At 44.3% G+C, this 72089-nt stretch overlaps 1 protein-coding gene across 5 annotated transcripts; it reads left to right on the top strand.

Moving 5' to 3' along the window:
* Positions 1-41145: 41145 nt before the first annotated feature.
* CITED1 (Cbp/p300 interacting transactivator with Glu/Asp rich carboxy-terminal domain 1) lies at positions 41146-46433 on the top strand. 5 transcript variants are annotated; one of them, XM_028134069.2, is made up of 3 exons: positions 41146-41300; positions 45202-45318; positions 45839-46433. In XM_028134069.2, exons 2-3 carry the CDS (start codon positions 45259-45261, stop codon positions 46364-46366), a joined length of 588 nt encoding a protein of 195 aa, XP_027989870.1. In that variant the 5' UTR covers positions 41146-41300; positions 45202-45258; the 3' UTR covers positions 46367-46433. The 5 variants fall into 5 exon arrangements, with proteins under 5 accessions (XP_027989870.1, XP_054572608.1, XP_054572628.1 ...); XM_054716633.1 differs by lacking the exon at positions 41146-41300 and adding an exon at positions 41738-41788; XM_054716653.1 differs by lacking the exon at positions 41146-41300 and adding an exon at positions 42113-42168.
* The last annotated feature ends 25656 nt before the right edge of the window (positions 46434-72089 follow it).

The following is a 72089-nucleotide window of genomic DNA, read 5'->3' as shown; positions in this document are numbered from 1 at the left end:
TATTCTCTGGCTTTGGGGTGAAATGTTCTGAAAATGTCAATTAATTCCATCTGATCTAGTGTGTCATTTAGTATTGATATTTCTTTGCTGATTTTTTGTTTAGAGGATTTGTCCAGTGGTGTTAGTAGGGTATTAATTTCCCCTACTATGACTGTATTGCTGTCAATCTCTACCTTGATATTCTCCGGAAGTTTTTTTATTTATTTGGCAGCTCCTATATTGGGTGTGTTTATGTTTTTTGTTTTTTGTTTTTTTTGCAGACATATGTGAATTTTTGTTTAATACATTAACAAAGGTACCAGCAGCATGATAGAATGGCTTCTAAAGAGAATAGGAGGCACAGTTTCTTTGGTTTTAGTCAATATAAATAAAAAAGAATGCTGAATAAGATTGCCAAATTAGAAACATAACTGGCTCATGATGTACAGGGCAATATAACCAAATTGTTAGGATTTTCTTCTCTACTAAAAAGAAAATTATATAATCATGTTAGTTTCCTAGGGCTGCTGTAACAAACTACCATAAACATGATGGCCTAAAACAATGCAATTTGTTCTGTCACCTTTGTTCTGTCACATTTCTTGAAGTTAGAAGTCTTATATCAAGGTGTTGACAGAGCCACGCTCAATCCAAAGGGTCTAGAGAAGAATCCTTCCTTGTCTCTTCCTGGGCAACACATGTCAGTGTTTGCTTCTGCCAGAGACCTTTGCCTTTGGCCACACAACTCCAATTCCAGCCTCCATTTTCACAGGGCCTCCATTTTCTTTATCTCCGTGTCCTCTCTTCTTAGAAGGAAAGCAGTCACTAGATTCAGGGCCTACTGGATTTAGGACTTAATCTTGAAATACTTAGCTAATTACATCTGCAAAGACCCTAATTTCAGATAAGGTCACATTCTATTTACTGCCTTTTGGCTTCTTGTGATCTCCTGGCCCTCCTGGGTGGCAAGCAAGAATTCTGCCAAAACCGGTTTGGCTCAGTGGATAGAGCGTCGGCCTGCGGACTCAAGGGTCCCGGGTTCGATTCCGGTGAGGGGCATGTACCTTGGTTGCGGGCACATCCCCAGTGGGGGGTGTGCAGGAGGCAGCTGATCGATGTTTCTCTCTCATCGATGTTTCTAACTCTCTATCCCTCTCTCTTCCTCTCTGTAAAAAATCAATAAAATATATTTAAAAAAAAAAAAGAATTCTATCACTGAGCCATCCTGGGTTCTTGAGAACTTCTGAGATCGAAACCAAGGGAGTTCATTATAAAGTAGTACTCAGGTAAGAGGTTTATTATATATAGCTTGTGAGCAGAGGGGGACAAATAAAAAAAATGCTGAATAAAATTGAAAGGGAGAAAAAGAAATGTTGCTCCCGAACATAAGCTGGGGAACAGTTTTAAAGAAGTTGAGGTGGGAAAGATGACATCTAAGTGTGACGTCTAAATACATAGAGGTGCAGTACTCTGTCGCTTGCACAGTATGACTGCATGCTTCTTCATGTGTTGCATGTCTCATTAGCATGTCAAGTCTCTACCCACGGGTGTGCTTTTTGCCATTGAAATGAGGGAAGGTCACTGAAATAGCAGTCTTTCTTGCTAAAGTGTATGCATGAGTGAAAGGAACAACATTAAGGCCACCAAGTGAATCTTGCAGACAGCAGTGTACTTTAGCCTAGCTGCTAATTGGTTACGAAGAGAAGGGAAAGCACTAGGGCAATTAATGTGTTCCTGCCCACTGGGCCCAGGGGGTAGCTTGCTTATCGCATTCTGACATTCCAAGAGGACAAGATTTTTGGGGGACACTATTCAATCCACTATATAAAGTTTTGAGTTGTAAACTGCTGGCATGCTAATTTATTATGCCTATACACTTACATTCTTTTTTATTACATTTAATAAATTGTTATTGTTGAGATTATTACAATTGTTCCTCTTTTTTCCCCCTACAGCTCACGTCCACCCGGTTCCCACCCAACCCCATTCCATGCCCGTACCCCCCCCCCCCGTCCTCATCCATAGGTATACGATTTTTGTCCAGTCTCTGCCCGCACCCCGCACACCCCTTTCCCCCTGAGAATTGTCAGTCCACGCCCGTTCTATGCCCCTGACTCTATTATATTCACCAGTTTATTCTGTTCATCAGATTTTTTATTCACTTGATTTTTAGATTCACTTGTTGATAGATATGTATTTGTTGTTCATAATTTTTATCTTTACCTTTTTCTTCTTCTTCGTCTTCTTAAAGAAAACCTTTCAGCATTTCATATAATACTGGATTGGCGGTAATGAACTCCTTTAGCTTTTTCTTATCTGTGAAGCTCTTTATCTGCGCTTCAATTCTGAATGATAACTTTGCTGGGTAATCTTGATTGTAAGTTCTTGCTATTAATCACTTTGAATATTTCTTGCCACTCCCGTCTGGCCTGCATAGTTTCTGTTGAGAAAATCAGCTGACAGTCGTATGGGTGCTCCCTTGTAGATAACTAACTGTTCTTCTCTTGCTGCTTTTAATATTCTCTCTTTGCCTTTTGCTCTTGGCATTTTAATTATGATGTGTCTTGGTGTGGTCCTCTTTGGATTCCTTTTGTTTGGGGTTCTCTGCACTTCCTGGTCTTATAAGTCTATTTCTTTCACCATGTGGGGGAAGTTTTCTGTCATTATTTCTTCAAATAGGTTTTCAGTATCTTGTTCTCTCTACTCTTCTGGCACCCCCTAGTTCGGATGTTGGTATGCTTGAAGTTGTCCCAGAGGCTCCTTACACTAGCTTCATATTTTTTGGATTCTTTTTTATTTTTGTTTTTCCGGTTGGGTGTTTTTTGCTTCTTTGTATTTCAAATCTTTGACTTGATTCTTGCGATCCTCTAGTCTGCTGTTGGATCTCTGTATATTATTTTTTACTACAGTCAGTGTATGCTTAATTTCTAGTTGGTCCTTTTTCATATCCCTGAGGGTCTCACTAAATATATTGGCCTTTTCTAGAAAATTCTTAAAAAGCCTTATAACCGTGGTTTTGAATTCTATATCCAGTCGTTTGCTTTCCTCCATTTCTTTCATTTGTGACCTGTTTCTTTGTCTCCGCATTTTGGCTACTTCCCTGAGTTGATAGAGTGGCTTTGTGTACTAGGTGTCCTATAGGGCCCAGTGGCTTAGCCTCCCCAGTTACCTGAGGTGGACACTCTTGTTGCACCCCTTTGTGGGCTGTGTGCAGAGTCTTGTTGTAGTTAAGCCTTTTTTTTTCAATTTTTTTTATTAAGGTATTATATGTGTACATATCTTACCATTGCCACCCCCCACTCCACTCCCATATATGCCCTCACACCCCAGAGTTTTGCATCCATTGGTTATACTTATATGCATACATACAAGTCCTTTGATTGATCTCTTATCTCCCCCACATCTCCCTAACTTTCCCCCTGTAATTTGACAGTCTGTTTGATGCTTTACTGTCTCTGTATCTATTGTTTTGTTCAAGTATATAATGTTCTTTATTATCCATAAATGAGTGAGATCATGTGGTATTTTTCTTTCATTGACTGGCTTATTTCACTTAACATAATGTTCTCTAATTCCATCCAGGTTGCTGCAAATGATGAGAATTCCTTCTTTTTTATGGCAGCATAGTATTCCATTGTGTAGATGTACCACAGTTTTCTGATCCAGTCATCTGCTGACAGGCACCTAGGCTGTTTCCAAATCTTAGCTATGGTGAATTGTGCTGCTATGAACATAGGGGTGCATATATCCTTTCTGATTGGTGTTTCTAGTTTCTTCGGATATATTCCCAGGAGTGGGATTACTGGGTCAAATGGGAGTTCCATTTTCAGTTTTTTGAGGAAACTCCATACTGTTCTCCACAGTGGCTGCACCAGTCTGCATTCCCACCAGCAGTGCACGAGGGTTCCTTTTTCTCCGCATCCTCTCCAACACTTGTCGTTTGTTGATTTGTTGATGATAGCCATTCTGACAGGTGTGAGATGGTACCACATTGTTGTTTTGATTTGCATCTCTCGGATAATTAGTGATGTTGAGCATGTTTTCATGTGTCTCTTGACCTTCCTTCTGTCTTCTTTTGAAAAGATTATATTTAGGTCTGTTGCCCATTTTTTTATTGGATCATTTATCTTCCTTTTATTAAGTTGTATAAGCTGCCTGTAGATGTTGGAGATTAAACCTTCATCAGTGATGCCATTTGCAAATATGTTCTCCCATGCAGTAGGCCTTCTTGTTGTTTTGTTGATTGTTTCTTTTGCTGTGAAAAAGCTTTTTATTTTGATGTAGTCCCAGTTGTTAATTTTCTCTTTAGCTTCCATTGCCCTAGGGGCAGTGTCAGTGAAGAATTTCTTTTGGCATATGTCTGAGATTTTGCTGCCTGTGGATTGCTCTAGTATTGTTATGGTTTCCCATCTTATGTTTAAGTCCTGTATCCATTTTGAGTTTATTTTTGTGTATTGCGTAAGTTGGTGATCAAGCTTCATTTTTTTGCATGTATCTGTCCAATTTTCCCAACACCATTTATTGAAGAGACTGTCTTGACTCCATTGTATGTTCATGCCTCCTTTGTCAAATATTAATTGAGCATAGTGGTTTGGGTCAATATCGGGATTCTCTATTCTGTTCCATTGATCTATATGTCTGTTCTGGTGCCAGTACCAGGCTGTTTTGAGAATAGTGGCTTTGTAATACAGCTTGAAATCTGGTATTGAGATCCCTCCTACTTTATTCTTCTTTCTCAGGATTGCTGTGGCTATTCGGGGTCTTTTTTTATTCCAGATGAATTTTTGGAGAGTTCTTTCAAGGTCTGTGAAATATGCCATTGGTATTTTAATGGGGAGTGCATTGAATCTATAGATTGCTTTGGGTAGTATGGACATTTTAATGATGTTGATTCTACCAATCCATGAACATGGTATGTTCTTCCATCTGTTTACGTCTTCCTCTATTTCTTTTTTCAGAGTCCTGTAGTTTTCCACCTTAGTTAAGTTTATTCCTAGGTATCTTAATTTTTTTGGTGCGATGGTAAATGGGATTGCCTTTTTAGTCTCTCTGTCTGTAAGTTCACTATTGGTGTATAGAAAAGCCATAGATTTCTTGGCGTTAATTTTGTATCCTGCTACATTGCCGAATTCATTTATTAAGTCTATTAGTTTTTTTATGGAATCTTTCGGATTTTTTATGTACAATATCATGTCGTCTGCAAATAAAGACAGCTTTACTTGTTCTTTTCCAATTTGGATGCCTTTTATTTCTTCTTCTTGTCTAATTGCAATGGCTAATACTTCCAGTACTATGTCAAACAGGAGTGGTGAGAGTGGGCATCCCTGTCTTGTTCCTGTTCTTAGGGGAAATGTTTTTAGTTTTTGTCCATTGAGTATGATGTTTGCTGTGGGTTTATCATATATAGCTTTTATTATGTTGAGGTATAAGCCTTCTATTCCCACCTTGTTGAGAGTTTTTATCAAGAAAGGGTGTTGGATTTTGTCAAATGCTTTTTCTGCATCAATTGATATGACTATGTGAGTTTTATCTCTCAATTTGTTTATGTGATGTATCACGTTTATTGATTTGCGGATATTGTACCATCCTTGCATTCCTGGGATAAATCCTACTTGGTCATGGTGTATGATCTTTCTGATGTACTGCTGGAGCCGATTTGCTAGAATTTTATTGAGGATTTTGGCATCTATGTTCATGAGGGATATTGGTCTGTAATTCTCTTTCATTGTGTTGTCTTTATCTGGTTTTGGTATTAGGGTGATGCTGGCTTCATAGAAGGAGCTTGGAAGTGTTCCTTCTTCTTGAATTTTTTGGAATATTCCGAGGAGGATAGGTTTTAGTTCTTCCTTGAATGTTTGGTAAAACTCTCCTGTGAAGCCACAGGCCCCGGGCTTTTGTTTGCCGGAAGCTTTTTGATGACTGCTTCAATTTCGTCCATAGTTATTGGCCTATTGAGCTCTTTAGATTCTTCTTGATTGATTTTTGGAAGGTTATATTTTTCTAGGAATATGTCCATTTCCTCCAGGTTGTCCAGTTTGTTGGAATAGAGTTGTTCGTAGTATTTTGTAACAATCCTTTGTATCTCAGCGGGGTCTGTTGTTATTTCACCTCTTTCATTTCTGATTTTGTTTCTTTGGGTCCTCTCTTTTTGCTTCTTGGTGAGCCTGGCTAGAGGTCCATCAATCTTGTTTATCCTTTCAAAGAACCAGCTCTTGGTTTTGTTGATCTTTTGTATTGTTTCTTTGGTCTCTATGTCATTTATCTCCGCTCTGATCTTTGTTATTTCCTTCTTTCTGGTTACACTAGGCTTTTCTTGCTGCTCTTTTTCTAGCTCTTTGAGTTGTAGGGTTAAGTAATTTATTACAATTGTTTCTTGTTTTTTGCAATAGGCTTGTAGAGCTATGAACTTCCCTCTCAAGACTGCTTTCGCTGTGTCCCATAGATTTTGGATTGTTGTGTTTTCATTGTCATTTGTTGCCATGATGTTTTTATTTCTTCCTTGATCTCTCTGGTGACCCAGTCCTTGTTTAATAGCATGCTGTTTAGTCTCCATGTGTTTGATTTCTTTGTATTGTTTTTATTGTAGTTGATTTCCAGTTTTATGCCACTGTGATCTGAGAAGACGCTTGATATGATTTCTATCTTCTTGAATTTGAAGAGACTTTGCCTGTGACCCAGCATATGGTCTATCTTTGAAAATGACCCATGTGCACTTGAGAAGAATGTATATTCTGTGGCTTTGGCGTGAAATGTTCTGAAGATGTCAATTAATTCCATCTGGTCTAGTGATTCATTTAGGATTGCTGTTTCTTTGCTGATTTTTTGTTTAGAGGATTTGTCCAGTGGTGATAGTGGGGTATTAAAGTCTCCTACTATGATTGTATTGCTATTAATCTCTCCCTTGAAATCCTCCAGGAGTTTTTTTATGTATTTGGGTGCTCCTATATTGGGAGCGTATATGTTTACCAGAATTATTTCTTCTTGTTGGATTTCTCCCTTTAGTATTATGAAGTGGCCTTCTTTATCTCTTGTTATGGCATTTACTTTGAGGTCTATTTTGTCAGATATAAGTATTGCTACCCCAGGTTTTTTTTCATTTCCATTTGCCTGAAATTTTTCCATCCCTTCACTTTCAATCTGTGTGAGTCTCTTGTTCTGAGGTGGGTCTCTTGTAGACAGCATATATATGGGTCGTGTTTTTTTATCCATTCAGCTACTCGATATCTTTTGATTGGAGCATTTAGTCCATTTACATTTAAAGTTATTACTGAAAGGTATTTGTTTGTAGTCATATCTATTTTTGTGTCTGTATTCCTTCTTATCTGTTTATTTCTTCTTTTTATAGTATTCCCTTTAGCATTTCTTGCATTGCTGATTTGGTGGTGATAAACTCCCTGAGCCTTTTTTTGTCTGCGAAGCTCCTGATTTCCCCTTCAATTTTGATTGATAGTCTTGCTGGATATAGTATTCTTGGATTCAGTCCTTTGCTTTGCAACACTTTGTATACCTCCTTCCATTCACTTCTAGCTTGTTGTGTTTCTGTTGAGTAATCCTTTGACAATCTGATGGGTGTTCCTTTGTAGGTAACTCTCTGTCTCTCTCTTGCCGCCTTTAAGATTCTCTCCTTATCATTTATATTTGCCATTGAAATTATGACATGTCTCGGTGTGGGTCTTTTGGGGTTGATCCTGCTTGGGACTCTCTGTACTTGCGTAACTTTTATCTTTCCCATATCCGGGAAGTTTTCTGTCATTATTTCTTCAAATAGATTTTCTAATCCCTGCTGCTCTTCTTGTCCTTCTGGCAGCCCTATTATACGCATGTTACTTCGTTTCATGTTGTCCCGAAGCTCCCTTAGGCTTTCCTCCTGCTTTTTAATTTTTTTCTCCAATTGCTGTTCAGATTGAGCTTGTTTCTGTACCTGATCTTCTAACTCACTAATTCGGTCCTCTGCTTCTTGTAGTCTACTCTTGAAACTTTCCATGGTGTTTTTTATTGTAGCTATATCACTTTTCATTTCTTCCTGATTCTTGCATAAGTTGTTTATTTTCTCATCCATCCGATGTATAAATTCCATGACCATTACTCTAAACTCCTTTTCGGTCATGTTGCAAGCTTCAGTTTCACTGATTTCCTTTCTTGGCGACTCCACATTTTCTTTCCTCTGTGAGTTATTTTGTTTCCCCATTCTGGCTATCACCAGAAAGCTCAAGCTTCCGTTTGCGTGGACCTGGTCCGTGTGCTGTGGGGACTTCGCTCCACCCGAGTTTCACTGAAGTGCTCTGACACTAGGACGTGTGGCTGCCTTTGGTTGTTGGGAACCAGACTTGCCCAGGGTCAGTGTCCCCAGTGTTCCGTGTGGTCTCGTGTGCACACTTAGAATCAGGGGCCCTGTCTGCACCACACTGTTGGTATGTGCCGAAAATGAGATCCTTAGCATGTGCCAGGAGTCAGAGTTTCCCTGTGTCTGCACCAAGACTCGAGTGTCAGAGTCTCTGTTGCCTTGTGCGGTTTCTCGTTGAGGATCAGGGTCCCTGTGTGTGCATGCACCAACAATTGGGGTCGCTGGCTCTTAGTGTGAATGCGCTGTGAGTCAGGGATCCCAGGCAGCTGTGTCCGGCGTGCCAAATTCCCTGAAGTGGAGCTGCGTCCTGTGTGTGCTCTCTCTACTGAGCCAAACCGGCTAGGGCGCACACTCTTAATTTCCTGAAGGTAAGCTGGCTCCGTGCACTCTACCGGAGTCCCGGAAGGGGGGGCGGAGTCCGTCCTGCGCGCCAAATTCCCCAAAGGGGAAGCCCCTCTGTGCAAGCACTAAGATTCCCCGAAGGGGGAGCTGTGACCCGCAAGCCAAATTCCCCCAAATTCTCCGAAGGGGAGCCCTCTGTGCGCACTGACAGATTTCCCCAACAGGGAGCTGCTTCTGTCCCTTGCACATGCCAAATTCCCTAAGGGGGAGCGAGTCCCTGCGCAAAGCTCTGCAGCTTGGGCGAGGGGCGGGTCTATCAGTTACTATGGCGCTGTCTGCGCGCCTGCGGGAAGGGGGATAGGCTCTTTGACTCACGGAATTCTGCCGGGAAGTCTGGATTCTTGTTGTTTGTTGGTCTGAAGCTGTGATAGCAGTTCTCTGTCCCCAGTGGCTGCAGGGTCCTGGTTTGTGTCAGAAGCCAGGATCCGAGTCTCAGGCAGCTCTGTTTCTCAAGATGGCGTTGTCTCCGCGTCCGCACCAGCCGCCGAGAAGTGTCCACTTTGTGCGCGGGGCTCCGCCCTCTAGGACTGCCCGGTTAGGCAGCCCCTTGGAAGACGTGCAGTATCTAACTGACCCTAGCTCATACACACACACACCACACATGTCTACACTCTCCTCTATGGGTTCCTCACTCACACTCTCTCTCTCTATACCTTCCTGCCAGTCGCCATCTTTTTCTCCTGTAGTTAAGCCTTGATTGTTGTTGGTATCACTGGGAGGAATTGACTTCCAGGCAAATTGGCTGTGAGGATCAGCTGTGTCTATGAAGGGAGAACTTCTGTACTGGAGACACCTTTATGAGGCAAGACTTGCTTCAGTGGGGCTTTGGTGCTCACTGAGTGTGCGCCTTGATTGTGTCCCTTATGAATCTGAGGAGTTGTAATCTGGATGGTCCTACACTTACCACTGAGTATACTGGCTCTCGGATCTCCAAGGAGATGCTAATTTAGCCTCTGCCTGAGGCCACCCAGCAGGAGATTTTGTTGCCTGTGGATTCCTCTAGTATTTTTATGGTTTCCCGTCTTATGTTTAAGTCCTGTATCCATTTTGAGTTTATTTTTGTGTATGGTGTAAGTTGGTGATCTAGTTTCATTTTTTTGCATGTATCTGTCCAGTTTTCCCAACACCATTTATTGAAGAGACTGTCTTGACTCCATTGTATGTTCTTGCCTCCTTTGTCAAATATTAATTGAGCATAGTGGTTTGGGTTGATATCTGGGTTCTCTATTCTGTTCCATTGATCAATATGTCTGTTCTTGTGCCAGTACCAGGCTGTTTTGAGAACAGTGGCTTTGTAATACAGCTTGAAATCTGGTATTGAGATCCCACCTACTTTATTCTTCTTTCTGAGGATTGCTGAGGCTATTCGGGGTCTTTTTTTATTCCAGATGAATTTTTGGAGAGTTCTTTCTAGGTCTGTGAAATATGCTGTTGGTATTTTGATGGGGAGTGCATTGAATCTGTAGATTGCTTTGGGTAGTATGGACATTTTGATGATGTTGATTCTACCAATCCAGGAACATGGTATGTTCTTCCATCTGTTTACGTCTTCCTCTATCTCTTTTTTCAGTGTCCTGTAGTTTTCTGCGTATAGGTCTTTTACCTCCTTAGTTAAGTTTATTCCTAGGTATCTTAATTTTTTTGGTGCGATGGTAAATGGGATTGCTTTTTTAGTCTCTCTTTCTGTAAGTTAATTATTGGTGTATAGAAAAGCCATAGATTTCTTGGCGTTAATTTTGTATCCCGCTACATTGCCGAATTCATTTATTAAGTCTATTAGTTTTTTGATGGAATCTTTTGGGTTTTTTATGTACAATATCATGTCATCTGCAAATAAGGACAGCTTCACTTCTTCTTTTCCAATTTGGATGCCTCTTATTTCTTCTTCTTGCCTAATTGCGATAGCTAATACTTCCAGTACTATGTCAAACAGGAGTGGTGAGAGTGTGCCCTTGGCATTTTAATTATGATGTGTCTTGGTGTAGTCCTCTTTGGATTCCTTTTGTTTGGGATTCTGTGCACTTCCTGGACTGCTATGTCTATTTCTTTCATCAGGTAGGGAAAGTTTTCTGTCATTATTTCTTCTAATAGTTTTTCAATATTTTGCTCTCTCTCTTCTTCAGGCACCTCAAAAATTTCGATGTTGGTACGCTTAAAGCCGTCCCAGAGGCTCCTTACACTATCTTCATATTTTTGGATTCTTTTTTCTTTTTGTTTTTCTGGTTGGCTGTTTTTGGTTTCCTCATATTTCAGATCTTTGGTTTGATTCTTGGCGTCCTTTGATCTACAGTTGAATTTCTGTATATTCTTTATTTCAGACAGTGTATGCTTAATTTCTGACTGGTCCTTTTCCATTTTTTTGGCATTCTCATTAAGGTCTTTGAAGGTCTCACTAAGCTCCTCAGAGGTCTCATCAAGTTTCTCAGTGGTTTTTAGAAGATTCTTGAGTAACCTTAGAAATGTGGTTTTGAACTCTATGTCCAGTTGTTTGCTTTCCTCCATTTCTTTCATTCGTGACTTGTTTCTTTGTCTCTGCATTTTGGCTGCTTCCCTGTGTTGATGGAGTGGCTTTGTGTGGTAGGTGACCTATAGGGGCCAGTGGCTCAGCCTCCCTAATCACCTGAGGTGGACGTTCTTGGCGCACCCCTTTGTAGGCTGAGTGCAAAGTCTTGGTGTAGTTAATCCTTGATTGTTGTTGCTACACTGGGAGGAATTGACCTCCAGGCCAATTGGCTGTGAGGACCTGCTGTGTCTATAATGGAAGAACTGCTGTGTTGGAGACACGCTTATGGTGCAGGGCTTGTTTTAGTTGGGCTTTGGTGCTCACTGAGTCTGCCTCTTGAATGTGTCACTTATGGATGTGAGGAGTTGAAATCTGGTGTCATCTCACACTGACCACTAGGTACACTGGCTTCTGGTTCTCCAATAGGGTGCAGGTCAGCTACTGTCTGAGGCCACCCAGCAGGAGCTACAGCAAGAACTACAGTTTTCTCTTCTTTGCTTGGGTTTTGAGGTTTTGGAGCTGTCTGACCAGGGCTGCAGTTTGTTAGGTTAAGCTGAGATAAGGCAGGCCATTCATATGCAAAAGCCGCTGCTTGGAGCTTAGGTGGGTTTGTAGATCGTGTGGGGCGGCGTCTCGGGGAGTCACTAGGCTAGGGTGTGGCAAACAGCGATGGCTGCCAGTCAGCCATCTCTGCATCTCCGAGTTTCCGCATCCCTGCGTCCCGCGCCCCAGTGCAGTAAACAATTATTCCTGTGCCCAGCTTTGCAAGCAAGCCACCCTCACTTTCCAACCTGATGGCAGACAGTCCAGCTTCTCCCAATAGGAGTTTGGGTCCCCATCGTCTCCCCAGAAACTGGAGATCAGAGTAATCGGGAGCTTGTCTCCCTTCGGGTTGAAAAAAACAATGCCCGCCGCCAGCCCGGTTCGCACACCTCCGTACCTCAGCTTTTCAGCACTTGTGCATGTCTCAATGTTCTTTTCTCTTTCCTTCTAGTTGTAGAACTTCCACTCAGCCAGCTTTCCCAAGGTTCTGGGTGATAGACGTTTTGTCTTTTAGTTGTAGTTTTGAAATTGTTGTGCAAGGCAGCCGTTTAGGTGTTTACCTATGCCACCATCTTGGTTGCCCTCCCCGCATTGACTTTCTCTGGGTGAAATCTGATCTTTCCATGAGAAGGTTAAGAGCTCATCCAAGTCCAGGCATTTGCACTGTTTGAGTCCCAGTGTTTGTGGGTTCACTCCTGGTCCCTGGGTGTAGTGGTTGTAGGGTCCCCAGAGGTATCCGATTCTTCCTGATTGAAGGTAAGGCTACACTTCCGATCACAGCCACTCTCCCCTTCAAGATGGTGCAGTCTCTGCGGCAGAGCTGGTCTCTTCAGGAGAGATTTAAGCAGCAGTGGAGGCTGTCTGGTAAGGGGAGCCTCAATGCATTCCCAATGATGTTTTTGTGGAAATAAAAATATCCATTCTGAAATTCATATGGAATCTCAAGGGACCTCAATAGCCAAATCTTGAAAAAGAAGAGCAAAGTTGTAGGTTTCACACCTGAGTTCAGAGCTTACTACAAAGCTACAGTAATCAAAATAGCATGTTACTGGCATAAGTATTAGACATATAGATCAATGGAAGAGAACTGAGAGTCCAGAAATAGTCCCATACATATGTTGCCTATTGATTTTGAACAAAGTTGCTAAATCCATTTACTTCAGAAAGAATAGTCTCTTCAACAAAAGGTACTGGAGCAACTGGATTTTCATATGCAAAAGAATGAAGTTGAACCCTTTCTTCACACCATATACAAAAATCAACTCAAACTTGATCATATACCTAATTGTAAGAGCTAACACCATAAAACTCTTGGAAGAAAACAAAGGCAATGGATTCTTAGATATGACACCAAATGCACAAGCAACAAAAGGAAAAATAGATTAATTAGACTTCATCAAAATTAAAAACTTTTGTGCTGCAAAGAACATTATCAAGAAAGTGAGAAGAAAACCCACAGAATGGGTGGAAATATTTGCAATGCATATATCTAAGAAAGATCTAGTAGCCAGAATATATAAAAACTCAACAAGAAACACACAACCCACTTTTTAAATGGACAAAGAAGTTGATTAAACATTTCTCCAAACAAGATATAAAAATGGACAACAAGCATATGAAATGATGGTCAACATCATTAGTCATTAGGGAAATACAAATCGAAAGCTCAATGAGTTATCAGTTTATTCCTATTTGGATGGCTATAATTTTAAAAAAACACAGAAAATAAGAATCTACAAGGATGTGGAGAAATTAGAATCCTCATACATTGCTGGTGGGAATATTAAATGGTGTAGCTGTTGTGGAAACAGTTTAGCAGTTCCTCAAAAATTTCATCATGGAATTATCAAATGAGCCACCAATTTTAATCATAGGTATGCACCCTAAAAGAATTGAAAGCAGATGTTCAAATACATGTACATGAATGTTCATAGCAGCACTATTCACAATGGCCAAAATGTGGAAACAACTCAGATATTCATTAATGGAGAAATGGATAATCAAATTATTGGTATTTGCATAAAATGGAATATTATTCAGCCATAAAAAGTAACAAAGTTCTGATACACATTACAGTTCTCAAAAAAAAAAAAAAAAACACCAATCTCTACCCAGGGTGCCCTCAGATAACACCTGGGACGCTACAGCCACCCCTGCCAGGGACATTCTACCTTGGCTGTGGTCCCATGGTCACCAAGTCTCCAGCCACCCCGGGCGCAGGCTCCTGTGAGTTCTGAAGTGCATTCCCCTCTGATTGGCCCAACGCTTTAGCCCAGGGCACTGGGACCATGTGAGCAGCAGATACCTGAGCTCCTGTCCAAGAAGCAGCAGCCCCACGAGCAGCCCACCCCAGGTTGAAGAGTAGCAGCCTCACGTGGCTTGTCCCTGTCCAAGGAGCAGCAGCTGTGTGAGTGGCCTGCTCCCCAGTCTGAGGAATAGCAACCACACAAGCAGTCTGCCCCTATCTGAGGAGCAGCAGCTGCATGAGCAGCCTGCGCCCATTTGAGGAGCAGCAGCCCTGCGAGCAACTTGCCCATGTCTAAGGAGTAGCAGCCTCACCAGCAGCTTAGCCTGTCCGAGGAGCAGCAGACCTGTGCAGCCAGCCCGCATCCAAGGAGCAGCAGCCATGTGAGCAGTTTCCCCTGTCCGAGGATCAGCAACCATATGAGCAACCCAACCCTATCTGAGGAGCAGCAGCCACACGAGAAGACTGCCCAAGTCCGAGGAGCAGCAGCGACAAGCAGCTCACACCTGTCCTATAAGCAGCAGCCAGGTGAGTGGGCCACCTCTGTCTGAGGAGCAGCAGCCCTGTGATAAACCTGCCCCTGTCCAAGGAGCAGCAGCCTCACAAGCAGTTCACACTGTCAGAGGAAAAGCAGCCACACCCAGCCAGCCCCCATCCAAGGAGCAAATACCACATGAGCAGTCTGCCCCTGTCAAAAGAGCAGTAGCCATACAAGCAGCCTGCCCCCATCCAAGGAGCAGCAGCCTCGTGATCAGCCCACCCCTATCCAAGGAACAGCAGCTGTGCAAGCAGCCTCCTCCACCAGCCAGAGGAGACACCACTTCTGAAAACAGCACCCACCAGAGGAGCCGCTGCAAAATGATGAGCAGCCAGGACCACAACCGCCAGAGGAGCAACTGCAGCCAAAGGAGCCACTGCCACCCAAGGAGAAACTCCTGCATGACTCAACATCTAGATTAGTCAGTGAGACCAAAAAAGGGTAGACAAACAAATCCCCAAAAGAAAGAACAAGAAGAATCGCCAGAAAAGCAGCTAAGTGAAACAGAGGCATGCAATATGTCAGAAAAAGAATTCAGAATCCAAGGGTCATACAGTTCATAAACCAGATGGATGAAAAAATCAATAACTTATGTATGGATCAAGAAGAAACAAAGAGTGATACAGCTGCAAAAAAAAAAAAAAAAACACCATGGAAAGTTTCAACAATAGACTAGGAGAAGCAGAAGACCAAATTAGCAAATTAGAAGACAGGGAAGCAAAACACACCCAAACTGAACTGCAATTGGAGAAAAAAAATTTAAAAACAGGAGGAGAGCCTAAGGGAGCTATGGGACACATGAAACGAAGCAACATAGGAATAATAGGCATGCCAGAACAACAGGAATAGGAACAAAAGTTAGAAAACCTATTTGAAGAAATATTATCAGAAAACTTCCCTGGTGTGGGGAAGAAAAAAGTCACACAAGCATGGAGAGTCCCTAAGAAGTTGAACCCAAAAAGACCCACACCAAGACACATCATAATTTCGATGGCAAATGCTCAGGACAAAGAGAGAATCTTAAAGGCTGCAAGAGAGAGACATAAAGTTACATACAAGGGATCTCCCATTAGATTGTCAAATGATTTCTCAACAGAAACACATCAGGCCACAAAAGAAGGAAGGAAATTTACAAAGTGATGCAAAGCAAGAGAATGAATCCAAGAATACTCTATCCAGTAAGGCTATCATTCAAAATTGAAGAGGAAATAAGGAGCTTCACAGACAAAAAAAAAAAAAAAAAAAAGGCTGAGGAAGGTAATCACTACCAAGCCAGCAATGCAAAAAATGCTAAAAGGACTGGTGTAAAAAGAAGAAATAAAAAGGTAAGAAGGAACATAGGCACAAAAAATAAAAATGGCTACGAATAAGTACCTATCAATAATAACTTTAAATGTAAATGGACTAAATGTGCCAATATAAAGGCATCGAGTGGCTGAATAGATTAAAAAAATGAACCATATATATGCTGTCTACAAGAGACCCACCTCAGAACAAGGGACTCACACAGACTGAAACTGAAGGGATGGAAAAATATCTATCAGGCAAATGGAAATGAAAACCAAGCTGGGGTAGCAATACTTATATTTGACAAAATAGACCTCAAAGTGAAGGCCATAACAAGAGATAAGGAAGGCCACTTCATAATACAATAAATACAACAAGAGGATATAACCCTGATAAACATACATTGAGTGGCCAGATTATTATGATCTCTGAATGCATAATAATCTGGTCACTCAAGGTATATCCTATATAATAAAAGGCTAATATGCAAATTGTCCCCTCAACCAGGAGTTCAACCAGCAGGCAGGCTGGCCAACTGCCCATGTCCACTCCCCCTGGACAGGCTGGCTGGACCCCACCAATGCACGAATACATGCACCGGGCCTCTAATCAATATATATATATATATATATATATATATATATATATATATATACACACATACATACAATGAGTGGCCAGATTATTATGCGTCCAGAGATCATAATAATCTGGCCACTCAGTATATATATATATATATATATATATATATATATATATATGTATGTATATATATATTAGAAGCCCAGTGCATAAATTCGTGCATGAGTGGGGTTTGGCCAGCCTGGCCAGGGAAAGGGGACATGGGTAGTTGCCCTGACAGCCTGCAGGTCAAACTCCTTGTCAAGGGGATAATTTGCATATTAGCCTTTTATTATACAGGATATACACTGAGGGGTCAGATTATTATGCACTCAGTGATCATAATATTTTGGCCACTCAGTGTATATGCACCCAATGCAGGAGCACCCAAATACATAATAAAAAAAACTCCTCGAAGATATCAAGGGAGATATCGACAACAATACAATTATAGTAGGGGACTTTAAAACAGCACTGACATCACTGGATAAATCATCTAGACAAAAAAATCAGCAAAGAAACATGAATCCTAAATGACTCACTAGATCAGATGGACTTAATTGACATTTTCAGAACATTTCACCACAAAGCCACAGAATATATGTTCCACTCAAGTGCACATGGGACATTTTCAAAAATAGACTACATATTGGGTACAGGCAAAATGTCCCCAAATTCAAGAAGATTGAAATGATATCAAGCATTTCTCAGACCACAATGGCATAATATTAGAAATAAACTACAATAAAAACAATCCAAAAAATTCAAACACTTGGAAGCTGAATAGCAAGCTATTCAACAATGATATGATTTCCAAAGAGATCAAAGAAGAAATTAAAAACATCCTGGAAACTAATGACAATAAAAACACAACAATCCAAAATCTAGGGGACACAATGAAAGCAGTCCTGAGAGGGAAGTTTATAGCTCTACAGGGCTACAAAAAAAAAAAAAATACACAAGAAAAAATGGTAGTAAATCATCTAACACTACAACTTAACCCTTTGCACTTGCTTGCTTTTTTCTCGATTCCTTTATTCTACTCGGGATTTAATTTTTTAAATACCCCAGATTTTACAAAGCGCGGCAGTAGAATAAAAAACTGGAGTTTCTTTTCATACAAACTTATTTATTTGTATTTATTTGTATTTTCAAATTATTGATACATTCAATTACCATCACACTCGACATCCGAGTGCAAAAGGTTAAAGAATTAGAAAGAGAATAACAAGAAAAGCCCAGAGAGAGCAGAAGGAAGGAGATAATAAAGATCAGAGCACAAATAAATGACATAGAGACCAAAAACAAACAAACAAAAAAAACCACACAATACAAAAAATCAATGAAACAAACAGCTGGTTCTTTGAAAGGATACACAAGATTGATGAACCTCTAGCCAGGCTCACCAAGAAGCAAAGAGAGAGGACCCAAATAAATAAAATCAGAAATGAAGGAGGAGAAATAACAAGAGACCACACCAAAATACAAAGGATTGTTAAAAAATACTATGAACAACTCTACTCCAAAAAAATGGTCAACCTAGAAGAAATGGACATATTCCCAGAAAAATACAACCTTCCAAAACTCAATCAGGAACAATTAAAAAATCTCAATAGGCCAATAGCTATGTAAGAAATTGAAGCAGTCATCAAAAAGCGTCCAGCAAACAAAAGCCCGGGGCCAGATGGCTTCACGGGGGAGTTTTACCAAACATTCAAAGAAGAACTAAAACCTATCCTCCTCAGACTACTCCAAAAATTTCAAAAGGAAGGAACACTTCCAAGCTCATTCTACGAAGCCACCATCACCCTAATACCAGAACCAGATAAAAACAACACAATAAAAGAGAATTACAGGACAATATCCCTCATGAATATAGATGCCAAAATCCTCAACAAAGTTCTAGCAAATTGGATGCAGCAGTACATCAGAAAGATCATAGACCATGACCAAGTAGGATTTATCCTGGGGATGCAAGGATGGTACAATATCTGCAAATCAATAAACGTGATACATAACATAAACAAATTCAGAAATAAAAATCACATATTCAGATCAATTGATGAAGAAAAAGCATTTGACAAAATCCAACACCTTTCTTGATAAAAACTCTCAGCAAGGTGGAATACAAGGATCATACCTCAACATAATAAAAGCCTTATCTGACAAACCCACAGCCAACATCATATTCAAAGAGCAAAAACTCAACTCATTTCCCCTAAGAACAGGAACAAGACAGGGATGCCCACTCTCACCACTCCTGTTCAACATAGTACTGGAAGTACTAGCCATTGTAATTAGATGACAAGAAGAAATAAAAGGCATCCAAATTAGAAAAAAAGAAGTAAAACTGGCCTTATTCACAAATGACCTAATATTGTACATAAAGTCTCCATCAAAAAATTATTAGACTTAATAGATAAATTTGGCCATGTAGCAGGATACAAAATTAATGCCAAGAAATTTATGGCATTAGATTTATCTAAGTACACCAATAGTGAACTTACAGAAAGAGAGACTAAGAAAAAAATCTCATTTACCATTGCACCAAAAAATAAATTAAGATACCTAGGAATAAATTTAACTAAGGAGGTAAAAGACCTGTATGTGGAAAACTACAGGACACTGAAAAAAGAGATAGAGGAAGACATAAACAGATGGAAGAACATACCATGTTCATGGATTGGTAGAATCAACATCATTAAAATGTCCATACTACCCAAAGCAATCGATAGATTCAATGCACCCCTCTTTAAAATACCAACAGCATATTTTACAGACCTAGAACGAACTCTCCAAAAATTCATCTGGAATAAAAAAAAAAGGCACTGAATAGCCAAAGCAATAGACATATAGACCAATGGAATAGAATAGAGAACCCAGATATCGACCCAAACCACCATGCTCAATTAATATTTGACAAAAAAGGCAAGAACATACAATGGAGTCAAGACAGTCTCTTCAATAAATGGTGTTGGGAAAATTGGACAGATACATGCAAAAAAATGAAACTAGGCCACCAACTTACACCATACACAAAAATAAACTCAAAATGGATAAAGGACTTAAACATAAGACGGGAAACCATAAAAATACTAGAGGAATCCACAGGCACAGAAAGCTCAGATATATGCCCAAGCAATTTCTTCACCAATACCACTTCTAGGGCAATGGAAACTAAAGAGAAAATAAACAAATGGGACTACATCAAAATAAAAAGCTTTTACACAGCAAAAGAAACCATCAACAAAACAACAAGAAAGCCCAGTGTATGGGAGAACATATTTGCAAATGTTATCACTGATGAAGGTTTAATCTCCAACATTTACAAGGAACTTATACAACTTAATAAAAGGAAGATAAATGATCCAATAAAATAATGGGCAACGGACCTAAATAGAATCTTTTTGAAAGAAGGCAGATGGAAGGCCAAGAGACATATGAAAACATGCTCAAACTCACCAATTATCCAAGAGATGCAAATCAAAACGACAATGCGGTACCATCTCACACCTGTCAGAATGGCTATCATCAACAAATCAACAAATGACAAGTGCTGGGGAGGATGCAGAGAAAAAGAAACCCTCTTACACTGCTGGTGGGAATGCAGACTGGTGCAGCCACTGTGGAGAACAGTATGGAGTTTCCTCAAAAAACGAAAAGTGGAACTCCCATTTAACCGTGCAATCCTACTTCTAGGAATATGTCCCAAGAAGCTAGAAACACCAATCAGAAAGGATATATGCACCCCTATGTTCATAGCAGCATAATTCACCATATCTAAGATTTGGAAACAGCCTAAATGCCCATCAGCAGATGAGTGGATTAAAAAACTGTGGTACATCTACACAATGGCATACTACGCTGCGGTAAAAAAGAATGAATTCTTACCATTTGCAACAGCATGGATGGAACCGGAGAGCATTATGCTAAGTGAAATAAGCCAGTCAGAGAAAGATAAATATCACATGATGTCACTCATTTATTGAATATAATGAACAACATAAACTGATGAACTAAAACAGATCCATAGACAGAGAAGCATCGATTAGACTGTCAAACCTCAGAGGGAAGGTAGGAGAGGGTGAGGGTAAGGGGGAGAGATCAACCAAAGGCCTTGTATGCATGCATATAAGCCTAACAAAAGGACACATACAACAGGGGGGAGAGGGATTGTGGGGGGGCAATGAGGGGATAAAAACACATATGTAATACCTTAATCAATAACGAAATTTTTTAAAAATCATGTTAAGTGAAAGAAGCCAGATACCAAAAGTCACCTAGTTTATGATTCATTTATAGGAAACATCCCAAATAAACAAAACCATTAAGACAGAAAGCAAATTAGTGGTTACCCGGGCCTGGACAGAGGGGGAAATGGAGAGAGATTTTATTTTGAAATAATGAAAATATTTTGAAACTAAGTAGATGGAGATGGTGATTGTACAACATTGTGAATGTAGCAAATGCCACTGAGCTATTAGCTTTAAAATGGTTAATTTTATGTTGTGTGAATTTTGCCTCAAAAAAATCATTGCAGTGAAGATTCTCATACTTACCCCCTTACACAACGCATTTGTTGTATCGTTTTCTTATGATAAATTTCTTGAAATGGAATGGCTGGATCAAAAAGCAGATACATTAAAAACAAACAAACAGGTGCGCGGCAGCGGTAGTGGAGGTGGCAGCAGGAGAGGCAGCGGCTGGGGAGGTACACAATGAAAGTGTTAATAAAGAGAATGTAAGACAAGAATATAATTAAATATTTGACTGAGGAGAGAGAGAACTACATAACCGGACACCCATAGAAGAGAGATCATGGGGAGACAAAGAAACAGCCCGCATATGAAAGAAAAGCACGCATCGACAGAAAAGGCAGTAAACAAAATGGAGGCAAGCAACCTGTCAGAGAAAGAACTCAGAGAAATAGCCACAGGGTGGATGAAAAGAATGGAAGAAAATTCAACAAAATGTGTAAGAACCAAGAGGAAATGAAGAAGAACCAAGCAGAAATTAAAAATGACATCACTGCTATAAAGAACTCAATAGAAAGCATCAACAGTAGACTAGAAGAAGCAGAGGACCGCATCAGTGAGTTAGAAGACAAGGTGGGGAAAAATACCCAAGTGGAGCAGCTTCTAGGAAAAAAAATTATAAAGCAGGAGGAGAGCCTAAGGGAACTTTAGGACAACACAAAACAAAACAACATCCACATAATAGGGGAGCCAGAAGGAGAGGAAACTGAGCAAGGAATAGAAAACCTCTTTGAAGAAATAATGACAGAAAACTTCCTGTATATAGGGAAGGAAAAACCCACACAAATCCAAGAAGCTCACAGTGTCCCAAACAAAATGAACCCCGAAAGACCGACGCCAAGGCACATTATAATTAAATTACCAAACACCAACAACAAAGTAAGAATCTTAAAAGCGGCCAGAGAGAGACAGAAAGTTACCCACAAAGGACCCCCCATCAGACTAGCGACTGGTTTCTCAACAGAAACTCAGCAGGCCAGAAGGGAATGGATTGAAATATACAAAGTCATGCAAAGGAAGGGTCTGAATCCGAGAATACTGTACCCAGCAAGGCTATCAATCAAAATTGAGGGTGAAATCAGGAGCTTCACAGACAAAAAAGGACTAGGGGAGTTTATTACCACCAAACCAACAATGCAAGAAATGCTAAAGGGTCTACTGTAAACAAAAGAAATAGGAAGCAAAGAAGGAACACAGGGGTAAAGAATAAAAATGGCGACAAACAAGTATCTATCAATAATAACTTTAAATGTAAATGGATTAAATGCCCCAATCAAAAGACATAGGGTAATGGATTGGATAAGAAAACATGACCCATATATCTGCTGTCTACAGGAAACCCACCTCAGAAAAAAAGACACACACAGACTTAGGGTGAAGGGATGGAAAAAGGTTTTTCAGGCGAATAGAAATGAAAAAAATGCTGGAATAGCAATACTTATATCTGACAAATTTGATCTCAAAGTGAAGGACATAAAAAGAGAGAAGGAAGGCCACTTCATAATACTAAAGGGAGCAATCCAACAAGAAGAAATAACTCTAGTAAACATACACGCACCCAATACAGGAGTACCCAAATACATTAAAAAAAACTCCTGGAGGATATCAAGGGAGAGATTGACAGAAATACGATCATAGTAGGGGACCTTAATACCCCACTATCACCATTGGACAAATCCTATAAACAAAAAATCAGCAAAGAAACATGAATCCTAAATGACTCACTAGACCAGATGGAATTAATTGACATTTTCAGAGCATTTCACACCAAAGCCACAGAATATACATTCTTCTCAAGTGCATGTGGGTCATTTTCAAAGATAGACCATATGTTGGGTCACAGGCAAAGTCTCTTCAAATTCAAGAAGATAGAAATCATATCAAGCATCTTCTCAGATCACAGTAGCATAAAACTGGAAATCAACTACAATAAAAACACATGGAGACTAAATAGCATGCTATTAAACAATGACTGGGTTACCAAAGAGATCAAAGAAGAAATAAAAAACATCATGGCAACAAATGACAATGAAAACACAACAATCCAAAATCTATGGGACACAGTGAAAGCAATCTTGAGACAGAAGTCCATAGCTCTACAAGCCTACTGCAAAAAAAAAAAAGAAAAGAAAAAAAAAGAAAGAAAGAAACAATGGTAATAAATTACCTAACCCTACAACTCAAAGAGTTAGTAAGAGAGCAACAAGAAAAGCCCAGTCTAAGCAGAAGGAAGGAAATAATAAAGATCAGAGCGGAGATAAACAACATAGAGACAAAAAAAATACAAAAGATCAACAAAAACAAGAGCTGGTTCTTTGAAAGGATAAACAAGATTGATGAACCTCTAGCCAGGCTCACCAAAAAGCAAAGAGAGAAGACCCAAGTAAACAAAATCAGAAATTAAAGGGGAGAAATACAAACAGAACCACCGAAATACAAAGGATTGTGTAAAAATACTATGAACAACACTATTCCAACAAACTGGACAACCTGGAGGAAATGAACATATTCCTAGAAAAATAAAACCTTCCAAAACTCAATCAGAACGAATCTAAACTTCTCAATAAGCCAATAACTATGGAAGAAATTGAAGTAGTCATCAAAAAGCTTCCAGCAAACAAAAGCCCAGGGCCAGACGGCTTCACTGGGGAATTTTATCAAATATTCAAGGAAGAACTAAAACCTATCTTCCTCAGATTATTCAAAAAAATTCAAGAGGAAGGAACACTTCCAAGCTCATTCTATGAAGCCAGCATCACCCTAATACCAAAACCAGATAAAGACAACACAATGAAATAGAATTATAGGCCAATATCCCTCATGAACATAGATGCCAAAATCCTCAACAAAATTCTAGCAAATCGGATCCAGCAGTACATCAGAAAGATCATACACCATGACCAAGTAGGATTTATCCTGGGGATGCAAGGATGGTATAATATCTGCAAATCAATTAACGTGATACATCACATAAACAAATTGAGAGATAAAAATCACATATTCATATCAATTGATGCAGAAAAAACATTTGACAAAATCCAACACACTTTCTTGATAAAAACTCTCAGCAAGGTGGGAATACAAGGATCATATCTAAACATAATAAAAGCCATATGTGATAAACCCACAGCCAACATCATACTCAATGGGCAAAAACTAAAACCATTTCCCCTAACAACAGGAACAAGACAGGGATGCCCACTCTCACCACTCCTGTTTGATATAGTACAGGAAGTATTACCCATTGCAATTAGACAAGAAGAAGAAATAAAAGGCATCCAAATTAGAAAAGAAGAAATAAAACTGTCCTTATTTGCAGATGACATGATATTATACATAAAAAAACTCTAAAGACTCCATCAAAAAACTATTAGAATTAATAAATAAATTCAGCAACGTAGCAGGATACAAAGTTAATGCCAAGAAATATATGGCATTTCTATACACCAATAGTGAACTTACAGAAAGAGAGACTAAAAAAGCAATCCCATTTACCATCGCACCAAAAAAAATTAAGATACTTAGGAATAAATTTAACTAAGAAGGTAAAAGACCTATACGCAGAAAACTATAGGACAATGAAAAAAGAGATAGAGGAAGACATAAACAGATGGAAGAACATACCGTGTTCATGGATTCGTTGAATCAACATCATCAAAATGTCCATACTACCCAAAGAAATCTATAGATTCAATGCACTCCCCTTTAAAATACCAACAGCATATTTCACAGACCTAGAAAGAACTCTCTAAAAATTCATCTGGAATAAAAAAAAAGAAAAGACCCTGAATAGCTGCAGCAATTCTGAGAAAGAAGAACAATACCAGATTTCAAGCTGTATTACAAAGCCACTCTTCTCAAAACAGCGTGGTACTGGCACAAGAACAGACATATGGACTAATGGAATAGAATAGAGAACCCAGATATCGACCCAAACCACTATGCTCAATTAATATTTGACAAAGGAGGCAAGAACATACAATGGAGTCAAGACAGTCTCTTCAATAAATGGTGCTGGGAAAATTGGACAGATACATGCAAAAAAATGAAACTAGGCCACCAACTTACACCATACACAAAAATAAACTCAAAATGGATAAAGGACTTAAACGTAAGACAAGAAACCATAAAAATACTAGAGGAATCCACAGGCAGCGAAATCTCAGACATATGCCGAAGCAATTTCTTCACCGATACTGCTCCTAGGGCAATGGAAACTAATGAGAAAATAAACAAATTGGACTACATCAAAATAAAAAGCTTTTGCACAGCAAAAGAAACCATCAACAAAACCAAAAAAAGCCCACTGTATGGGAGAACATATTTGCAAATGTTATCACTGATAAAGGTTTAATCTCCAACATTTACAGGGAACTTATACAACTTAATAAAAGGAAGATAAATGATCCAATAAAATAATGGGCAACGGACCTAAATAGAATCTTTTCGAAATAAGACAGAAGGAAGGCCAAGAGACATATGAAAACATGCTCTAAGTTACTAATTATCCAAAACGACAATGCGGTACCATCTCACACCTGTCAGAATGGCTATCATCAACAAATCAACAAATGACAAGTGCTGGCGAGGATTCGGAGGAAAAGGAACCCTTGTGCACTGCTGGTGGGAATGCAGACTGGTGCAGCCACTGTGGAGAACAGTATGGTGTTTCCTCAAAAAACTAAAAATGGAACTCCCATTTGACCCAGTAATCCCACTTCTAGGAATATATCCCAAGAAACTAGAAACACCAATCAGAAAGGATATATGTACCCCTATGTTCATAGGAGCACAATTCACTATAGCTAAGATTTGGAAACAGTATAAATGCCCATCAGCAGATGAGTGGATTAGAAAACTATGGTAAATCTACACAATGGAATACTAGGCTGCTATAAAAAAGGAATTCTTACCATTTGCAGCAGCATGGCCGGATCTGGAGAGCATTATGTTAAGTGGAATAAGCCAGGCAATGAAAGAAAAATACCACATGATCTCACTCATTTATGGAAAATAAAGAACAATATAACATGATGAACAAAAAGACAGATACAGAGGCAGTAAAGGACCAAACAGACTGCCAAAGTACAGCGGGAAGGTTGTAGAGTGTTGGGGAGGGGAGAAAGAGATGAACTGAAAGCCTTGTATGCATGCATATAAGCACAACCAATGGACACAAGACACTGCGGGGGGGGCGGTTTGAGGGCATGCATGTGATAGTGGGTAGGGGAAGCTGGGGGAAGGTCAATGGGGTAAAAAAGGAGATATATTTAGTAGTATATGTAATACTTTAAACCGGTGGTCGGCAAACTCATTAGTCAACAGAGCCAAATATCAACAGTACAATGATTGAAATTTCTTTTGAGAGCCAAATTTTTTAAACTTAAACTTCTTCTTATGCCACTTCTTCAAAATAGACTCGCCCAGGCTGTGGTATTTTGTGGAAGAGCCACACTCAAGGGGCCAAAGAGCCACATGTGGCTCTCGAGCTGCAGTTTGCCGACCACGGCTTTAAACAATAATAATAAAAAAAAAAAACAGATGATGGATTTTGATCCCCAGAGTGTCAACCCAATCACAGTCCCACCAATACTAGATGACTGTGGCTGCTTCTGCCTCTCCCTGGAAGTTGATCTTTGCCCAACTAAGAGTTAAAAATAGCTCATTGTTTGAATTTTTGTCTGTCTAATTTTATTAGAGGTTGGATATTTTTTCATATGCTTAATAGTATGTTATTATTTAACTATCTAAGATATTTGAGACCTTTGCCAACTCTTCATATCAACACTCCTGACTGGCACAGAATAGGGCCTCAGTCAATGCTTTAAGGAACTAAAGGAAAAACAGCAACTGTAATCTCCTCCTGGTTCTCCCTAGGGCCCAGGCTAGTTGCAGACATCCAGTGCAATTCTAACATATCCTTCCTCCAATGTCACCTAAGTGCCTTTTGAAACATGCTGTTGGGAAGCACACTGAGTTGCATGAAGGGCATGGGTTTGCACTAGTTGTAAATGGAGATCAAGGCAGGATAAAAATGGAAATGAGGGTTGAACTGAGATGTGGGAATAATGCTTATATGTGTATGTGAAAGGAGACAAGCAGAAGATAAACCACTAAAATCACAGCTGTATACTTGAGGAGGGAGCCAGAAGCAACTACCATTTATCAAAGCCTACTCCAGTCTCTCTGGCTTGCTCTTCTGCCAGGATGAGGGCACCACTCACTGCCCTATAGTTTTCCTGCCAGACTGGGCTTCCTCCTTCCTATAAGGAGCCTGTTGGCTCCATGACATGATCCTGAGGTAACCAGCCTAGAAGGCTGGAGGGAAAGAAAACCGCCATCCTTGCAATCCTACTCATTCTGCCCATGAGTTATTGGGCTCTCCTCTACCACCCTCCATCTGGTTTTCACTCATATATTTTTATCCTTTGAGGAATATTCTGCAGAATCTGTTACACATTCCACTCCTAAACCCACTTGTCTAATCTCTTCCCCATTTTTCCTCTGACTCTCCTACAACTTCTCTCTCCCATATCCAGAAGCCAGATTCTTTGGTTCAGCCATTCCTTCATCCAGAAGATATTTAATGAAGGCCTGTTATGTGCCGGCAGTGTGTTCATCATCGGGGATACAGAAGGGAACAAAATTCAAAAATATCTACCCTCGTGGAGTGTGAATTCCAGCTATGGAGACAATAAATATAATATGGCAAGTAGTGAGGACCAAGATGGAGGCATAGGGCGGAAGCCTGATTGTTGCCTACCACAACAATTTTGAGACTATGATGGGAGAGCAGAGCAGACACCATCCAGAACCACCGGAGGGCTGGCTGAGCAGATGCTCTACAACTAGAATAAAAGAGAGGGGTACGCAGGATGATGCTGATGCCAGTGACCCAAAGACCACACTTTAAGAACAACGGCTCAGGCGACACAATGGCGGCCTGGAACGTGCTCGGCGCAGTTCCCCCGGCGGTCTCCGGCTGAGGGGACAGCTCCACTCGCTGCCGAGCACGGACAGACCAGCCCCTGGGAGACATGGGGTGGGAGACTCCGCGCTTGCTGACCTCCGAGTCCTTCAAGAATCTCAACGCCCCGGAAGCGGCCAGGTGCGCACGCTCGGCAACCGGCCACCGCTGCAGACCCAAGGGCTGACGCAGTGACACCGGACCAGCCCGCCGCCATGCACCGGGCACACCAGAGCTTCGCCGAGCCCGCCGCCCAACGAGTTCTGCGGCAGCCGCCCTGGAGCTCTGAGAAAATGGCCGAAGGAATTGCTGAGAGGAAATTGACCAACAGGAATTGGGATCAAGAAGACGAAACCCCGCTGGGACCCGGGTCAGGGTGAGGCCACGCGCCCCTGGGTCCGGGTGAGGCTGGGAACTGGGTCAGGGTGAGGCTGGGTTCCGGATCCGGGCGAGGCCACATGCCCCTGGATCCGGGTAAGGCCTCACGCTCCTGGGTCCGGGTGAGGCTGGGTCCAGGGCCCGGGTGGGGCCGCCCCCCTGGGTCCAGGTGAGGCTATGCGCCCCTAGGTCCGGGTGAGGCTGGATCCTGGGTACGGGTGGGGCCGTGCGCCCCTGGACCCGGGTGAGGCCATGCGACCCTGGGTCTGGGAGAGGCCACGCGCCCCTGGGTCCGGGTGAAGCTAGGTCCCGAGTCCGGGTGAGGCCGTGTGCCCCTGGATCCGGGTGAGGCTGGGTCCTGGGCCTGGGTGAGGCCATGCGCCCCTTAGTCCGGGTGAGGCCATGCACCCCTGGGTCTGGGTGAAGCTGTATCCTGGGTCCAGGTGAGGCCATGTGCCCCTGGATCTGGGGGAGGCTGGGTCCCGGGTCCAGGTGAGGCCGCACGCACCTAGGTCCGGGTGAGGCCACGCGCCTCTGGGTCCGGGTGAAGCTGGATCCCGGGTCCGGGTGAGGCCGTGTGCCCCTGGATCCGGGTGAGGCCACACGCCCCTGGGTCCGGGTGAGGCCACGCGCCTCTGGGTCCGGGTGAAGCCGGATCCCGGGTCTGGGTGAGGCCGTGTGCCCCTAAATCCAGGTGAGGCTGGGTCCTTGGCCAGGGTGAGGCCACGCGCCCCTGGGTCCAGGTGAGGCCATGTGCCCCTGGATCCGGGTGAGGCTGGGTCCCGGGTCCGGGTGAGGACGCGCACACCTAGGTCCGGGTGAGGCCACGCGCCCCTTGGTCTGGGTGAGGCCGTGCACCCCCAGATCTGGGTGAGGCCACACTCCCCTGGGTCCGGGTGAGGCCACGCGCCTCTGGGTCCGGGTGAAGCCAGATCCCGAGTCCGGGTGAGGCCGTGTGCCCCTGGATCCGGGTGAGGCCACACGCCCCTGGGTCCGGGTGAGGCCACGTGCCTCTGGGTCCAGGTGAAGCCAGATCCCAAGTCCGGGTGAGGCCGTGTGCCCCTGGATCCGGGTGAGGCTGGGTCCCGGGCCCGGGTGAGGCCACGCGCCCCTGGGTCCGGGTGAGGCTGGGTCCCGGGCCCGGTGGGTCCGGGTGAGGACACGCGCCCCTGGGTTCGGGTGAAGCTGGATCCCGGGTCCAGGTGAGGCCGTGTGCCCCTGGATCCGGGTGAGGCTGGGTCCCGGGTCCGGGTGAGGCCGCGTGCACCTGGGTCCAGGTGAGGCCATGTGCCCCTGGATCTGGGTGAGGCCACGTGCCCCTGAGTCCGGGTGAAGCCGTGCCCCTGGGTCCGGCCGAGACCAAACCAGAGGGAGTCAGACCTGCGTTACCACCATTTGTCCACCATCCAGAGCTGAGGGGTCAGTGCCGACATGTACACATAAGGAACTGGTGGACATTGAAATTGGGTCTCTAAAGAACTGTTGGTCCAGAAAGAAACTCACTACAGACTGATTCATTTGCCTGTCAGCATAACTATTATTGCTCGTCTCACATTCAGTTCTTATAAGTATATCTCTAGTGACACATGATCTCGCTCATCTAGGGGAAATGATGAACAACATAGACTGATGAACAAGAACAGAACCAGAAACAAGGAGGCATTGATCGGACTATCGGGCCTCAGAGGGAGGACAGGGGAGGGTGGGGGGAGGGGGGAGAGATCAACCAAAGGACTTGTGTGCATGCATATGAGCCTAACCATTGGTTAAGTTCAACAGGGGGTTGGGGCATCCGTGGGGAGGGGTTTGGGATGGGAATGGGGGGATGAGGACAAATATGTGACACCTTAATCAATAAAGAAATTTAAAAAAAATTAAAAATATGACAAGTCGTGATCAGTGCTATGGAGAAAAATCAAGCCAGGTAGATGTTAAGAATGATGGGGTTGTTACTTCAGATAAGGTGCCCAGGGAAGGCCCATTTGAGGAGGTAACATTGAGAAAAGTCTCAAATGCAGTGGGGTTTGTTCAGGAAGGAGTGTTTTAGGCAGAGGAACAGCAAATGCAAAGAGCCACAGATAGTAATCACCTTAATGCATCAGAGAAACAGCAAGGCCCAGGCCCGTATGCTTGAAGCTGAGGAAACGAGGAGGAGAGGGAGAGGGAAACACTGTGGAGAAGTAAGAGGGATCAGGTCATATAGGACTTTGACTCTTGCCTGGGTGGGATGGAGAGCCATTGAGGCTCCTGCCCAGAGGTCAGGATTCCTCTGGCTGCTGTGTGGAGAAGACTGTAGAGGACAAGGCACAGGCGAGAAAAGAGACCCTTCAGAAAGCTGCAACACTGATCTAGGAAGGAGATAACAGTGACTTGGACCAGAGTGGTGGCTGTGGAAGTGGTAAAACATGGTTTGGATCCTGAATGTATTTTAGAGAGCAAGCTGACAGAATTTGCTGATAAGTTGGACATAGGGTAAGAAAGAAAAAGAAAGATAAAGGCAAAGGTTTTAGCCTGAGAAACTGTGTGAGCAGAAGTATCATTTGATGAGCTTTGGAAGCTCAGGGAATAGTGGGGGAAGGGGACAGGTACTTTATTTGTGCTGAGTTGAGGAGAGAGGAAGGGGATCTCTCCTGGAAGCTTAGTGTTCTGCTAGATTGCTTGCTGGTGGGGGTGGAGGGTGGATGAAGAAAGTTGAGGCGATGAACATGTTTTACTGAGTAACAAACTAACAAACTGTATGTACCAGGCTTCATGTATATATGCCCACATAACTTTCAGTGAGTATAATATCAAAGCTGAATTTCATAATGCAGCATCCAAGTCTGGCTTCTATGACCTCAGTAACCCCATCCTGTGCTGTTCTCCTAGTCCCAATCAATGCCTTTATACATACTATTCCCCACACTTGGGGAATGCTGACCCACAACTTAGAAGTCACTTCCTCCGATCTCCCACTGGATTTCATTAATGTCTGTTTTTCTATATCCCCCACTGTATTGGGAATTCGTTGAGGGCCAAATTGGCCTCTTGGTCCCCATCTGAGACCTTGGTGACTAGAGCTGGGTTAAGCAGGGCCTCAGCTCACATTTGTGACATGAAAGAATAATAGCCAACCCTGGTGAGCCCACCCCAGTGGGTCAGGAGGGCCAACTTCCCATACATTCATATATGACAATGAGGAAAATAAGGCCAAGAAGGTGAAGTCAGGCTTGGAACTGGACTCAGATTGGAAGGCTGACTCCATTCCCCAAGCAGCAGTGAACAGGGGTCAGAGAAGAGTAATTACTCACATGTGTCCAGCACTTGAGAGTTTATGGCCCCTGACATTATCTCACTCAACCCTGGCACAACCTCATAAGGTAAGTATTCTCATTTTCCCCACTTTACATCTAAGGAAACTGAGGCCTAATGAGCTAAAGTCATTTGTTCAAGGTCACACAGCTAGGAAGTGGTAGCCTCGGGACTTGAACCAAAGTCAATCTGATGGCAGAGCCTCATGCTCTTGATGTCAGACCAGGCCAATGCCTGCAGCTAGTTGGGCAGCCATTTTTCTCTCCCTACCTATCCCTGCTGTGTTCCAGCTGATGGTGGCAAGAAGCAGCGTTTACTCATCCCCTCAGACCAGGCAAGGCAGGGGCCAGAAAGCCTGGATTCAATAATAGCAACCACCTCCATAAGGGTGGATGGGGTATGAGAATTGATATTGCTCATGAAAGGGGAAGGCATTTATGGAATACTAGAGGCCTGGTGCATGAAATCTGTGTACTGGAGGGGGGGGAGGGTGTCCCTCAGCCCAGCCTGCACCCTCTCCAATCTGGGATCTCACAGGGATCGGGCCTAAACCGGCAGTCAGACATCCCTCTCACAATCCAGGGCTGCTGGCTCCTAACCGCTCACCTGCCTGCCTGATTGCCCCCTAACGGCTCCCCTGCTGGCCTTATTGGTGCCTAACCACTCCCCTGCCAGCATGATTGATACCTAACTGCTCCCCTGCTGGCCCAATCGCCCCCAACTGCCCTTCTCTGCTGGCCATCTTGTGACGACGTGGGGCTGCCATCTTGTGATGATGTGGGGGTGGCCATCCTGTGACAACATGGAGGTGGCCATCTTGTGACGATGTGGGGCGGCCATCTTGTGGCAGCCATCTTGTGACAGCCATCTTGTGATGACATGGGGCGGCCATCTTGTGACAACAAGGGGGCGGCCATCTTATGATGCGAGGGTGTGAGGGTCAATTTGCATATTACCTCTTTATTATATAGGATAAGGTGTAGGTCTCAGCAGTTGTTATTTAGGAGGCAGTGAAGCCCGCTGATCACTAGCAGAGGTTCTGGGGCCAGTATGCCTGGTTTGAATCTTCAGCCAATATACAGGGTGTAGAACATTGGCAAGCTATCTAGCATCTCTATGCCTCCATTTCCTTATTGGCAATAGGGGAATGAGGTAATAACAGTACAACAGGTCCTCAAATAACATAATTTTGCTCAACATCATTTCATTATTATATTGATGAGATGCCATAGGAACTTAACTCTTGCCTATGGGAAAACTGGTTTCCTTATACAACATTTTGCTTACAGTCCAAGAACATATTGATGATGTTAAGTCACTTACTAGACTCGCTAACAGAAGTTTTTGTAGGGATTAGATGAGAAAGTATGGAGTACTGAGAACAGTGAGGGTCTGTCACCTAATAAGTGCTCAGGAAATGTTACCATTGGTGTTTTTAATCAAAGCTGGTAAGAATAAAACTCTTGGGGTGGTTGATTTTCTTAGTGGTGTAGGGCCACTGCAAGAACCTAAGCTGGCTGCTGATCCGGACTCATCTCTTTGCAGGACCTTCAAGTGCGCTTCTGCAAGTTGTGCCCTGCATGGGGACACCTGGAATTTGGTTCTTACAAAGTCATGTTCACTGGGGTGGAGGTTGTGTAAATCTCAGAGCAGCACCTATTTCTAATTGTGCTCCTCCCTCTTGTGATTAGCACAAGGAGACTGTGTGCTAGCTGAGGGGCATTGTCTTTGTGTCAAAGCACGAGTGGGACCTTGGGTAACTGGCCTGTGGTCCTCTCTTCATGGATGGCAGCAGAGTCTGCAACCTGACCCCCCCACCACCACCACTGGAAGGTACTCTATATCCTTGATCCAGCTCTGATCACTGAGGTCCCGAGAGACAAGTCTCTGTGGAAATCTGGAGAAATACTTTCAGCCCACCGGGTGGTACATGCAAAAGGAATCCTAATCATGTTCACACAGCCATGTTTGTCTGAGCTGACCGCAGACCCATAGTTAAGGTTCAAGTGAAGCTATGGGGGCTACTGGTCCAAGTTGGGAGACTTCTCTATGCCAGCAGGGTCTCTGATTAGTGGAATACTGTGATCCATGGTTAGATGATGAATGGAAGTTTAAAGCTTCAGATGAGATGGGACTGGGAAGCTGGGAGGGCAGGACGCCAGAGCCCAAGAGAAGTGAGTGCAGGGAAATGCTCCCAGCATGAGATGAGGTTGGGGCCAAGGGGCTGCCACATCATCTTAGGACTCAGGTAAGGGGAGCAATTTCAGTCTGATGCTGCAGCAGGGCCAGACTAAAATGGTTTCACCTTTTTAAGGATGAAGTAAGTTGAGAGACTCTGCGCTGGCCTAAAATGGAGGGTGGCAGAAAAGAGAGAGCGAATAAGAGCCCACAGCCTTGTGTTCTAGAAGTGAAACTAAGGAAGGCCTGGCATGTTTTAAGGCCTAGCTAAAATTTATTTAGCAAAGTGAGATGAGGCCCTGTCACTCCCTGGCATGGGGAAATGTATGGACTGAGATCCTCCTCACACTGCCCTTTAGGGCCTTGAAGCATGTGTCTATCATTGTGCTGGGCTGGAGGGGCCGGGAGGGGAGAGAAAGAGAGAGCTGTGGTGGAAAAGCAGTGTCTGGTCCTGGGACCCAAGGAGAAAGCCCCTCTCTGTGCTGGTGGAGAGGGGCAGGGGAAAGTTCCCCACACTTTGGCCAAAAGTCATCCTGCCTATTGCTCTTTTTGACACAACCTCACACTTTCTTTCCAGTCCTATATTCCTGGCTGTGTGCAAGCTATTTCCACTTGGATGTTCTGCCAACATCTTAAACTAAACATGCTTGAAGCAGAGTTTCTCTTCCCCTACAAAGCCTCACACCTTCCCAAGGCCTCCAGCTTCACTGCTGACATTCAAACAGCCCCGGGTCTGGCTGCTTCTTTCTCCCCTCCAGCAGTACCTCTCCCCCTCCCTGCCTCTGAACCCTGTGCTCTTCCTTGGGTAATATTTTTCAGAGTCCCTTTGCCATACCCAGGCTGAAGCCCTCTCCCACCCTGTACCTCATCCCTGGAGATTCCTGCCACAGCCCCTAACTGGACCATCCCCTCAGGGTCTCTCCCTCAACCCGGGCCATGCATATATTCTGGCCACATACATTGACCATTTTCTGCAATGGGTATGATGGAGTATCCATTCTAGAAGAACAGAAAGCATTAACACAGATAACAGAGGAGCGAGCAGGTAGCCTACTGGACAGAGTAAGTCAGACCTGGCTGTGAATCCCAGGTCTGCTACTTACTAGCTGTGTGATTTTGGCCTTATTATTTCATGTTTCTGTGCCTCAATGCCCTTGTCTCTAAAATGGGGTTGATAGTATTGACTTCCTGGGGTTCTTGTGAAGTTGAATGCTGGAAGGGCACAAAGAGAAGGGGCAGACACTAGAGTGACATCCCTCAAAAGCTGTAGTGGGCAGAGCCATGGAGACAGTCTCCAAGGATGTGAAAGGCTGGGTGGCTAAAGCTGTTTATACATATTTACCATTATGTATAAAAACAGGAAATAAAGTAGGGAATCAATTCAACTGGACCCAATTCTTGGCCCTTTCCAAACTTTCCCCACCCCCTTGTGTAAACAGGAAACCAAGGTCGAAGCTAACTGGAGTACCCAAGGATGCCCTGTTATCTCTCTGTTCTCTCCTGTTTTCTGTTTCTCAAGGCCCTTTCCCCAGTGCTAATCTTGTTACCTCCCTCCTTCATCTGTTCTTTTCCGTCCTCCTCCCTCCTCCTCCTCCTCCTCCTTCTCCTCCTCCTCCTCCTCCTTTTTCTTCTCCTTCTCCTTCTCCTCCTCCTATTTTTTAACACAGGAGCAGAAGCCAGTGCCTGCCCAAGCCTGCTGGCCTGGGGAAGAGGAATGTGGTGTTCCCTGGGCACAGGATGGCCAGGCCCAGGCGCTCACTCAGGCTGGCAGGCGGTAGGCAGCAGGCCTGAAGCTGGGGAGGCTCCGGCACCTTGCTCGGAGGGACTGGAAAGAACTACAGACATTAGCTCATCACACCCTGGCAGAGGCCCACTGGTTTGCTATTCTCCCTAGCATCTTCCAGATGGGGAAATGGAGGCACAACCACACTCAGTGTGGTTGCAGACTTACAGGATCTCAAGGGGCCCTCTAGGCAGGGTCTCCAGATGAAGTGAGGAGAAAAGGGCCACCTGGACTTCCCCAAATATTCTTTCATTGCTTGAGATTGTACGGGGCAAGAAAGGATACAGAAAAGAACTGTGGTCTAGGTTGCAGTATCTGAAGCAGAGTTTCTCTTCCCCTAAAAAGCCTCACCCCTTCCCAAGGGGGCACCAGGGAAGAATGGGAGGGAAGTAGCAAGGACCCATCATCTCCTTAGCCCCCCACCCCCCTCACAGCTGCAGCTTTGCTCACTAGCCTGTTAGGAATGACTCACCCATTACCTCTAGAGTGAGAGGCAGCCAGACACCAAAGCGTTAACTCTGATTAGGTTAAGTTGATTATTATGTTTTCCTCCCAATGCTCTCCTGTTATTTCCATATTCCGTGCAGGGAACAGTTATGACATTTATAACCAAACAAAATGTTAATAATTTTTAATTATTAAAAAAGAAGAAGCAACTGAGATATGTGATGAGCCCTGGGCTTGGTGTGAGGAGCCCAGGTCAAGCCTACTCACTTGCCATTATGTGACCTAGGGCAAGTGACGTCATCTCTTTGAATCCTAGTTTTCTATAAAACAGTAACATAAGATCGAAAGAGATAATGTATGTGAAAATGCTTTTTAAAAAATATTTATGTCACAGCTGACGTAGGTTAGGCATCAACCTATGAACCAGGATATTGCAGTTCAATTACTGGTTGGGGCACATGCCCAGGTCGCGGGCACAGTGCCCAGTGGGGCATGTGTAGGAGGCAGCTGATCAATGATTCTCTCTCATCATTGATGTTTCTCTCTCTCTCCCTCTCCTTTCTTCTCTTAAATCAATAAAAATATATTTAAAAATATTTATGGAGCCCTAACCGGTTTGGCTCAGTGGATAGAGTGTCGGCCTGCGGATTCAAGGGTCCCAGGTTCGATTCTGGTCAAGGGCATGTACCTTGGTTGTGGGCACATACCTGGTAGGGGGTGTGCAGGAGGCAGCTGATTGATGTTTCTCTCTCATCAATGTTTCTAACTCTCTCTCCCTCTCCCTTCCTCTTTGTAAAAAATCAAGAAAATATAGTTTTTAAAAATATTTATGGAATTTTTCAAAGATATACACAAGTAAATATTATAATGAAGAAGGCCATATATCCATCTTATTTTATATATATCCCCAACCCGCTTAACCCTATCCATCCCCACCAGAATATTTAAAAGCAAGTCCCAGACATGCCCTTTTTCCCAAAAAATATTTCAGTATTGAACTGCTTTTTACATTTTTCATAATTTAAAAATTATGCATATATATATATATACATGTCCATAAAATTGGAATCCTACTGTATATGCCATTTGTGTATCATTTTATTTACATTATAAAAGTAATAAAATCATATTACAGAAAATCAAAAGGGAAAATTACCCATAATCCTTTACCACCTAATATAAAAACATTTTCATATATTTCCTTCTTACTTTTTTTCAGTTTGCATACATACTTTTAACACAAGTGGGACCGTACAGATTATCCACTTTCCAAATTACGAATCTATTTTAATTGTAAGAAAATAATAATCATATTGCAGAAAAAGAAAAGAAAAATAGCACCATAATCACACTATTCAATTATAATCAGTTATCATTTGGTATATTTACTTCCAATATTTCTCCTATGTACATACAATCTTCATGAAAGTGGGAACATACTGTTTATGCAGCTCATTAACTATAAACTTACATTTAATTATAAAAACAATATTGTATGACACAGAGAAAGGAGAGAAAAAAAATCACTCATAGTCCTACCACCCCACTGACACTATTGCTAGTTTGGTGTTTTTCTGACCATCACTTCATTACCCATATTCATAGATGGCTAGAAACATACTATTTAATATTCTACTCTTTGTGCCCTTTGCAGCTTTGCATCATGTTTATGCAACTTTGTACCCAAAGATTATTTTTAATTTTTTAATTTTAATTTTGTACCATTTAATTTTTTATTGATTTTAGAGAGAGGAAGGAGAGAGAGAGAAAGAGAGGTAGATTTTTGTTGTTCCACCTATTTATGCATTCATTGGTTGACTCTTGTTTATCTTGTGTGTGCCCTGACCAGGGTTGAATCCACAACTTGGCACATGGGGACTATGCTCTAACCACTAGAGCCAGAGGTTTTTTTATTTATTTAATATTTTGTAGTGAACATTTTCTCATAAATGAGTTTTGGAAGTCAGTAATTTTTTTGTGTTTTGTTTTGTTTTGTTTTGAAATGTCAAGGTCCCAAGGAACACTTCCTAACCATGGACATTTAGATTGCTTTCTATTTTTCACTATTATAAACAATTCTGCTCCAAATGTTTTTGAATAAAGACTTCTGTTTTTTAACTTTTCTACACACATATTGAATATATGTTTCTGGAGACTATTCTGGCTGTTTCCAGCTTTTGGGGAAAAGGTGATCATCTTGTATTGGTCCCTAACTTTCCCCTCTTGTGTGGCTGTCTGTTTTTAGACTCCTCTCAGTCTGTGTTTTTAATTTATTAGTCAGCAAATATTATTGAACCTGAAGTGTGTGAGCTGAGGCAGGGCTAAGAGGCAAAAGAGAAAGAATCAAAAGGCACAATAACAGCACTTTTTGACCACTTACTACAGTAGGCATCAACCTGGCTAAGCTTTTCCTTCAATCCTTTCAACAACTCCACCATACTATTTACCAGGTGGGAAAACTTAGGCCCTAAGAATGAAGCCACATAGCCTAAGATCATACAGATAGTAAATAGCAAAGTAAAGATTTAAACCCAGGCCGACTGACTACCGAAACTACAGTAGAGATGACAGGAAGTCACCAGTGGAAAGACAGCCTAAATGTTTCCTTACCCTCCCAGGCAGCGAAGTGCAGGGGTAAGAGTAAGGATTTTGCAGTCAAGGATTTTTGGATTCAAATACCCGCCTCCTGGCTGTGTGAACTTGGGCAGATCTCTGGGACTCCGTTTCAAAACCCTGCCTCACAGGTGGGAATTAAATGAGATAATGGATGGGAACATGCCAGGCCCAATGCTGGCATACAGAAAGTTCTTGCCAGGTGACCATCCCGTCCTCTACTTGCTATTCCAGCTGGAAGTCTAGTTGCCAAGTTGGAGAGAAGAGTTCAGCGGAGAGTTCTGAGCTGGGCTGGAGCCCACTGTGAAGTCGGAGATCGGAGATCGGATTTATTTGCAGAGAAATGCAAATGTATCCTTTGCTCTTTCCAGGCCTGGGCAACTAACCTCCTCTCCCATCTGCCCCGCTCCCCTCCCCCCAGAAGGAAGGATTGGCTTTTGCGCTCCAGAGCTGAGCGTTTGAAGCCCCTCTTTCCTTCTCTCTGGGAGGTGGACAGTAGAGATAAAGGAAGTCACCAGTGGGAAGACCCTTTCTGGCATGTGGGCATAGAAATGGGGCAGAGGGCACTCTTTTTTCTGCCCTTCAGTGGTCCAGATGGGGGAGGGGATGGCTGTTGAGCAACTGCTCCGGAGACACTCTAGAAGCAGAGAACATTTGCCTCTTTCTAACAATTGGCCTGGGAGCCATCTAATAGATGGAGGGTGGATTCACCACCTCACGGATCCGGAGCCTGCAACGAAGCCGCTGCTGTGGTTTCTAGATCTGCTCCCCAGCTTGGGCTGAGGGGGAAGATAGGTCGGAAGTCCAAATTAGCAAAGCAGAATTTGAAAACCTAGGGTCTCTCGCCTCAGGCAAACCCAGAGATGGCTTGAGGGTGTATTTTACAGTCAAAACTTTGTAAGGTTTTATGGTTCTGACAGATCCCACCTTTTATCAGAGGGAAACTGGGTATAACTCATGATCTTTGGGTAAAGTGAGAAACTGCAGCAATGACGTGTTTGTTACTGGGATTTGTGTTGGGACTGGGTGAGGCTAAGGAAAGGAGACACACAAAGCAGCTTTGGGGGCTGGGAAATGGATTTACCTGGTGCCCAGAGAATTCGCCCCAACTTCCTCTAGGTATCAAGAAAGGGCCTTGACCTGTCCCTCTGTTTTGCTGCCCATTTTTGTGTCAGTAAGCCAGTCAGTCCATCAGCAAACAGAACTTTGTTCCAAGAGCAAATGCAAGGCACTTGGAGATGAAAGAAGGAAAAGAAAAGGGGGAGGGGGAGAAAAAGACCTTTAGGTCTTCAAATCCAATTAAGAAGATAGAACACACATAGTGAATGTGCCTTGGTGACATTCCCTCCCCCCCATCCCCTGTTTTTGTTAGCATTTGGGACTTTTAAAAAGAGGTTATTTTATAAACAATGTAAACTGAGTAGTTGTTGCTGAAAGAGGTTAAAAACAGGGAGTGTGGTAGAGGGGTAATCCTGGTGGCCTTCCTGTAAGATGTGAGGAACTTCTTAGCTACAAGGAATATGAACTGAGATGAAGGAGAAGGCTGGACCTCTTTCCAATAGATTTTTAACATAACATCCCAACCTGAGAAACATGTGCTCCAAATGCAATGTATTATTCTTGCTAGATGGGAATGATTAAATAATCATAATAAAATAACCTGGCATCGTGGGACGACAGGAGGAATCCCCGGCAGCCCAGGGGCAAGCTCTTCGTTCCCTGCTTCCCGTGTCTGGCCTTTGGCATGCCTCTTGAGCCGCACCTCATCCAGGAAGGCAGTATATTTCTGCATAGCATCCCACCAGCCTCCGTCTCCTCTGGATAACCACAAAAGAGAATACCTGGCTCAGGCCTTCGAGGGAAGCCACTGCTGCCTGCAGATAGGCCCTCAATGAGGCTCTGCCTGGATCTGGCGACTTTAAGAGGAAAAGGGACCCCAGCTTTGTCCCTTCAACAAGGGAAATGGTTCAGCCCAAAGGGACAGACAAGCTCTGAAAAAGCCCTGCAGAGAACCCAAACCTTGCCTCCCGCTCCCCAGGACCGGCCCTTGTGCGCCCCCTGCTCAGGGTCACTGCCTGAGTCCATAGCTCTCCTCCTGAAGCTCTCTCAGGCCACCCGCTAGATTTAGGTCAGAAAACAGACACTAACAGCTCTCCTTCACCTTAGCAAAATTAAGTGTAATTTATTGGGCAAGTCCATGCAGGGCGGTGGGGAGAGACGATGTCCCGGGCCGGGCCCCCGCCAGCTTCAGAAGCACTGGCGTAGACCGAGGACTCCGAGCTCGGGGTGACCGTGGCCTGGGTCCGCCAGCCCCACCCCGGAGCCGTGGCGGGTTCCCAGCGCTGCGCGACCCGCGGGGCCGCTCGGACTCCGTTCCCCAGCCGGTCCTTCGCTTTCACAAGATCCGCGGTGACTGCACCAGCTCGAGCGCCTTTAAAGGGCCACACACGCTAGCCGCCGCTATAAAATGTTACCAGCGGCACGGCTGCAGAAGGGGAACGGCTGAGCTGCCCCAGAGGCTGCTCACTCCACCGGGCAGGCTGCTCGCTGCGCCCGGCAGCCCGCCCGCAGCCCACAGGCTAAGGAGTCGTTCCTGGCGAGGAGGAAGAAGGCTTAAGGAAGGCACAGTACCAGCTCTGGCCCTGAGTGAGTATCCAGTTCAGATTTTGCCACCAACTGGCCCACGAGCCAGTACATGTGCTAATAATGCCCTAAGCCGGTTATAAAGACGTGGAAATTGAGGGGGAGAAAAAAAGGGGGGGAAAGGGTCTGTCTTTCCTGGGATTTCTAGCCGAGGCCAACCTTCTGTCGTGTGCGTGTGCGTGTGCGTCAGGGCTCTCCGGGCGGCAATGGGGGCTTGAGAGCCTGTCCCCGGCGCCAAGAACGGAGCGCGGTGGCCGCCACCGCCACCGCCCCGGAGTCAGGCGCCGCCGAAGCCGCGGGCGGGCGGGCACGGTGCGGCGCAGCGGCTGCGTGGCGGTGCGGGCTTTTCCCAGGCTCCCCGAGGTCGGGTGGCACTGAGCGCGACCGGCTCGCGGTGGCGGCGTGCGTGCCAGGGGCTGGGGGTTCCGCCGCTTCGCACTCGGCTCACCCAGCTCCGCGCTTTCGTCTCCAAGGCAGGCGGATTCGCTGAGGTAAACCTGGCCGCCCGGCAGGACGCTGAGCTGGGCGGTGGAGCCGAGGGACTCCAGCCGAGCGGGCGCGGGGATCTGGGGGAGTTTTTTTGGTTTTGTTTTTTGTTTGTTTGTTTGTTTGTTTGTGTTTGGGGGGGGTGTTTGTTTGTTTGTTTTTTCCTGTTCGGAAACTGCTCCACTGGGGGCGGAGGGGCCGCCGCCCGCCTGCCGGCCAGCCGCGCCAGGCACCCGCTTCTCGAGGGAACACGGCAGCACCTTTTTCCCCTGCTCCCGCGCTTTCTCCAGCTGGGCTTCCACCGACTTTGCTAATCACCCGGACCGCATCTGGACGCTCAGGCTCCGGGACGGCACAAAGCTCAGGTTTCCTTTGGGGGCTGGAGGTGAGAAGGGCTTTTCGGGCCGAGTTCAGGGGAATTGCGGGATGGAAGTTAGCGAATTTGGGCAACTTGCCTCTACTACCCAGTCGACCTCTGCTCTCTCCCACACGCACGCCCACACAGCCACGCACACCCACGCACACACCCCTCTCCTTATAAACGAGCGCCGCGGGGCTGGCCGCACACGGAGTCCCTGCCTAGCCGAGCATCGGACTTGGAGTCAGAGAGACGTGGCTGCGACTCCCGGCTCCGCTACTTTCTAGCGCTGTGACCTTGGGCAAGTTACCGAACCTCTCCTCTCCGAGCCTCTCTTACTCTTCTGGTAGCGGGGTTAGAGCACTGAGCAAAGGTGGCCTGGCTAGGGGGGTAGCTCAGCCTGCGGCCGCGTCGGTCACTCAGCGGGTGCTCAGTAAGTGTTGGTGAGGCGCAGGAGCGGCCGCTGCTGGTGCCAGAATGCGTCCCGGCGCGCGGCCACACCGCGGGGCCGCAAACTCGCTGTGGAGAACCAGAGCCCGCGCCACTGCCCGCCTGTCGGTGCAGTCTCTACACAGCACTTGCGGAGACGGCAGCTCGGGGCCCTGGTGAACTGTGTGCTCGTGCCCACCTTGCAGGGATGTTCCAGGTCTTCCCCAGCTCTGGCGGCTCCACCTGGGATGCCTCGAGGAGGGAACTGTCCGAACTGTCCGAAAACAACGGGCCTTTAGTTTTCAGGTGGCTAAACTGACCGGTCTGGGTTAGACCGTGTCCAAGACGAGCCGCAGTACTGTTTGGATTTTTTAATTTCTCCTGAGAAAATAGCAATGGAGGTGGAGCCATCCGGTTGGTGCTACTTTTTTTAACTTTTGGTCCCCCAACAGGTCAAAGACGAGGGTCCCCTACCTGCCTCGCCTCCCCCTTCTTTCCTCTCCTCTCCCCACCCCCATCTTGGTGGGAGGGGCTGTGGGGCCGAGAGAAGGTCTGAAGAGAAGGACGGGCGGGAACTGGTAGTCAGAGCCTCCAGGCACCAGCGTGTGAGGAGGCACTTGTTGCTCTGGGTTGCCGGGGCCGCCTCTAGCAGCCGTTTCACGGTGGTCAGCTCTCGGCTTGGGGAGCAGACTGGGTCGTTTCCGAGCTGCCAAGTTTTGCCTTCCAGCGGGCTGGGTGGCAGTGTGGAGACAGAAAATCGGGCCAGCAGGGGCAGGAATTCCCATCGAAAAGCGGATTCAACACAGACGGATTCAACACTTACTGAGTGCCTACGGAGCACAGACCCAGGCGAGGGACACGGGGGGGGGGGGGGGGGGAGGTCAGGTAGTTTGGGGGGTGGGGCTGAGAGAGCAGCCACGAGAGACAACAGATCTGAATGGAAACAGGGTCCGGTTTAGGGGAGCTCACAGCCTGAAGAGGGGGATATGGCAAAAGGGTCTTCCTCAAGAACTGATATTAAAACAAACACTTTTTTCTGGCTCTTTCTTTTATTCTATATCTTTTTTCCCCTCCCCCTTTTTTATTGTTGTTGCTACTGTTTCTTCTTTTGTATATTCGGGTACATTTGGGCGGCATAAAGAAGGAAAGCTGGATGGGAACAGAGAAAGATGGGCAGGGCCCCTCAACATTTTTCTTAGGATGTGAAAATTGCTTAATACTGAAGATGCTGGGCTCTGGAAGACGACATGGATTAGTCTCCTTGTCTTGTGATCACTGGCTTGAAACATGACCGGGTAACCTCGGAGAAGAAACAAGCTTCCATTCAAGCAGTGGTAGTGATGACCCAGCAACTGATTTTTTTTTCTCATGTTTTCTCCCCCACTTTTTCCTTTCTATTTTCTTGTCCCCCTACCCTACAAGTAAGTGGTGCAAAGACAATAAAGAGAAGTAGTAAGTGGCCACTTTCTAGAAGTGTCTGAGCAGATTCTTAATGACCACTGGGGGAGGGAAATGTCAAGGAGAATTCTAGGCTTGTTTGAAAGATTAGACATGCTTTTTAAGGTGTAGGAGATTCTTTGGGGCAAAGGGTATTTATAAATACAAAATTCGACATCTCTGATTCATCATGAAGGCTAGAATAGATAAAGCTTAAAAACAAGCTTCTAGGAAAATACTTGAGAGTTTTCAGGTAAGGAAATTTTTTGTTTTCTGATTTGAGGGAATTATTTTTCCCTCATCCCCTTATCCTTCAGCACTTGAGCTAGGGTATTATTTCTTCAGCAATTGTTTGAATTATTCTAGATATGATTCAGTGGCCAGGCGAGGCCTGTGGACATAAGAGTGCTAGCTCCTGCTCTCAGAACCACTTGCCACTTTATAGAAAAAGCCATTGAATCCCTGTTCCTGTTTCCCTCCAGGAAGAAGTATTCCCATCTGTCACTACAGATGGGTGTGGCTGGGCTCAGACCAGGTGTCCTGGGAAAGCCCTATGCTGCCTGGGCTGTCTTGAAGGGGGCTTCAGGCAGAGAGGAAATTGAAACATTCCTTGCTGCTCTCTGGCCACCTCAGAGCCCCTAGCCTACCTTTATCAGCCTGGTTTTTCTCACACCTATATCTGAGTCAGGGCTTTGGAGTTCCATGGCATTTGCGTTGGGGACTGATTCCTTCCCTGGGCTACAGCCTGCAGCTTTCTGGGTCTTCCTTGCCCTGACTCTTTCCCACTTTTTCTCAGTCCCAGTGGAGGCCCCAGCTCAGAAGCCAGTGGCCCATGAAGACAGTGTGCTACTTACTCAGGGATATTTATACCTTCAGAATCAGGAATAGTGCCATGCCACCCCACACACACACTTGGGGCTTTGAAATCACTGGCATGAGGAAGCGGTCATTGTGTACCCTCTTGATGATGTGGATAGCTGGCTACCTGGGCAACACCTGGCTGATCAAGCAAACAAAGTTCCAGCTTGATCTTCTCCCTTGGTCACGTGGTCTCTGGTCTTGGATCTAACCCTGTCACCATCCTTTCCCTATAGCTGTATGTAATTTCCCTGCTTTGGGCTTTGCTAGTGCTTTCTTGGCTAATGAAGCCTTTGCCCTTCTCTTACATTTTCTCCATCACATACAACACAACAGCTCCGGCTGGCAGCATCACCTCCTACCAATTTATCCAACTTCTGCTGAGGCTCTGAAATGCCAACGATGTCGAGACCTGCACTTGATGTCAAGGGTGGCACCTCACCTGTGAAGGAGGTAACTTTTGCCATTTTACAAGTGGAGACATTTAGACATGGAAAGATGAGCTGGTCTGGGGCCATGTCTATAGGCCCTCCTAGGTGTGGTGTCTAGTGTCCTTTAGCAGAGAGGAGACAACAGGGCTTTCTCTGGGGAGAATGAGGATAGCTTCTGCCTAAATGTGGTCAAACCAAACCCACTCAGGTTGTTGAAAGATGGCAGGGTAGGGAGCAGAGAAGTAGAATTGGAATAAGATTAGTAGAATTGAAAAGATTAATGCGAGGCTGAGAAGAGGGACAATGAGATGCCCTTAGAATGATGAGGTGGAGGGAGGGAGACGAAAGCAGCAAACCCACTTAGGAGGGCAGGTTCCCAGCATGAGCATGTGGCTCTGAACACTGAGCTCAAGAGGATCCTCAGGCTAGGAGCTTAACTGTGCAGGAGACCTTCTTGCTACCTCCTCACCACTAGCCCCAAATGAAGTGCATGTAGGAGTTTTCTGGGCCTGGTGTGATGTTGCACCTTTCTTGTCTTCTAGGATTCCAACCAAGAGATGAGCTCTCTAGCCTACTCTAACCTGGGGGTGAAAGATCGCAAAGCAGTAGCCACTCTGCACTACCCCGGGGTAGCCTCGAATGGAACCAAGGCCAGTGGGGTTCCCACTAGTTCCTCTGGATCTCCAACTCCAATAGGGTCTCCTACCACCACCCCTCCCACTAAACCCCCACCCTTCAATCTGCACCCTGCCCCTCACCTGATGGCCAGTATGCAGCTGCAGAAACTTAATAGCCAATATCATGGGATGGCTGCAGCCACTCCGGGCCAACCAGGGGAGGCAGGGCCCCTGCAAAACTGGGGCTTTGGGGCTCAGGCGGGAGGGACGGGGTCACTCTCTCCTCCTGCTGGTGCCCAGAGTCCTGCTATCATCGATTCGGACCCAGTGGATGAGGAGGTGCTGATGTCACTGGTGGTGGAACTGGGACTGGACCGGGCTAATGAGCTTCCAGAGCTGTGGCTGGGGCAGAATGAATTTGACTTCACTGCAGACTTTCCGTCTGGCTGCTGATGCCAACTGTCCCTAAACATGAAGGAATAAAGCCACCAATTCTGTTGTAAATAAAAATAAAAGTTACTTACAGAGAGTTGGACTAATTGGAGGTGTTCTTCATTGAGGTCTCAAAGTGTGTTGCATGGTCTGGTGTCCTTTCAGCAATTCTGAGGCCTGTGGTGGGGTGTGGGTGGATAGCTGGGAGAGAGCTGGGTGGGATGGGAGGAATGAGCGGGAGGGTAGGGGACTACTTACCAAATTTCTGCTGCCTCTGTTACTGCCGTTATCTCTTCAGGAGCCCAAGTACTTAGTCTCATTGCCCTAAATCCCCAGGAACACTGTCCTATTCAAGGTTAAATACAGGGGCTGGTTGGGGGCATTCTCAAAAGAAAGACTGATCCAGGCCCTTCCTCAGCCTCCTCACCACTTGCACATTCAAGTCTATAGGGTTGCCCTGGCCACGTGACACACACTTGACCAACCCTAAAAGCCATCCCCACCTACTCTCTAGCTCCAATCCAATTGACCCATTAAGGCTTTGCCCTTTTGCCTTTGAGCAGTAGATAGGACCTAAATAGGATCCTATGACCTGAGAGCTCAGATTTCTCTGGAAAATTACAAAAGCTACAGACTGAAATTCTGATGCCTTCTTCAAGTCCCTCAGACAATTGCTCAGGGTCTTCCTCCAAGCCTGGTCTGAGTATCTCCTGGATCTGGCCTCCCTGGCCCACCATGTATAGGGACAGCCTATTTATTAGGGCTGTCCTCTCCATCTTAGAGATATAAATCAGGGCTGGACTTGACAAGTTCAACTTTTGGGGATGCCTTTGCCCTTAGATTAACTGCTGAAGAGGCTGGGGCTTCAGAAGCATGCCAAGTGACAAGACAGTGGTACTGAACTGGATCCTGGCCTTGGGGGGCAGGCAGTTCAACCCCATCCTTGTGTTGATACAACCCAAGGGTCTTCTCTACCCACATTTCAGACTCCTGGAGATATCCTTCCTTGGACATTGTGGAACTTATTTGAAACAGCTCATGACTAGCATGAGGCCTGTCCCACAGCAAGCACTTTCAAAGGAGCCAGCTGGCAGAGGCAATGCTCTGGGTTTGGCACTCACTGAGCACCTGCTCTGGACCAGGCACTCTGTTAGGCATGGGAGCATGAATTTTATAAAGTGTGTACCTTTGAGGGGATTCCCCATCTAGAAGGAGAAAGACAAACACAGCATTGCCTATAACACTTGCGGAAGGTGCTGTTCAAGCCCAGAAAAGGAAACAGCTCCCTCTGCCTGGAGAAGGCTTCCTGGTACTAAACTGGTTCATTTGTTTGTTTTTAATTTCTCACAAGTAGTAAGTACATGATACAATCTCTTTGTGAAAAGTAGAAACTTTACAGATAAGGTTAAACCCTTTGACCCAGTCTCTCCCTCAATCTTGATCACCTCTGGCCCTGCACAGAGGTAGCAAATGTTTATCTGTTTGTGGTGTATCCTTGCTGGTCTTGCTCTGTGCCTTTATACAAAGACATATGTACCTACAGAAACAATAGGGTTTAAAAATAAGACTAGAGCCAAGGAAAGAATGAGTAAGGGGAAAAGATGTTGTGCAGGCACAGGTTCATGAAAGGGGCTGCAGTGGCTAAAAACCAGAATTTTTCTGTTCTTCTAGACCAAGTGAGGAGCATGCCTTTATCTTTAGTACCACCAACCCTGTAGCTTGTGGAGAATCTCTGGAAGTTTGTAGGAAACCAAAGAATTAACCAACTTTGATTTTTAGGATTATCCCACTCAAGGTAGATGGTTAGATTTATCTGACCCTGCAAACGGAGACATGGGGTTCTGAGGTGGAGACATAGGGTCCTGAGGGGCTAGTGGGGCAGAGGTAAGAAAACAAAGAGGAAAAAATAGAAGACTGGGAGAAAGTGGGGAGAACCAGGGGCCGGAGGGCCTGGAGGTCTGTATGCAGAGAAGAGGTCAGGATTGGGGGAATCAGGAAATGAAGAGAAAGGAGGGAAACTGTGGTCAGCAAGTGGATTTCAGAATCAGGACAGTCTATTGACAGGGCAGGGGTGGACTCAAGAGTGGGGTCTAAAGCAGAATGGCAGGATGTGGAAGGAGCCTAGACCCTAAAAAGCTGGAGGGTTCCGGGTCCCTCCTCTGCTGGGGCCTTCACAAGAACATGATTCTGGACAAACAAAACAGGTCAGCAGGCTGGGCTGTTTGCCAACCCTGACCTCTGAAGCCCCTAGAGTGTCAGCAGCACTTAGGGTGAGGAGGAAGAAGCCCAATCCAGGGGTCACTGCCTCTGAGGGGGAGGGGCTGCCTTGGAATCATGAGGTGACAGGAGTACAGCTGGGAAGCAGGCGGTGGGGGGGAATGGCCTGGACATCCCCAGAGAAGGTGCTTCTGAAGGAGGGAGAACAAGATCTTGGGCATGGCAATCCTGCCTCCTGGTGCCAGGGCCTGGAAGTGTGGCCAACTGAGCAGCCTCTTCGCCAGAGGGCTTGGAGGGAGAGAGAGGCAGGGAGTAACCTCCAAGCTGAACTCAGGTGAGGAGTGTGAGGCAGTAATTTTTTATTGTTGTAGAAGGAGCCAGAGAGACGGAATGTCACAGGGCACAGTGGGGAAAAGGCAGGGAAGCCTCTGTCCCTGCCACACTATGTCATATTCAGTCCTCTCATAATATAACTAGACAGGTTCAGTAGGTTACCAGAATATTTCTGAAGCCAACTCCAAGTCTCTCCCCGGGGGCTAGGAAACAAGATTCCCAGATGCACACAGGTAAGGAATACTGCCTGCCCTCAAGGAGCCTATACCCTAGGTGCAGATGAAAATGTGTAACCAAGAGCACCTCCTAGAGACCAGGAACTGTGCTGCTCCCTAGGGGCAAATCAGGGGACTCTGTCTCTGATCTCAAGGGACTCACAGTCCAATGGTGGAAACAGAGATATTCTTGAAGGATGAATTGGATTTCCACAAGGCAGCAATGCTAGTGGGGAACTGAGGGGAGGACATGGCACAAATGAAAAGATCAGGGCATGCTGTAAACCAGAGCCAAGCATTAGAAAGCCCATGGCTTTGTCAGGGAAGGGTGGGAAATCCAGTAGCTTAATTTCCTTGAAGGGCAGAGGGCTGAGAGAAGATTAAGTTTGAATCAGATCTTGCATTGTTTCTACTTTATTCCACAGACGAAGGGGAACCTATCATTCCTCAAACATGGACTGAGTACCTACTAAGAAGTACCAGGTGCGCACTAAGCACTGCAAATATGTGGTGAACACATTGCCCTTTCTCTCATGAAATTTGAAGTTTAGCTAGGATATAGACAACAGTCAAATATCATGCAGTTAATTACAATTACAAATTATGAAAAGGAATATGAAGAAAAGGTAAAGGTGCTATGAAAGAGTGTAATGAGGGACTTAATTTCAATTGCAGTATATCACGGAGGGCTTCTGAAGGTTTTGAATAATGGAATGCTGTGGTCAGAGCTTGCATGAGGAAAATGAACCAGGCTATAGTGTGCATGGCAGATTGGAATTATGGTGATGCTAGAAAGCTGTTACAGTGATTTAGGCAAGAAGTAAAAAAGACCAGACACTAGACTATGATGAAAGGGCAGCATTTCAATGGGGAGTTATTATTCACTGAATATAGAGTTTCACCTTTGCAAGATAAATTTTAGAGATCTGTTGCACAACAATGTGAATAACTTAACACTACTGAACTGTACACTTAAAATGGTAAAGATGGTAAATTTTATATTATGTATTTTTTAACCACATTTTTAAAGGTAGCATTTCAAAGTAGAGAGGTAATGATGGACTACTCAATAAATGCTTTGGAACAACTGGATACACTACCTCACACTTTACACAAAAATAAATTCCAGATGGACCAAAAAATTTTAATGAAAAATGAAACCATAAAAGTACTAGAAGAAAATATGGGGAGATTTTTTTTAAATCTTGAAATGAGGAAGCCTTTCCAAGAACGACATAAAACCCAGATGTTATGGAAGAGATTTATATATTCAACTATATTTTTAAAAACCTGCAAGGCAAAAATACCATTAAAAAGGCAAAATCAAAAGAGAAACAATAGCCTGGCTGGTGTGGCTCAGTGATTGAGTTTTGACCTATGAATCAGGAGGTGGAGGTTCGATTCCTGGTCAGGGCACATACCCGGCTTACAGCTCGATCCCCAGTAGGGAAGTGCAGGAGGCAGTCAATCAATGAGTCTCTCTTATCATTGATGTTTCTATCTATCTCTCCCTCTCCTTTCTTCTCTGAAGTCAATAAAAATATTTTTTAAAAAGAAAGAAACAATAATCTGGAATAAATTTCTGCAACTCATAGTGAATATGAAAACAGCTGTTACAAATCAATGTCAAAGACCACCAGCCTAATATAAAAACGAGCAAATAATATCAAAATTAAATACAGAAAAAGAAATTAAAATGGCTTTAAAACTCATCAAAAGCCTTAGCCAGTTTTGCTCAGTGGATAGAGCATCAGCTTGCAGACTGAAGGGTCCAGAGTTTGATTCCAGTCAAGGGCACATGCCTGGGTTGCAGGCTCAATCCCTAGTAGGGGGCGTGCAGGAGGCAGCTGATCAATGATTCTCTCTCATCATTGATGTTTCTATCTCTCTCCCTTCCTCTCTGAAATCAATAAAAATATATTTAAAAGTAAAATAAAATAAAACTCATCAAAATATGCTCAAATATTCACTCATACCAAAATGGTATTTTAAAAACTACACTAGGGGACATATAGTTTCAGAACAAGATTATTTAGACTCATTTTCCCTGCTCCTCTCCTACAAATACAATTCTATTTCCTAGAAATTACTCGACAGATAATGATGAAAGGACTCTGAAAGCAGGAAAGAAGAAGATGGACTGCCTAGGAACTTCAGGATTTGAGAAACGACAACATGGTGAATTCTCTTGGGTTTCTTTTTATCTCCCACATACCCCTACCCTGGGTGCCAAAGAGGCCTGCAACCCAAAACCACCACCACCAATACACACACACACACACTCACACACACACACACACACACACACACACACACACACACACCACTGAGAAGAGAGAAACCCAACAGAGACCTAGTTTGGGGAACTAAGCTTGCTCAACAACCAAAACCCCATAGGGTGATGCCAATTGCCTGCAGTAGCAAAGCCCTAAGCTGTCTCAGTTCCCACTCCAGAATTGAAACACCAGCAGGCAGCCTGATTTGCCTACAGCAGTAGCAGTAGCAAAGCCCCATACCTCCCTACTCTCCACCCAGTGGCATAAGGACAGCCTCCCCATCTCCCAGAAGATCACCCAGTAAAAACAAGCAGCTCAGGGAAGCACCTTCTGCCCCTGCAGACAGCTCCAGCAAGGACTAAGTGGGAGCCCCAGGGACAACAGAAGAATGGAGCATACCAAAATAACATTGCAATGGCTTGGAAAACTGAACTGTCTTTGGATTTACAACCCACAGAAGTATACCTGAATGTACATGATAACCCAAACATGGTGACTGCCTGCTAAAGTAAAAGACTGAAATGGGATCAAGACTCTCCTAACATAACCAAAATGTTGAGGATAGACTAGAAAATCACTCACAATAACAAGAACCAGGAACACCACAATTAGATGAGAAAAGACAATCCATTGACACCAATAGCAAGATGAATCAGATGTTGGAATTACCTGGCAAGGGTTTTAAAGCAACCATCATAAAAATGCTTCAACAAGCAATTACAATTTTACTTGAAATAAATAAATAAAATTTTTAATCGCAACAAAAAAATAGAAGTTATAAAAATAACTAATGGAAATTATGCAATGAAAAAAACAACTGAAGCTAAAAAAAAAAAAAAAAAACAACTCACTGAATAGACTCAGTAACAGAGTGAAGATGACAGGGGATAGAATCAGTGAATTTGAAGACCTATCAATAGAGTTTAGTCAATGGTAACTCACTTGAACACCAGACCAGTAAACTATAAGTTACATATGTATATGATACTACCTAAAGCAAGCTCTAAGAAAACTGTGAAAAGCAATATACTTAGAATCATTATCTATATACATTGAGTGGCCAGATTATTATGATCTCTGAACACATAACAATCTGGCCACTCGGTGTATATCCTATATAATAAAAGGCTAATATGCAAATTATCCCCTCTACCAGGAGTTCGACCAGCAGGCAGGCTGGCCAACCGCCCATGTCTCCTCCCCCTGGCCAGGCTGGCCGGACCCGAGCCATGCATGAATTCATGCACTGGGCCTCCAAGATATATATATATATACACATACACATACACACACACACACACACACACATGTATATATATTGGAGGCCCCCTCCCCCCCCCACACACACACACACTGAATGGCCAGATTATTATGCATTCAGAGATCATAATAATCTGGCCACTCAGTGTATATATAAAAGCCTAAGCGACTGGCCAACCGGCTGACTGGCTGGTAGCTATGACGCTCACTGACCACCAGGGGGCAGACGCTCAACGCACGAGCAGAAACCACAGGTATGGAAACATGGAATAAACTGATGAATCTCAGAGGGAAGAGGGGAAGGGGGAGGGGGGTGGGAAGAGATTAACTAAAGATTTTATATGCATACTAGAGGTCCTGTGCATGGATTCATGCACCAGTGGGATCCTTTGGCCTGGCCTGCGGGGATTGGGCTGAAACCAGCTCTCCAACATCCCCTGAGTGGTCCCGGATTGTGAGAGGGTGCAGGGCCTTTAGTTATAAATCTGTGCACTGGGCATCTAGTTATAAATAAATTTAAATGGAAAATACCATATGATTTCACTTATATGAGGAATCTAAAGAACAAAATAAACAAACAAAATTGAAACAGACTCATAGACACAGAAAGCAAACTGGTGAATTCCAGTGGAGATGGGGGGAGATGGGAGATGGATGAAAGAGGTGAAGGTATTAAGAAGTACAAATTGGTAGTTACAAGATAGCCATGGGGATTGTAAGTAAAGCTTAGAGAATATAGTCAATAATCCTAATATATAAAAATCCTGAGTCATAACATCCGGTAAGGACCAAGGCTCGACCAACCAGAAGTCAGTCCTGCTTCTGCTGCAGGCTGGTGCCCCAAAATTGACTGTTGAGGGGTCTGCGAATCAGGACCAGAGAGAGGCCTGAAGAGAGAAGCAGGGACTGATCCGTTGCCTCTGTGGCAGCTTTTGATCAGGACTTGCCTCTTTCTTTCTCTCCCAGTCTGGCTAGCAGCCGCGCCTCCATTTCTCTCCAGGCCTCAACTAGGGCTGCTAATCACCCCCACCTTTCTGATCAGGCCCTGTTGATAGGCCCAGAGACACTGACTGGCATAGAAACCGACCAATCAGAACCAAATCTGGGTAAAGTGTGAGGAACCAATGGCTGTCTAGGAGGCGAAGCTTTGGATGCTGACTGGCATAGAAACTGACCAATCAGAACCAAATTTTTGTGAGGTGTGAAGAACCAATGGCTGCCTAGGAGGTGGAGCTTTTGATGCTGACTGGCATAGAAACCGACCAATCAGAACCAAATTGGCCGGCAGAAGAGGGCAGTTGGGGGTGAGATCAGGCTGGCAGGGGAGGGCTGTTGGGTTGGGGGTGAGATCAGGCCAGCAGGGGAGGGCAGTTGGGGGCAAGATCAGGCTGGCAGGGGAGGGCAGTTAGGGGCGAGATAAGGGAGGGCAGTTAGGGGCAACCAGGCTGGCAGGGGAGGGCAGTTGGGGGCAATCAGGCAGGCAGGCAGGTGAGTGGTTAGGAGCCAGCGGTCCCAGATTGTGAGAGGGATGTCTGACTGCCGGTTTAGGCCCAATCCCACAGGGGTCCCTGATTGGAGAGGGTGCAGGCTGGGCTGAGGGAACCCCACCCCCTCCATGCACAAATTTCATTCACCAGGCCACTTGTATTGAGATAACTATGTATTGTGCCAGTTGGTATACTGGAAATGTCAAGGGGAACACTATGTAATGTATATGATTGTCTAACTACTAAGCTGTACATCTGAAATCAATACAAAATAAAATTGAAAAAATAAAAGAAAGAGATAAGTAGAGTGGATTAAAAGAAACACCATTCCAACTATATGCTATCTGCAAGAAACTCACTTCACACATAGCAACAAAGGTAGTTTGAAAACAAAAGGATGAAAAGATTTATCATGCAAACATTAATTTGTTAATATCAGGTAAAGTAGACTTCAAAGCAGAAAATTACTAGGGACAAAGAAAGGCATTTACATTATGTTGAAAGGATCAATCCAAGAAGACATAGCAATCTTAAATGTGGATGCACCACAACAAAGTTTCAAAGTACATGAAACAAAAACTGAGAATGCTGCAAGGCAAAAAAGACAGATCTGCAATTAGAGTTTCAGAGTTCAACATTCTCTTAGCAATTGATAGAACAACTAGACAAATTCAGCAAAGATAAAGAACTCAACAGCACCATCAACTAAGAGGATCTAATTGACAATTATAGAACACTTCATCCAACAAAACAAGAACACATATTTCTTTTCAACTATTCATGGAACATTGGTCAAAATAAGCCATATCCTGGGGCCTAACAAACCTTCATAAATTTAAAAGAACTGAAATCATAGTGTTTTCTGGCTATAATGGAATCAAACTAGAAATAAATAGCAAAGATAACAGAAAAATCGCCAAGCACTTGAAAACTAAACAACATAATTCTAAATAATTCATAGGTCAAAAAAGTCTCAAAGGAAATGTTTTTTATTTAATTTTTAAAATATATTTTTACTGATTTCAGAGAGGAAGGAAGAAGAGAGAGAGAGAAACATTAATGATGAGAAACATTGATCAGCTGCCTCCTGCACGCCCCCTGCCCCTGGGGATCGAGCCCACAACCCAGGCATGTGCCCTTACCAGGAATCGAACAGTGAACTCCTGGTTCATAGGTCGATGCTCAACCACTTAGCCACACTGGCCAGGCTTAATTTTATTTTTAATTATAGTTTACACTTAATATTGTTTAATGTTAGTTTTATATTAGTTTCAGGTACACAGCATAGTGGTTAGACAATCATACACTTTCCCCGATATTTCCAGTACCCACTTGGCTCCATACATAGTTATTACAATAAATATTGACTATATTTTCTATGCTGTGGCTATTTATATCCCCGTGACTATTTTGAATCTATAAATTTGTACTTCATAATCCCTTACCTTTTTTCACCCAACCCCCCCCCAACCCCACTCCCCTCTCACAACCATCAGTCTGCTCTCTGTGTCTATGAGTCTGTTTCAATTGTGTTTGTTCATTTGTTTTGTTCTTTAGATTCCACATATAATTGAAATCATATGGTATTTGTCTTTCTCTGTCTGACTTATTTCACTTAACATAATATCCTTTAGAGTAATCCATGCTGTTACAAATGGAAAGATTTCATTCTTTTTATAGCCAAGTAATATTCCATTATATATATGTTCTACCACTGTTTTATTCACTCCTCTATTGATGGGCACTTGGGTTGCTTCCATATCTTGGCTATCCTACCTTATAATAGAGAAACATGCAAATTGACCGCACCTCCACTACGCCCATGATTGGGCTGGCGGGAGGCTGGGGGGCGGGACTCCGGGTGGCCTATCCAGCCGTTGAGAAGATCAAGATGGCGGCGCCCAGTCATCTTAGTTCCGGGGGTCCCTGGGGAGATCGGCACCTGGGGGGGGGGCATGGCCGGGCCCATGCAGCCGCTCCCAGGGGTCCCTGGGGCGATCGGCAACCCAGGGGGCGTGGCCGGGCCCATCCAGCCACTCCCAGGGGTCCCTGGGGCGATCAGCACCCCGGGGGGGGCGTGGCCGGGCCCATCCAGCCAATCCCGGGGGTCCCTGGGGAGATCAGCAACCCAGGGGGGCGTGGCCGGGCCCATCCATCCTCTCTGGGTGGGGGGTCCCTGGGGAGATCAGCAACCTAGGGGGGCGTGGCCGGGAGATCGGCAACTCGGGGGGCCTAGCCGGCCCATCCAGCCGCTCCTGGGTGTCCCTGGGGATATATGCAACCTGCAGGGGCGTGGCCGGGCCCATCCAGCCTCTCCCAGGGGTCCCTGGGGAGATCGGCACCCCGGGGAGGTGAGGCGGGACTCGCCCAGCTGCTCCCAGGGTCCCTGGGAACATTGCAGGCATGTGGTTGCTGAGACCCAGACCAGGCCTCTGGCCACAGATTCATAGCTTTGCGGAGACCTAGGGCAGGGATCTGCCTCATCTGCAGAGAGATAGAGGTTCTGCAGTGCCCCCAAGACGTGGGTGGGCCCAGCCAGGGATCAAGGGGCATGGAAGGACTCCTGGCAGAGGGGCAAGGACCCTCACCCCTGAGGCGGGGGTTGAGGGGTGGTGCCACCTCAGTGGAGGGGTGCTGCACTGCAGGGTACTGGACTGACTGATGTGATTCAGAGAAGCTCCCAGTGCTAACTGGCCTCGCTCAGGCAGCCTTCACACTTCAGAGGCAGTGACTCCTGCTCCTGCCTTGACCCAAAAGCAAGCTCGCTACACCCTGCCCCATAGCAGAGCATGCCTAGGCAGTGAGTGGGAAGCCTTCCACCTGCTTCGGAGAAGCGGGGGCAGTAAAGAATGTGGGGAGAGGAAAGAATGTGGAGCATCCTCAATGAAGAGGTGCTTGAGAAAGAGGCTCAGAAGCCTGACTGGAAGGTTTGTTCTGTTTTCTGGGCCGCTGCCCCTTAGGAAGCGCAAAGAGCATGGCTCTGAGGGCTTCCTGTGAGCTGAGTCAAGTTCCACAGCCAACTGGAATTGGCCTCAGTTTCTTGGTCTGTAAAATGGATTAAGCGTGTCCCAGTGCCTTCACTGAGCTTTGATGGCCAATTGAGATACTATATAAAAAAAATGAGGGAAGAAGTGAGAAAGAAAAGGAAGGACAAGCAACACAAAAGAAAGACTGAAAGGAACCTGTAAACCCATTGTCACTTAAATAGGGAATATAGTCAATAGTGTTGTAATGATGGTATGATGCCAGGTGGGTACTAGAAATATCGGGGAACACTTTGTAAAGTATATGATTGTCTAACCACTATTCTGTAACTAATATAAAATCTGAAACCAATACAAAATAATGTTGAATGTAAAGAAATGAAAATTGGAGTGAAATTTTTATAAATTTCAAAGTTTAAATAAAAGCTGTAAAGGAAGGAAGGGGAGAATAAAAAGTGTTTTTCATTTTGCCACTTCATTAAAAAGACAGTTGTCTTTATATGGTGCTTTTATACTTTTCTAAGTCATTATCTCATTTTAATTTCTGGGCAACTTAAAGACAAGATAAGTATTCCCTCCACTAATCAAAGAAAGGAAATCTTGGTGTCTGGTCCTAATGATTCAATCGTCAAGCCCTTATTGTAAAGCAGGGTTAGTAAAATTTTCTGTGCAGGGTCATATCTATACTAATAAAAGCCTTGGGGGTGATCAGGCCAGCAGGGGAGGGTATTTGGGGGCAATCAGGCCTGCAGAGGAGCAGTTAGGGGGCAATCAGGCCAGCAAGGGAGCAGTTAGGGGCCAATCAGGCAGGTAGGTGAGCGGTTAGGAGCCAGCAGCCCGGATTGTGAGAGGGATGTCCAACTGCAGGTTTTGGGCCTAAACCTGCAGTTGGACATCCCCCGAGGGGTCCCATATTAGAGAGGGTGCAAGCTGGGCTGAGGGACACCCTCCCCAGTGCACGAATTTCATGCACCAGGCCTCTAGTTGTAAATAACACTGCAATGAATATAGGGGTCCATATATTCTTTCAAATTAGTGTTTTGAGTTTCTTTAGATTTATACCCAGAAGTGGAATCGCTGCATCATAAGGCAGTTCCATTTTAAAATATTTTATTTAGGACCCTCCACACAGTTTTCTATAGTGGCTGCACCAATCTGCATTCCCACCAACAGTGCATGAGGGTTCCCTTTTATCTACATCCTCATCAGCACTTGTGGCTTGTTGATTTATTGATATAGCCATTCTGACAGGTGTGAGGTGATATCTCATTGTGGTTTACTTTGCATTTCTCTATGATTAGTGACATTTTATATATCTATTGCCCATCTGTATGTCCTCTTTGGAGAAGTGTCTATTCAGGTTCTATGCCCACTTTTTATTTTTTTTTAATTTTCTTTTTTTTATTTCTTTATTGATTAAGGTGTCACATATTTGTCCTCATTCCCCCATTCCCATCCCAAACCCCTCCCCACGGATGCCCCAACCCCCTGTTGAACTTAACCATTGGATAGGCTCATATGCATGCACACAAGTCCTTTGGTTGATCTCTCCCCCCTCCCCCCAACCTCCCTTATCCTCCCTCTGAGGCCTGATAGTCCGATCGATGCCTCCTTGTTTCTGGTTCTGTTCTTGCTCCTCAGTCTATGTTGTTCATCATTTCCCCTAGATGAGCGAGATCATGTGTCACTAGAGATATACTTATAAGAACTGAATGTGAGACGAGCAATAATAGTTATGCTGACAGGCAAATGAATCAGTCTGTAGTGAGTTTCTTTCTGGACCAACAGTTCTTTAGAGACCCAATTTCAATGTCCACCAGTTCCTTATGTGTACATGTCGGCACTGACCCCTCAGCTCTGGATGGTGGACAAATGGTGGTAACGGAGGTCCGACTCCCTCTGGTTTGGTCTCGGCCGGACCCAGGGGCACGGCTTCACCCGGACTCAGGGGCACGTGGCCTCACCCGGACCTAGGTGCGCGAGACCTCACCCGGATCCAGGGACACATGGCCTCTCCCGGACCTAGGTGCGCGAGACCTCACCCGGATCCAGGGACACATGGCCTCACCCGGACCCGGGGGCGCATGGCCTCTCCCAGACCAAGGGGCGCGTGGCCTCACCCGGAGCTAGGTGGGCGCGTCCTCACCAGGACCCGGGACCCAGCCTCATCCGGATCCAGGGACACATGGCCTCACCTGGACCCGGGGGCGCGTGGCCTCTCCCAGACCCAGGGGCGCGTGGCCTTACCCGGACCTAGGTGCACGAGGTCTCACCCGGATCCAGGGACACATGGCCTCACCTGGACCCAGGGGCGCGTGGCCTCTCCCAGACCCAGGGGCGCGTGGCCTCACCAGGACCCAGGACCCAGCCTCACCCGGATCCAGGGACACATGGCCTCACCTGGACCCGGGGGCGCGTGGCCTCTCCCAGACCCAGGGGCGCGTGGCCTCACCCGGACCTAGGTGCACGAGGTCTCACCCGGATCCAGGGACACATGGCCTCACCTGGACCCAGGGGCGCGTGGCCTCTCCCAGACCCAGGGGCGCGTGGCCTCACCAGGACCCAGGACCCAGCCTCACCCGGATCCAGGGACACATGGCCTCACCTGGACCCGGGGGCGCGTGGCCTCTCCCAGACCCAGGGGCGCGTGGCCTCACCCGGACCTAGGTGCGCGAGGCCTCACCCGGATCCAGGGACACATGGCCTCACCCGGACCCAGGGGCATGTGGCCTCTCCCAGAACCAGGGGCGCGTGGCCTCACCCGGACCCGGGACCCAGCCTCACCCGGATCCAGGGACACATGGCCTCACCTGGACCCAGGGGCACGTGGCCTCTCCCAGACCCAGGGGCGCGTGGCCTCACCCGGACCTAGGTGCGCGAGGCCTCACCCAGATCCAAGGACACATGGCCTCACCCGGACCCGGGGGCGCGTGGACTCTCCCAGCCCCAGGGGCGCGTGGCCTCACCCGGACCGGGGACCCAGCCTCACCCGGATCCAGGGACACATTCTGCCCACTTTTTAATTGAATTCTTTGGGGGTTTGGTGTTGAGTTGCATGAGTTCTTTATAAATTTTGGGTATTAACCCCTTGTCAGAAGTAGCATTGGTGAGTATCTTCTCCCATTCTGTAGGTTGTCTTTGTATTTTGTTGATGGTTTCTTTTGCTGTGCAAAAACTTTTTAGCTTGATGTACTCCCATTTGTTTATTTTTTTCTTTTGTTTTCCTTGCCCAAAGAGATATATCAGAAAAAAATATTGCTATGGGAAATGTCAGAGATTTTACTGCCTATGTTTTCTTCTGGGAGTTTTATGGTTTCAAGTCTTACATGTAAGTCTTTAATCCATTTTGAGGTTATTCTGGTATGTGGCATAAGGCAGTGGTCTAGTTTCATTTTTTTTTTCACGTATCTGATCAATTTACCCAATACCATTTATTGAATGGGGTCGTTTATCCCATTGTATGTTCTTGCCTCCTTTGTCAAATATTAATTGACATATAGGTGTGGATTTATTTCTGTGCTCTCTATTCTGTTCCATTGATCTATATGTCTATTTTTATGACAGTACCATGCTGTTTTGATTACTATAGCTTTGTAGTATGGTTTGATATCAGGTAGTGTGATGCCTCCAACTTTGTTCTTCTTCCTCAAGGTTGCAGAAGCTATTTGGGGTCTTTGGTGGTAACACATAAATTTTAGAATTATTTGTACTATTTCTGTGAAAAATTCCATTGCTATTTTAATAGGAATTTCATTAAATCTATAGATTGCTTTGGTTGATATGGACATTTTAACAATGCTAAATATTCATATCCATGAACAAGGTATATGCTTCTATTATTTGTATTTTCTTCAGTTTCTTTCTTCAGTGTCTTATTATATTCTGAGTACAGGTCTTTTACTTATTTGGTTAAATTTATTCCTAGGTATTATTTTTTGATGCAATCGTAAATGGGATTTTTTCCTATTTCCCTTTCTGAGAATTCATTATTGGTGAATAAAAATGCAACTGATTTTTAATATTAATTTTGTATCCTGCAACTTTACTGAATTAATTTATCATTTTTAGTAGTTTTTGGTAGAATCTTTAGGGGTTTCTATGTACAGTATTATGTCATCAGCAAATAATAATAGTTTTACTTCTTCCTTTTCAGTTTGAATGCTTTTGGTATTTTAATGGGGAGTGCTTTGAATCTATAGATTGCTTTGGGTAGTATGGACATTTTAATGATGTTGATTCTACCAATCCATGAACATGGTATGTTCTTCCTTCTGTTTACGTCTTCCTCTATCTCTTTTTTCAGTGTCCTATAGTTTTCCACGTATAGGTCTTTTACCTCCTTAGTTAAGTTTATTCCTAGGTATCTTAATTTTTTTGGTGCAATGGTAAATGGGATTGTCTTTTTAGTCTCTCTGTCTGTAAGTTCACTATTGGTGTATAGAAAGGCCATAGATTTCTTGGCGTTAATTTTGTATCCTCCTACATTGCCGAATTCATTTATTAAGTCTATTAGTTTTTTGATGGAGTCTTTCAGATTTTTTATGTACAATATCATGTCGTCTGCAAATAAAGACAGCTTTACTTATTCTTTTCCAATTTGGATGCCATTTATTTCTTCTTCTTGTCTGATAGCTGTGGCTATGACTTTCAGTACTATGTTGAATAAGAGTGGTGAAAGTGGACATCCCTGTCTTGATCCTGTTTTAGGGGAAATAGTTTTAGTTTTTGCCCACTGGGTATGATGTTGGCTGTAGGTTTGTCATATATGGCTTTAATTATGTTGAGGTATGTTCTCTCTATTCCAACTTGGCTGAGAGTTTTTATCAAAAATGAGTGTTGTACCAACCTTGCATCTCCAGAATAAATCCCACTTGGTCATGGCATATGATATTTTTAATGCACTGGGGGGGTGTCCCTCAGCCCAGCCTGCACCCTCTCCAATCTGGTACCCCCGGTGGGATTGGGCCTAAACCAGCAGTCAGACATCCCTCTCACAATCTGAGACTGATGACTGATTGTCCCTAACCACTTCTGCCTGCCAGCCTGATCACCCCCTAACCACTCTCCTACCAGCCTGATCAATGCCTAACTGCTCCCCTGCCAGCCTGGTTGCCCCCAACTGCCCTCCCCTGTTGGCCCGGTCGCCCTTGAGTTCTGCCCGCTGCCAGACAGTCCAGTTTCTCCCCGTATGAGTCTGGGTCCCCAGAGTCTCATCCGGAACTGGAGTTCAGAGCAGTTGGGAGCTTGTGTCTCCCTCTGGATTGAAAAAGCCAGCTGCGTACTCAGTTGCCAGCCTTCTCCACGCGTGCCCTCTCCAGCCTTCTCTGCACTTTACTTCCGCAGCTCCTCTGAGTCTCAGTGTGCTTTTCTCTTCCCTTCTAGTTGTAGAATTTCCACTTAGCCAGCCTTCCTGTGGTTCTGGATGATGTCCATTTTGTCTTTTAGTTGTAGTTTTGAAGTTGTTGTGTGAGGCAGCAAGTTCAGGTGTTTACCTATGCCACCATCTTGGTTTCCGGAGTCCTCATTTTTTAAATTTTTTTTCATTTTGCTCCTCTGATTGGGTATTTTCTGCTACCTTGTCTTCCAAATCACTGATTCCATCTTCTGCTTCATCTAGTCTACTGTGGATTCCTTCTAGTGTATTATGCATTTCCTAGATTGTAGTCTTCCTTTCTGACTGGTTCTTTTTATGGTTTCTATGTCCTCTTTTATGCTTACTACCTCTTTGCTTAAGTTCTCACTGAGTTCATCCATTCTTCCCTTAAGTTCCTGGAACATCCTTATAACCATTGTTTTATCTCCATTTCATTTAGTTCTTTTTTCTGGGGATTTTTCTTGTTCTTTCATTTGGGGCACATTTCTTTTTCTCCCAGTTTTGGCTGCCTCACTATATTTGTTTCTGTGTATTAGGTAGAGTCACTGGGTAGGGGTGAGTGCTGTTCACCAGGTTTCTATGCCTTCCAGTCTTGGTATCATGGTCTTATGTAGTAGGTGTCCTGTAGAGCTCAGTAGAACACTCTTCCTGATCACCCAAACAAGGTGCTCCAGGAATGTCCCTTGTGTTGGGTTATGTGAGCCCACCTCTTGTACTTGAGTCTCGATTCACATTGGCTCCTCCAAGCATGGGTTCGACCTTCAGGCTAGCTGACTTTGAGAGTCAGCTCCAAGCACTGTATACAAGTTGCTATGTGGGTGTTGAGCACACAACATGGAATTCAACTCAGCAGTGTCTAGTACCTGCCAAGATTTCCCTTTGGCTGCGCCACTTGTGGAGTGAATTGGGTCCTGCTCTGATGTGGTCTGAAGCTCACCACTGGGTGTGTTGGTTCCAGGGCCTCTTGGGAAGGACTCCGCTGCAGGTCAGTGTCAAATGCTGCCTGTAATCGACCTTGGGCTACTTGTCTGGAGCTACCAAATGATTTGCAATTTATGGCTGCCTCTCCTGGGCCAGGGTGCATGTTAAAGAAGCCAGGCTGCATACTAAGGTGTAGAGAGCACCTGGGAAGGCACATGGGCATTTCTTTAATTATTGTCAGCTGAATGCCCATGTCTTCCACCAGCTCTGAGTCCAGGGTCAGGTTAGCAGGAGGCCCAAGGCACCCCAAGATTCGCCTCCAACTGCTGGCTTTCTGTTAGGCTCAGTCACTGGAAGAGCCTCTGGCAGTGCATAAGTTGCATGAAATAGGTTCTCAGTGAGTCACTGGGTAAGGGTGAGTGCTGTTCACCAGGTTGATGCAGGTTGAAACTCAGTACCAGTGCTGGGTCTGAGGCTACTCAGCAAAATTCTCAGTATACATGAAGGTCATCCATCACCCACCTGGGACCCACAGACCTTTGTGGTGGTGTGGCATCTCAGAGGTTGCGGATCCAGCCCCTTTTGCGTCTCTGCCTTTCCTATCAGTCTCAATGCAGGTTCCTTGCTATATCCTTAGTTATAAGACTTTTCTGTTCATCTAGTCTTCAGATGATTATTAACATTGATTGTTTCATATTTAGTTACAACTGCAATATGGTTCTGGGAAGAGGTGAGTATTACTTCCACCTGCTCCCCTGCCATCTTGCCCCTTCAAAGAAAAAAATTTAAGTATATTGAACTAAATGAAAATAAGTATATGACATATCAAGATTTGTGAGATGCTGTTAAAGTAGAGAGGAAAATTTATAGCACTAAGTGCTTACATTAGAAAAAGAGAAATGTGTATGTGTAGGGCTGAATATAATGTAGTCTTTAGCTTAAGGAAATCTTATAAAAATAGTGGATATAAAATTAGCTCCAGCCCTGGAGGAGAAGATAGAAAATCTTCCATGAATTTCACATGAAGGCAAAACCAGTTTTTTGTGAGAGAATACAGGAAGGTTGTGTGGAAGAGATATCTCAGATTTGAAGCTGAAGAACCAGCAACCTGGAAATATCAAGGGGTGGGGGGCAAAGCCCCCATCAAAACCCTCTCTCTAGTCTTAGACGATAAAGGGGGCAACCTAGCAAAACAGACAATTTTTAGACAATAACTGTTCTACTTTAGCCAGACTCCACAGGAAAAGCTATGGTCCAATGCTCATCTAAGTGTGAAGGGGACTCTATAATTCTACCCTTGCCAGGCTGGCATGAAGTCCCTTCCACTGCTGTGCTGTCAGAGGATACCACATTGATACCCTGGAATTCCACACTCCTCACCCTTCCAATGGGAATGGGGTCAGGACTTTCACCGTTGTCCAGCAGTGAAGCACACCCTGTGGTGTCAGTGGAGGCCACTTGGGAAGCAACAACAAGGCACATATGCCCCTCACAGCCAGGGAGGAAACAACAGAAGTCAAGTCCATCCCCTACTTGGATATCCACAGAGACTCACTGAGGACCCTGGACTTCTGCCCCCACCCAGCAGTGATAAGGTGGTTAGCCCCTCCCCCTGCCAGCCAACCGATGAAGAAAGTCAAAATAAGATTCAGAGTCTGATAACAATACCTGAAACGTCCAGTTTTCAATTAAAATCACTCATGACTCCAAGGACAGAGAAAATTTCAGCTCGAATGAAAACATAGTCAATGCCAGTATGAAAATGACAGAGAGGTTAGAATTGTTTGACAAAGATTTTAAGTAGTTGTCATAAAAAATACTACAATGAGCAATTATAAACATTATGAAAACTCATGGGGGAAAAAGAGAAACTCAGCAACAAAGTAGAAGCTCTAAAGCAGAACTAAATAGAAATTTTAGAACTGAATAATACAGTAATTGAGATAAAACCGCAATGAATGGGCTCAACAGCAGAATGAAAGGGGCAGAAGAACAAGATAAATTTTAGTCAGGGTGGTCAAGCAAGTTCTCTTTGATAAGGTGACAGGCATTTGAGCAATAACATAACTACTCCTAAAGCCAATCTCTGCTGAAAATGTGGAACATGGGATTTAGCTTTTAGGTTTTAGTGAGGATCAAATGAGGTGCTAAATTGGAATGTACCTGACCAGGTACCTGGAACAAAGAAAACAAAGGCTATTGTTGTTGTTATTGCTGTTGTTGTTATGGTTACAGGTGGTCACTAGTTGTTATAATGGCCTGTGAAAACTAAGTCAGAACCAGTGCTCTTTCCACTAGAGTCCCAAGGGCATGTTTCTACATGAAGAGAAAGAAAAGCTCAGAGAAAAGACAAAAAAGAAAATTGGGGCTCCCCGCCCCCTCCCCCCATAGTCACAGTAGCATCAGCTAGAGGCTGAAATGTTAATTAACTTGGGATGGGGGGTGCCCCCATATCTAGGCTTTTCAACTTGTGATGTTCGTGAAGCCAGCAGAACTGCTGGCTAAGTGCGCTATGGTGGCTGAGTGAAAGAGCCAGCACCTCCTCCAAGCGTGGGATGCACGGCTGCAGAATGGGGGAGGCCTGGTGTACGTGGTCTGAGGATGCTCTGGCTGTTTGGTTCTCTCCCCAAAGAGGTTGCCTGCACCTTGCTTAGCCACTTTACTCATTCTCCACAGTCTGGATCCAGCCCAACTTATTTCATAATTGATTCAGCAGCCTAGAGAAACCACACAATCAGAAGCCAGTGGTGAAGGGACTGCAGACACATGTTACTAATACTAATGATAAAAATTAGTCCAGGCTGTGGAAAGAGGCTTCTAGCACAATAGCGACCCTTAGTGATCACCACTCTGAACACCTTTGTTTTACAGCTGGGAACACAAGTGCTATTTGTTGCTTTGGCCAAGACCACACAGTGAATTCATGATACATTAGCAGTCAGAAATCAGATCCACATTTTTAAAAAAAAAGACCCACAAAAATCTCAGGGATGATGATTGTATCAGTCTGTGTCTAAGCAAGAAGACAGAAATGACTTGCAAGTATTTAAAACAGAAGGACTGTAATACAGGAAACTATCTACCTGGATGAGAGCTATGCTGAGACTAAACATAGGATACTGAAATAACCCAGAGATTAAATATGGCAGGAAGCTGCTGCCAACTCTTGGCCAAAGAAGTAAAAAGAAGAGGTGGTGTTACCAGAGCTCAGGGGAACTCAGAAGAGCTAGAACCATGATGGATCTGTCTGGGAAAAGCTGGGGCCACAGAGGATACACAGCCGTGCCCCAAAAGCCACCTGTATGGAGAGGAAGGAGGAAATGCCCTGTGTCTCCTTCCTCCTTGCTACCTGAAGATATCCTGCCAGTGCTTGCCTTTGGCCAACCCAATAGGAAGCCAACTGCCTTGGAAGCCTAGGAAATTCAGCCACACAGGGGAAGCCCCACTGACCATAGAACAGAGCAGAGAAAGGACATGAAACCCATCTGAGTGTAAACCACACAACCAGCAACAGGATTAACAATAGCCACCTTTTATTGATCATAGGCTGTCTGTGAACATTGCAGAAAGGACAGTTGGTACCAAGACCAATAGTTGAAATCATCCAGGCAACTTCCCTAGTTAGATAAGCACTGACACCTCCATTTTGCAGCTAGAATACTGAGGCTGAGTAAGGCTAAGTGACTTTCCATAGGTAGCACTCTAAATCAAGTGTTGACTTAAGGTTATTTTGATGCCAAAGCTTATGGCTTTAAACCCTCTTGGGAAGAGAATAAGAAACCACAGATATTTTTCCAACAGAGCTCATTATATCTGTTGGTAAAGACATTAAAACAGTAGCTTTCTAATAAAATAAATGTTAATGTATTTATTAGAGAGGAGAAAAAAGAAAAAGAGGAAAGGTCTCAAACCAATAGTCTAAATACCTACTTCAAGAGCCAATAAAAGAAGAGCAAAATAGCCTAGCTGGCCCTAGCTAGTTTGGATCAGTGGATAGAGCATTGGCCTATGGACTGAAGGTTCCCGGTTCAATTCTGGTCAAGGGCACATGCTAGGGTTGCAAGCTCTATCCCCAGTGGGGGGCGTGCAGGAGGCAGCCTATTAATGATTCTCTCTCATCTTTGTAGTTTCTATCTCTCTTTCCCTCTCCCTTCCTCTCTGAAATCAATAAAGATATATATATTTTTTTAAATAGCCCTAGCCAGTTTGGTAGAGTGTCGGCCCACGGTTCTGGTCTGGAGCCCGTGCAGGAGGCAATCAATCAATGTGTCAGTCTCACATCGATGTTTCTCTCTCTCTCTCTGTCTCTACCTCTCCCTTCCACTTTCTCTAAAAATCAATGGAAAAATATCCTCAGGTGAGGATTAACCAAAAACAACTTTTTTAAGGAGCAAAATAAACCCAAATCAAGTAGAAAGATGGAAAATAATGGCGATCAAATCAATAATATTGAAGACAGAAAAACTGGAGAAAATCGATTAAACAAAAAGTGGATTCTTCAGGGGGAAAAAAAAACACAATAAAATTGATAAACTTCTAGCAAGACTGACACAAATAAAAAGAGAAAAAACACAAATTACCAATATCAATAATTAAACAAAGGATAACACTACTTTAAAGAGCTAATAAGAGAATACTACAAATAACTTCAGGTTTATATATTCAGTGTGGAAGAAATGGACCAACTTCTCAAAACCTACAAGCTACCAAAACTCTACCAAGATTAAATAGATATTCTGAATAGCCCTACAACCATTAAAGAAATTGCATTTTTATATTTAAAGAGCTCCCAGAAAAGAAATCTCCAAGTCCATATTTTTTTATCACTGGAGAATTTTAAAAATATTCAAAGAACACCAATTTTACAAAATTTCTTCCAGAAAATAAGAGGAGGAAACTCCTCCCAAGTATTACCTGGATTCCAAAACCAGATAAAGACAACACACAAAAGAATAAAACTACAGATCAATATGTTTTCTGAACTTAGATTCAAATATTCTAAACAAAAATTTAGCAAATATGCCCGGCCAGTGTGGTTCAGTGGCTGAGCATCAACCTATGAACCAGGAGGTCATGGTTCGATTCCTGGTCAGGATACATGCCCAGGTTTCGGGCTTGATCCCCAGTAGCTGATCTATGATTCTCTCTCATCGTTGATGTTTCTATCTCTCCCTCTCCCTTCCTCTCCTAAATCAATTTTTAAAAAGATAACTTTAAAAATTAGAAAATGTAATCCAATAATATATTAAAAGGATAATAGACTATGACCAAGTAGGATTTATTCCAGATATGCAGGGTTGATTCAGCATTCAAGACTCAATCAATATAATTTACCGTATCACCAAACTAAAGAAGAAAACACATATAATCATATCAGTTAATGCAGATACAGCATTTGGAAAAATTCAATGCCAAGTCATGATTTTTATTTTTTTATTTTTTTTGTTTGCTTGCTTTTATTTTATTTATTTTTTTTTAAATTTCTTTATTGATTAAGGTGTCACATATTTGTCCTCATCCCCCCATTCCCATCCCACACCCCTCCCCACGGATGTCCCAACCCCCTGTTGAACTTAACCATTGGATAGGCTCATATGCATGCACACAAGTCCTTTGGTTGATCTCTCCCCCATCCCCCACCCTCCCCTATCCTCCCTCTGAGGCCCGATAGTCCGATCGATGCCTCCTTGTTTCTGGTTCTGATCTTGTTCATCAGTCTATGTTGTTCATCATTTCCCCTACAAATCATGATTTTTAAAAAAATAAAAAGCCCTGCCCAGTGTGACTCAGTGGTTGAAGCATCAGCCCACATACCAAAGGGTCACGGCTTCGATCTATAAATTTAATGCAATTTCTATAAAAATCTCAGCAAGGTTTTTTGTAAATATAGTCATGCTTATTCCAAAATGTATTTGGAAAGGCAAAAGAATAGAGTGGCTAGAACAATTTTGTTAAAGAAGAATAAAGTAGGTAGAATGACTCTAATGGCTCTACTTTAAGAATAAAGTAGAATGACTCTAATGACTCTACTTTAAGAATAAAGTAGGTAGAATTCTTACTATATAGCTACAGTAATTGAGACGGTGTGATACTGCTGGAAGGAGCGACACAGATCAATGGAACAGAACAGAGAGCCTAGAAATAGACTCACACAAATGCAACCAAATGATTTTGACAAGGTGAAAAAGAAATTTAAAGCTGGAGGGATAGCCTTCTCAAAGAATGCTGCTGGAGCAATTAGACATCCATACCAAAAAAAAAAAAAAAAAAAAAAAAACTTTGATCTAAACCTTACATCATATATAAAAATTAACTCAAAATAATAACTGATTTAACTATAAAACAAATCACAAAACTTTAAGAAAAAATAGAAGAAAATCCTCAAATCTTAGGGCTAGGCAAAGAATTCTTAGACTTGAACACCAGATCCATAAAAGAAAAAAATTGATAAAGTCAATCTTGCTGCCCTAACCGCTGTGGCTCAGTGGATAGAGCGTCGGCCTGTGGACGGAAGGATCCCAGGTTCGATTCCTGGTCAAGGGCACATGCCCGGGTTGCAGGCTTGATCCCCAGTAGGGGGTGTGCAGGAGGCAGCCGATCCGTGATTCTCACTCATCGTTGATGTTTCTCTCTCTCTCTCCCTCTCCCTTCCTCTCTAAAATCAATAAAAATATATATTTTTTAAAAAGTCAATCTTGCCAAAATTTAAAACTTTACTCTATGAAAACCTATATGAAGAGGATGAAAAGACAAGTTATAGACTGAAAGAAAATGCTTCCAAACTACATATCTGGCAAAGGACTAGTATCTAGAATACATAAAGCATTCTCAAAACTAACTTATGTAAAGAATTTTCCAAACTCAACAGTAAAAGACAATCCAATTAGAAAATGGGCAAAAGACATGCACAGATATTTCAGTGAAGGAAAATAGGCACAGAGGGAAAATAGGCACATGAAAAGATGGTCCACATCATTAGACATTAAGGAAATGTAAATTAAAACTACACATCTAGCCCAGCCAGTGTTACTCAGTGGTTGAGCGTCGACCTATGAACCAGGAGGTCAGGTTAGATTCCAGATCAGGGCACCGGGTTGCAGGCGCGATCCCCAGTGTGGGGTGTGCAGGAGGCAGTCTATCAATGATTCTCTCTCATCGTTGCACTGTGAGGAAAAGTAAAGCAAGATGAGGTAAAAAAGAAAAAAAAGATGATAGAGGAGACCAACCTTTGGTTGGTGAGCACACAATGCAATATACCAATGGTGTATTGTAGAACTGTACACTTGAAACTTATATAATGTTACCGACCAAGGTCATCCCAATAAACTTAGTTTAATATACATGTATGTGTATATATATATATATATATATATATATATATATATATATAGTTACACATTGTTATTAATAATCAGAAAAATGATGTTTTTAAAGGTTTAAGTGTCAGTAAGAGTGCAGGGAAATGAGTACTCTCATTCACTGTTTTTTTTTTCTTTATGATTAAGGTATTACATATGTGTCCTTATCCCCCCATTGCCGCCCCCACACCCCCACTCATGCCCTCATTCCCCTGGTGTCTGTGTCCATTGGTTAGGCTTATGTGCATGCATACAAGTCCTTTGGTTGATTTCTCCTCCTTACCCCCACCCTCCCTACCTTATCTCTGAGGTTTGACAGTCTGATCGATGCTTCTCTGTCTCTGGATCTGTTTTTGTTCATCAGTTTATGTTGTTCATTATATTCCACAAATGAGTGAGATTATGTGATATTTATCTTTCTCTGACCGGCTTATTTCGCTTAGCATAATGCTCTCCAGTTCCATCCATGCTGCTGCAAATTGTAAGAATTCCTTCTTTTTTACCACAGCCGTATTCTATTCTGTAGATGTACCACATTTTTTTTAATTCACTCATCTGCTGATGGGCACTTAGGCTGTTTCCAAATCTTAGCTATGGTGAATTGTGCTACTATGAACATAGGGGTGCATATATCCTTTCTGATTGGTGTTTCTAGTTTCTTGGGATATATACCTAGAAGTGGGATCACTGGGTCAAATGGGAGTTCCATTTTTAGGTTTGTTGTTGTTTTTTATCCTTGACTTTACCTTTTTTATTATATTTTTTACATTTTTTATTAAGGTATTACATGTGTACATATCTTCCCATTGCCTCTCCCCCCCCCCACTCCCATACATGCCCTCACCCCCCAGTGTCTTGCGTGGTTGATCTCTTATCTCCCCCACCTCTCTCTAACTTTCCCGCTGTAAATTGACAGTCTGTTTGATGCTTTACTGCAGGGGTCCTCAAACTTTTTAAACAGGGGGCCAGTTCACTGTCCCTCAGACCTTTGGAGGGCCAGACTATAGTTTAAAAAAAACTATGAACAAATTCCTATGCACACTGCACATATCTTATTTTAAGTAAAAAAACAAAACGGCAAAAACACCCGCATGTGGCCCGCGGGCCATAGTTTGAGGACTCCTGCTTTACTGCCTCTGTATCTATCTTTTTGTTCATCAGTTTATAATGTTCTTTATTATCCACAAATGAGTGAGATCCTGTGGTATTTTTCTTTCATTTACTGGCTTATTTCGCTTAGCATAATGCTCTCCAGTTCCATCTAGGTTGCTGCAAATGGTAAGAATTCCTTCTTTTTATGGCAGCATAGTATTCCATTG

This window comes from Eptesicus fuscus, chromosome 1 (assembly GCF_027574615.1).
Source record: "Eptesicus fuscus isolate TK198812 chromosome 1, DD_ASM_mEF_20220401, whole genome shotgun sequence".
Classification (NCBI taxonomy): Eukaryota; Metazoa; Chordata; class Mammalia; order Chiroptera; family Vespertilionidae; genus Eptesicus; species Eptesicus fuscus.
The sequence above is the reverse complement of the archived record's forward strand: the minus strand, read 5'-3'. Positions and strand labels throughout refer to the sequence as shown.

Excerpts from the sequence above, each read along its gene's own strand:
- CITED1 (XM_028134069.2), top strand. The coding sequence starts at position 45,259 with ATGCCAACGATGTCGAGACCTGCACTTGATGTCAAGGGTGGCACCTCA. Across the intron at positions 45,319-45,838 it reads GCACCTCACCTGTGAAGGAG|GATTCCAACCAAGAGATGAG; the intron begins GTAACTTTTGCC and ends CTTGTCTTCTAG.